The following is a 72089-nucleotide window of genomic DNA, read 5'->3' on the forward strand; positions in this document are numbered from 1 at the left end:
ATTATCACTAATGCTGATAAAAATGAATAATTAGTATAAATACCTACAAAAATGTTTAAGGTCATTTCAGAGGCTGTTCAGAAATCTGCCCTAATCTTGGCCTGCAATTCATTTTGTGAATATTTTATGAAACTCCAGTCAGTAACTCAAATAGAAAATGCTCAAATCATTCAAATATGATCCAACCCAAAAAAAATGCTACTTTGATAATTAAATATTGAGAAAAATATGTAAGATGCTATTTACAGTGATAAGCTTGTATAGTAAGCCATTATGCTTTTATACAAGGAAGAACATTAAATATCCAACAAAACTCATAACATACAATAAATTTGAGCTCATGTAACCAGGCAACATTCATTAGTGTGAGAATGGGTACAGTGCATAGTGCTAACAACACCAAGGGTAGAGTAAAAATCAAATTCACATGACACAACATGGCGAGCTCTGCCAAAAACACCTGGAGTTCACAGAGCAGTTGATTTGAATTGAACTTTTATAATTGTATATTCCCAACATTTTTACTACTGCCAAGTTTTTCATTCCCTAAACCCCAATATCTAGAAACATTGCCCACATCTAACTCTATAACAACCACAACCTCTAGTTGTTTGACATTATATTAGTTCTTTTCTGACAAAAATTGCAACCTCCTTGATGTTTAAAATAGATTATAGCAAGACCTGCAGGTGAGGACTAAGTTGAGAACCCTCAGCGTTTTCCTAATGAGAGTTGTCTCTTGAATATTTTTATTACACCTCTAGAAAAGTTCACCTCGTAATATTTTGCTTTTACAATTTCAAAATTAATATTGGGAGTACTTACACTAAAGCAAAAAAAGTTTTTAGATTCTGAAAGTCTTGGTATGTCAGAGAAATGGAAATACAGTATACAGCCATTGACATAGTCACTTCACTTACAAATGGAGCATAAATGAAGACCAAAAGGAAAGAAAAACAAATGCCACCTAAACAAAAGAAAAACACACATCACTGACTCAGTGTCTTCTCCCACCTCTGTGACTCCCCAGTCTTCTCTCAGGAGAGCTGGAGAGAGTTTAATCTCTGGGGCATCAGCATGCTGCCCTAGTTTGAAATCCTCTCAGACTGAAAAGTGGCAGACACCACCAGTATCATTAGAATTAATCTTATGAAAACATATTTTCCCTCTTTGGGGCTCCAGAAAGGAATGGGAATGACTTCCTTTGGTGGATTATTCCATAAATGACCTATGCGGTTGGCTTCATAACCTCAGTGTCACCTGATGAACCCTGAACTGTTGTAAAGGGCATCCCACAAACGTGTTCACCCTCCTGCTTCCAGCTATGAGTTCACCATTCATCTGGCCTCAAAGTAAGAGACTACTGACTGTTTTCAGCAAAACAAAATGTCAACCGAGACACGATAATCCTTCTCTAAGCTAAAGTTTTACTTTACAGTGTTTCTGCATTAGACTATCCTGAGGGTCTATGACCATTGCAAAAAGTTCCTTCCCTGATATTACTCACTCCTCAAAAAGTTCTCCAAAGATCTATTGAACCTCCCTGTAAAGTTATGTTGGTGGGCATAAGCCATTTGTGTGGAACACTGAAGGAGCCCATCAACCCTATCGACAAACTGAGTTACCTATTCATAACACCTCTCTTCCCTGTATGCAAGATCCTTCTCTCATTGCAAGTCCCTGCACAAACAGATCTCACAGTTAAGCAAATAAATAGGCCAGTGAATATCACTGAACACCTAATGACAAGTGTGCTCCTTCCCACTCATTTTAGTGAAATATACAGCAAAGATCTGTGGAGCTCATGCAGCAGCCTCCACATTGGCAGACATACTTCCTACTGCCATATGGGGTAGTCTTCAAAAAGGCAACCTTAATTTATTTGGACAGATTTGTGTCGTTGTCCCTCTTAGGAAAATGAGCCAGCAAAAAATACTACTTTTATTCAAATACATTCCCTTTCCTCAGCCATGCTTGTAACTGACTAAAATTCTGGGTATTGGTCTTTAAGGATTAAAACATTGCTATCCAAGAAAGTGATCAGTAACACATCGAACATAGTGACAAAGACTGCTTAAGGTAATTAATAAGCCTTTGTCACCAATTAGTGCATTATTGGAGAGTAGGCTCCAAAGAAAGTAACATTAGTCTGGGAGGTGGGAAGAATTAAAAGGGATGAGGCCACAGGATGGGAACCGACAAGGGATTGGGTAGAAATAACTCCTAGCAGCACCGTGAAGTAACCTATAGAAGACAAGCTAACAGACATGATAGATGAGGACGCATGACCCACAGCATCCTTCATACCTTTGCCCAATAATAGTTTCACTTGTAAAATACCTTGTCTTCTGTCAGTGTATGAATACATGCACACATGCATGCATACACACGCATCAGCATGCACATACACACACACACACACACACACACACACACACACACACACACACAATTAGCATTGCTAGAAAAAACTCACAAAATATCCTTAAGAAATAAGTTATAGCATCCCATGTGAACATGCAATAAGGAAAAAATCCTGAATATTTGGTGAATATGCAATGTCTCTATCATGTTTATGAATGTTTCAGATATCTTGGTTTCTGACATAATAATAGTTCCATATCCATCAAGCTGGGTACTAGCTATGAAAAGTGAGATAAAGGCCCAGCCAATATCCACATGTGCTAGAAGACACTAGTCTACCAGCTCCTCTATTGAAATCTCTAATAAACTCTCTTCTATAAGCCACTTTGGTCATAGTGTCTCTTCATAGCAACAGAAAAGTAATTAATACATACCAGCTAGAATTCACACACTGCATCATATGCAAACGCATATACAATGATAATAAATAAAAAGAAACTGCTGCTCTCTTTGGCAGCATATATTATAAAACTGAAATTATACAGAGACAATTAGCATAATATCCAACTGTGTGAGGCATTTTATATTTTTCAAAATAAAATGTATTCAGACAAAAAATAAATCAATTATTAAATTCTGGTATATTGCATATGAGATAAAAATGCTTGCACACTTACAGGAATAAATAGATTAACATACCTGGAAAAGGCAATAACTGGTAATACTTTTCAAATTATTCATTTCTTTCATTCAGCAACCAACCCCAAAAGAAGAAACATGACTTTCACTTTAACAGCAGGAATACTGGCAATGGGAGAAAATGGCTGTAATAGTGAAGTAAGAAAAAGCAGAGAATATGTTGTACCTAAGTAAAGAAGAGTGGATAAAACCTGAAATCATCTATGCCATAGGCTGCTACCTGCTTCTACAGTGAAAACTAGAAAACATTCATTTTAAATAAAAGCAGAAAGGACAGAAAATGCAGAGAAAGCATGAAGGTAACTTTTTAAAGTTAATTTTTATTAAATTAAAAACAATCTTATTTTACATACCAATCCCAGTTACCTGTTCCTCCATTCCTCCCATTCCCCACACAAACCCCCATCCCACCCCCATCCACTCCTTAGGGAGGATGAGGCCCCCCATGGAAGATCATCAAAATCTGTCACATCATTTGGGGCAGGACCTAGGCCCTCCCCCGTCTGTCTAGGCTGAGAGAGCATCCCTCCTTATGGAATGGGCTCCAAAAGTCCATTTGTTCACTACAAATACTGATAAATAAATTCCAATGCCAGAGGCCCCATAGACTGTCCAGGACCCCCACCTGACAACCACATTCAGGAGGCCTGGTTTGGTTTTATACTGGTTCCCCAGCTCTCAGACTGGGGTCGGTGAGCTCCTACTTGCTCAGATCAGCTGTTTCTGTGGGTTTCACCAGCCTGGTCTTTGACCTCTTTTCTAATCACTCCTCCCTCTCTACAACTGGATCCCAGGAGTTTGGCTCAGGGCTTATCTGTGGGTGTCTGCTTCTGCTTCCATCAGCTACTAGGGGAAGGCTCTAGGATGACATATAAGGTAGTCATCATTCTCATTATAGGGGAAGGGATTTAAGATAGCCTCTCCACTATTGCTTAGATTCTTAGTGGGGGAAATTTTTAATTCATAACTTCATGCAACAAAGAGAAAGCACTGAAAGAAAGCACTGAAAGTCTGAATCTTTGGTAAAGGAAATGCAAGGTAATTAATTAATCCATCATATCTTAGTTTTCCATACGCTTCCAAATATGCCATAAAAAGACACACTTCTTTTAGAATCTCTAAATGCAAACCAAAAATTGTCACTTAAATAAATGAGAGTCATCCTGTAAGGAATTAAATGGTTTCCTTCTGCCTTTACTGTTGCAAATATTTAAATTTCTTTCTGAATGAAGATTTGATTTCAGTCTGCAATTGGAACTCAACATGCTTTGGCTTCCCAGAAGCATGATGTTGTTTAAGGTGGGAAGGGATGATTTGAGGCATGGCAAGAGCACTGTGTCTCATTCACGCCTGTGCATATTCAGCCCTCAGAGCACTGAGCCCCCTTTCAGTTCCCTCAGTGTGCGGCTCTCCTCACCCAGCAGAGTATGATTCTCAATGGACACTCCTGGTTCTTGTGTTTTTCAGCACTAGACACTCGGAAAAGAAGTGGGAATCTTTGATAAGGAGCATATTTTCCTCCTGTAATGAAACTACCATGAAAATATGAATCCAATTAAAGAATCTCTTTGTGATGTCCAACTGTAGCTCAAATTCTAATTGGTTTTAATAATAAGAACCAGGAGTCAGATATAGGGGTTAATGATGAAAGATAGAGAAGCAGAGCAGCCAGCCACTAGTTCTTACCTCTACTGAATCCTCAGACCAAAGGGGCGATCCTGTCTCTAGGAAACCTCAGACTGAATGCAATAAGCTGCTGTGTCCTGCTGCCTTATATTCCTCTCTCCACCCAGCCATATCACTCCTGTCTCCACCTCCCTAGTGCTGGGATTAAAGACATATGACTTTCAAGTAGATTGATTAAAGGTGTGAGCCACCACCTGGCTTTAGACTGCATCAATCCTGTGTAGGTCAAGGTGGCCTTGAACTCACAGAGATCCATCTGCCTTTGCCTTCTGAGTGCTGGAATTAAAAGTGTGTGCCACCACTGCTATGGCTAACTAGTGGCTTAGCTCCACACACTCTGGTCTTCAGGCAAGCTTTATCTGTTAGATCACAAGCAAATTATCACCACAGCTAATTTTGGCTATCAACTTGATTGCACCTGTAATCGACAAAAACAAAAGCAGCTGGGCTTGCATTAGTGTGCTTATATTGACTGGATCATCTGAGGTGTGAAGACCCACCTTAAACATGGCTACACTTTCTGCTGTCAACCCACATAAAAGAACATGGAAGAAAAGAACTTCTATGTTTTGTCTGTTTGCCCTCACCCTCCTTGGCAAGTTCATTTGTTCTGTGGCTGAGCCATTCCTTCCCCAGTATCAGAACCTACTTCCTCAGGATTCCAACATAGACCCAAGTCTAGCAGCTCTCTGGGAATTACCTGGGGTTGCAGTATCAGACTGGAACCTCTGAGACACCCAGCCTCATGGGCTGACCAACTGCCAGACTCTTTGCCTTTTCTTTAGGAGGCAGCCATTATCGGACTACCCAAACCACAGCCTGTAAGCCACTCACTCTAATAAATCCATACATCCACATATGTGTGTGTGTGTGCACCCACACACATACATGCATGCATTTGTGTGCATGCATCTGTAATATGTATAAATTCAAATATATATGAATTTATATATGAATATATATATATATATATATATATATATGTTCATTCTATCAGTTCTTCTCCTTTAGAGACCCCTGACTAGGATACTCTTTGAGTTTTCCAAAAGTGTTACATTTGTGCTCCCATCTTCAGAGACAAGAACTTGGAGTAACCAGAGCTGTCATATGAGAACAAAGATCCAAAGTGAACAAGGTGTATTTCTTTGTACCAAATGCAGGTTAGCAGCAGAAGCATTTTCCTCTTTGAGGACATTCCACTCTGTTCATCTTGTGATCTCAGGATCCTGTGCCCTGTTCCCATGTCCTCCACAACATCCCAATAGGTAAGCCCAAACGCTGCTTTTTGGGGACTCTCTCTCCACAACTGATCAGGCAAACGTCACCTCACTCCTCTGCCCATCCAAGAACCTGCTGCAGTCTACACTGCTCCTCACCCCAACCAATTATAAGAAGACCTCTGTGTGCAGCCACATCTTCGTTATACCCAAAGTCTTCCCTGAGCCCTTGCCAGACCTTATCTAGGTTTTGGCATCTTACCACTATTTTGATGCCAATTAATTCACATGTCTAAAAGCAACATGAGAACTACAAATTAAATGGCATCCAATTAGCTTCATTTCATCTTGTTACACTTCTTTTAAGAACCCTCCTCATTATACCCCAGAGACGCCTGGCACTGGCTGAGGCTCAGTTCCAAAAGACACACAGGCTCTGCCATAGCCTCAGGACAAACTGAACAAGCCTCCTCTCAACTTCAGGCTCTGCATCAGTTCTGCCCCAAATTCTGTTCATGCCAAGTCTGAGAAATTTGTGAACTTTCCTCGACAAGTTTCCTTTGATAAAAGCTGAGATTCTGTTCTCCATGTTTGGTGTTACACACAGAGAACAAACACAAAGCTCTCAAATTTTTATTTTCTTTTATTCTGGAATTAAACCACCACAGTTTATTGATCAGCATCGCTCTAACCACTTATGAACAATTGTAACGAGATATCGGTATATTAATGGAACATAAACCATGGGGTAGATGCATTGAAACAAAAGCAGCTTTCCTCGTTGTGTGGATTTTACCTCAATAATAAGCCTCTGTGCATCAAATTGATTAGATTTCTTGTAAAAGAATAGCTGCCGTTGCAAATCCAAAGTAATAGATGGTTGACATGTGACACTAATAGTAGCCAATAAAATAGCTAGAGGAAAATTTTCCCAAATGCTTTGTAAATTGATTATCTATAATACCCTATGATAAATTGACCCATAATGTCATCTGATGGCTATTTATGTAGGCAGAAATTCAGCCTGGGAATTTGAGAAACAAAACCCCAGCACCGTAAAGATGATGGGAATATATTTCACCATCTTCCAGAATGGCAGGCATGCAAGGTTTAAATAAGCTTTGTTTCTTCCCATGTGCTTAAAATAAGACTTTTACTGGCATTAATTTGGACAAGTGATAAAACTATTGTGTGTAGATGCTTGATGGGATTTTTAGTTGCATCTCCAACTGCAATTATCTGATTCTATGGAGGAGGATAATGGAGGAGAGCAGAAGACAAGAAAGGGAGGGAAGAATAAATTAGCATCCCAATTTCCAGATTTCTTTAACAGGATTGACATTTGCCCAGACAGCCAGGGTCAAAATGAGTTATCCACAAGTTCTCCTTTGTGGTTAACTTGATGTTCCACCATTACCAAGACCAGCTCATTCTTTCTTCTCATTGCCTCTTCACAAGTTCTTTATATTCCCTCAACCAGAAGACAACCTCAGTCATTGTTTTCATTCTCTGTACTACCCCTCTTTACCACATGATCTCTGAACCATAAACCTTCTTCTCCAACCTGGTGTGAGTCTGATGTACATTCTCATTCTAGTGACTGTTTCTATACTCACAATGCTTCAGTGGGTCTCTATTGCTAAGAACAGCAATTTTTCCTATTGTTTCTCTGCTGTTACATGTATGTACCATCCAAACTAGAGCATAAGACTTGGAACCTGTTTGTAGCATTCTTCTCTTTATAAGCTCTCTTGCTGATAACTGCTGAAAAAGAGAGTTACCTATCTTTTATTCAGTCCTATTTTTTTTCAGGCAGAATCCACTGCTTTTTGTTGTATATTGACTATACTGTACTGCCAGAAAACAGTTCCCCTCCTCTACACACTGGGACCACTGAACAGCTGAAGAGAGAAGAGATATAGAAACAGGACCAAGGTTTAGATTCACTTGCACAGGCCAGGGATTAGTCCAGGTTAAACATCCAGGAACTAAAGCATAGCGGCTATTTTGGGGTAGAGTGTTATTTGTTCCTTTGTTTATTTTCTTGTTTGTTTGGGGACAGGGTCTCATGGCATAGCCCAAGATAGTCTTGTACTCACTGTAAAGACCATAATAGCCTTGAATTCTCCTGTTCAAGCCTCAAAAATGCTGGAATTCGAGACTTGTGACAATTAAGCCTGGTTAATAATGATTTTGAAGAAGTTCAAATCTCATCTCACCAATGAAAAGGTACTGATGAGATATGCTTAAATCTATTGTACTTTGTTTCCTTTGAGTATTTTACATTGTCTTTAATTTTAACTTTACTTTTACATGAAATGTAATGATCTTGCTTTCATTTTTATGGTGCTTAGATGGGTTAAATTATTTTTCTGTATGTTTCTGTAACAAGTTCTATTGAGTATTCTTTACTGCTTTTTGTATAGACAAAGCTTACACATGACTGGTGGGAATGCAAACCAATCTAGCCACTTAGAAAATCAGTGTGTAAGCTCCTCAAAAACCTAAAAGCAGATCAGCTATATCATTTCTATATTTACTATAAGGATTATAAGTCAGTATAGTGTGGGGGGGTGTGTATGTGTGTGTTTGGAAGGAGACATAGCAAGGAAGTAGAAGAAAGGGAGAATATACACAAAGAACATATATTCCTGCATGAAGTGCTTATGAAACCATGTACAATGAATTTACAGCAATTCAAACTTCATTAGTCATAACTAAGAAGATGATCTTCAATGATTCCCATTTTCTGATACCTTTCGGAATCCCCTTCTATTACATCTGCATTCTACCCAGTGAGCTGCCCCTGGCATGGCACCTATAGCAATTAGATGCCATCTAAGTCCGTTCTTAGACTGTGACTTCCACCTGCTCGTAACTTCTCTCTATTGCCTTCTCAGTTTGGGAATTTTGAGGAAGTAAGACACATTTGCCATGATAAATAAGATATGGAATATATGGCAAGAACTAATGGTAGCCTCAGGCTGAACACCAGCAAAGGACTGAAGCCCTAACACAAACAGTCCTTGAGAAAGCCTAAAGGCTGCAGGCATCTGAGGAATAAACATAGAAATGGATTTGTTAGAAATCAAGCCTTCACATAAGACCATGGCTTGACTTGATATCTTGACTTTTAGTCTTATGAGAAATCCTGAAGCACAGCACCTTGTAAAACTATGCCTAGAGTCCTAGCCCACAGAAGCTATGAGGTAAAAAAAATTAAGCTGATAAATTTATGCAGTAATTTATTGTATATAAGAACATAATTGCATCTTACCATACCTGGTTATCTATGCAGCCTCCCCAAGGCAGACTCTAAATGGTAAAACTAGGCCAATATAAAAAGTCAACGCCTAGTATACTGGGATGGGGAATGTCCTTCTGTGTATATGTTTGTCTTATTGGTTGATGAATAAAGCACTGTTGGCCAATAAGGAAGCACAATAGGTGGGACTAGGAGTCAAGGAGAACTCTGGGAAAAGTAGTAAAGAGAAGTTACCATGTGATCCCGGGAGGAGAGGATGCATGAGTCTCGCATTCTAGGTAAGATAGGACCTTAAGAAATATATATATATATATATATATATATATATATATATATATATATATATATATTCTCTGTGTGTTATTTTGGGGCTCTGGAGTGGTGACAGGACCCAGGCAGGAATCCCGTAACAATGCTGATTGGGAGACTGATTAAATAAATGACTGACTTTACTGGAACAATTTCCTACTTGTTGTAGAAAGTAAATATAGTTTACCTTTCTCCATGTAGCTGAATTATACATATAGTTTATACTAACCTTTCATATAATAGGCAGTGTTTGGACTTTTGCCTGTGTCTCCTGTCACTTACGTTTCCTTTATTGTGCTTAGAAAAAACACTTTCATGCTATCTTAATTTTTTTGTACCCAAACAAAGGGGTATGTAACTCACAGAATGATAAGCAAAAGAAAGTGTAAATTTGCTTCTGAATAATGATGCCAAAATAAATAAATGTTTCTTCCACAATTAAAATGTGACTTATGATAAAGGATAGAGATTTCAACCATGTCACTTAAAATGCTTTAAGCAGAAAATTACATGAAGATGAAATTCACTAGATTCATACCAGGAATGTATTATATATTAGTAAGTCTGATGACGTTCAGATTAGAGTTTTAAGTAGATAATCAAGAATCAATCCTTTTCTCATCTTATAATCTCTTCTTCTCAGGGGAGCTCCACTGTGTAACAAGATGGCTGCTGGTATGTCAGACATCACATCCTGTCACAAGTACATCCAATGGAAGGAAAATATCTCTTCTACGTATCTCGTTTTTAGTGGGAAAAGGTCCTAGAAGTACATAACAAACTTCAATTTGCATCTTAATGACCAAACCTAGATCTTGCAATATATCACTAATTGAACTATGATAAGCAGATGAGAACAGTGTAACTGCAAGGAGAAGGACTGAAGGACTAAACAAAACTGAAGCAGCAAAATATTCATTTACATCCACAAAGATGATATATCAGAGTGCATGACTGATTGATTGCAGAAATGTGGTTATATGGCTTCATCAGAAGGGTAACTCCTGTCACATAAATGATTTGAGATCGCAATTAAATGCTAACAAAACAGAATAGAAACCATCATTCACCTACACAATTCATCCACTTTCTGATGATCCCCTTAAACTGTGCAACTGTAGCAACGAAACCCTAACGTGGGGATCTTGGTCTTTAGTTGCTATATTCTCAGGTATAGTACAATATTATGGCCTTAAAATCAGTTCTTGAAACATGGTGTGAGTAGTCATGAGAATTCATAAAGCAGCAATCAACTGAGAAACAAATACGTTTATTGGAAAGCCTGAATTACAGGAGAAGGGCTTCCCTTTTATTCCATGTACCCTTCATTGCATGGGCTTGTGCAGGTTAAAACAAAAGAACAGGGCAGCTCCTGAAAACCAGTGTCACAGCTGAAAGGCTCTGGAAGAGGAAGCATAGCCTGGGATCAGATAAGCAGCCAAGTTCATTAACTTGTCTCATTGCAACAGTTAGAAGAAATAGATCATGGTTGTTAAGAATGTGAGATCTGGGGTCAGACCTAGCTTGAGTCTTGGCCCCATATCTTATTTGGGACACCTGATTTAACCTCTGTAAATCAAAAGGTCTCCAGCTTGAAAATGGAAATCATCAAACAAACCCTCACAGGGTTGTTGCAAAAGTTAAATGAAAGAATTCCATGAACTACTTGATCAGTATGGCTGTTCACCACCATTACTATTTAAAATGGAAGCACTTCTCAGCCACATCTGATGAACTGATGTCCTCAGTCTTCCTGAGCCATGCTGTGATGTAAGGAAGGCAGCTGGACTTCCTGTGTATGGAACAGTGGGATGTATGAAAAAGGTTCCAGAAGCACTGCCCACTTCAAACTGGATTTCAATGGATACCTCCTTCCCATCCGGTTAGGAGAAAGGCTACTCAACATAGCCCCTTGAGGAACACACTGCTTATGTCTTCCCCTCTTCCATCTTCTCCACAGGGCTCAGATGTCTTGCAGCTTTACCGACTGGCATGTTGGTTTGCCCTTCCAACTGAGGCTCTATGTATTTGCCCAGCCTTGTTCCCCTGGCTCCCACAAAGCTGAACGTATCGTTAAAATTCAGAATATATTTCATCCCGTGATTCCTTGAGCAAATGTGAATAACCTCATAGAAAACTGAATAAAGCATAGAGACAAAGATTTAAAGAGGCATTTATTTCTTTAGTTTTTATTAGGATTTACAATTGGCTTTTTATACTTGATGGATGTGCCCGGGTGATTCACCTTTACTCTCCTTTAAAGGAATCTAAATTCATTCTCAACCCCCTCATGATTGCAAACTCAACCTGTTAAATTGTTTTTCCCCATTGCAATCACAGGGTTCTGATCTTAGAAACCTACTTAGTAAGCTGTGAGGAGAACACGGCCAGGCTCAGGTTATTTAGGAGACATAATCTCCAGACTAGATACAAGGTGACATTTTCTGCTGTATCTTTCCCATTTTCATTCTATCATTCTATTTTTGTTGTGATTCCAACACAATTCCCCAATTATCTTTAATAAAACTGTGTCCACATGTCTGGGTATAAGAGATTCATCACTGCCCATTTTCAGACATGGAAAGTAATTTTGCTTGTAAATATAGAAAGAAATGCTATAGCTTGGCATTCTATTAAAAAAAACTATTCTCCTTACTGTCACATTGGATCAAAAGACTTAAATTTTCTTAACCATTACATACTAAATTAGCAGAGAAGCAAAGTTTAAAAAATAATAATATAAATACTAACTAACATGAAAAATTTTAGAGAATCTCTTGATAAAGAACATTTGTCTTTTTTTGTGACTGGGTTACCTCACTCAGGGTGGTTTCTTCTAGTTCCATCCATTTGCCTGTGAATTTCAAGATTCCATTACTTTTTTCCATTGAGTAGTACTCCATTGTATAAATGTACCACATTTTCTCTAGCCATTCTTCAGTTGAGGGACATATAGGTTGCTTCCAGGTTCTGACTATTACAAATAATGCTGCTGTGAACATGGTTGAGCAGATGTCCTTGTTGTATGAATGCGCTTCTTTTGAGTATATGCGCAAGAGAGGAATTGCTGGATCTTGAGGTAGATTGATTCCCATTTTCCTGAGAAACAGCCATACTGATTTCCAAAGTGGTCATACAAGTTTGCACTCCCACCAGCAATGGAGGAGTGTTCCTTTTTCTCCACATCCTCTCCAGCATAGATTGTCATTGACGTAGAACTGTGTTTCAATAAATTTTTGTTACATGTTCACTTCATTTATAATTCCTTCTTGCTGTCCTGGACCACAATCACATATAAATAAAACCATGTAGAATACATATTGTATATAATTGTGTAGAGATTTCAGAAAATGACAATTGCTTTGAGTAATGCCAGATTCCTTTCTTGCATGCTGCGTATCTGTGGCTTGCCTAAATCCCAAAATTCTTCACTTTGTGTCAAAGGCCGTCTCAATATCTATTTTCTTCAAAGTTACCACTTTTCCATTTTAGATTTGGGACAATTTGAAATCTTTGTAATGGCTTTTATTACTTAATGGTGCATTTTGAGGGACCAGCACGCAATAAGAGCTTCAGCAAGAGCTAAAGAAATACACCAGACCCAGATCTGGCATTCACGGACCTCACACTGTACAGATGGGAAGACAGATAGCAAAGAAGTAAACAAAAAAGCCAATTTTCAGGAGATAGCAAGTGTTGCACAGAAACAAAAACAGAAATAGGTAGCCTGGGAGAAATGCTTGGGGCTGGGTAGGAAAGCTAAGGTCTAAGTGATGTAAAATGTGGTACTTTGCTCTTAGACAGTCAGCCTCTGTAACAGTGCTAATATTCCTGCTCCAGCAGACAAACACAGTTACTAAATCAAACACATATTTCACAAAATAAAGTATTTTCTCCCCATGTTAATCCCAAATCACACTTGCTTCACTTGGGATTGAATTACACTAAAACAGCAAAAGGACTGGCAGGATGGGTTGGTAGACAAGGGTGCTTAATGCCAACCCTGAAAATTCAAGTTTGATCCCCGAGACTCACATAGAGAGAGGAGGAAACCTACTCACTCAGGTTATTCTCTGACCCCCGTACATGCTCACAGAACATATATGCATTCAACATACATATATACAAACATGAAATTTGAAAAATAAAAGGAAAATATCTATACACTCACCTCTACAATAAAACAACCAACCTAAATTAGGTAAGTGCAAACTACAAGAAACAATTGCATAAAATATAATTTGCAGGTTTCCCTTTGATACACAGAAAATATAAATAAAGACAAAACAGTGATATTCTATCACCAAAGGAGAATACCATTAAAGATTCTTTAAGTAAGACAAAATTTTCATATGGAGGAATAGTGTTTCATGTTGAAGAAATGAAAATTAAGACATCATGAAATGAGTTTCTGCAAAAAAAAAAAAATATCAGCTACTCTAGAATAGCTGGTGTGAGCTCGGCAAATGTGGTGCTCAGAAATAAAAACAGTGAGGTGACCTGAGTCAGCTATGGACCAAGTCCCAACATTCAGCAGATGCCACGAATGTGTTTATATCACCTCCATCAGATCATTTCTCCTGATAATTTCAAAAGAAACAAAATAATGTGCATTAAAGTTTGGGTAGAGCTATGCATTGAGTAAAATAATAGAAATTATCCCATATCTGTAACATTAAAGAAATATTAGAAGGAAGACAAGAAAATAATTATACATCAAAGCAATAAAATATACAGTCACTGGAGTTTATATAAGAATTTCTAAAGGCCAAGTATGACGCTCCCATCACTAATAATAGCACTTGATATGCCGAGATAGGAAGAATATCAATTTAGGACCAGCCTGGGCTACATACTGAGATTTCTTCTCAGAAAAAAAAAAGACAGTCTTTTAGAAACATGGGAACAATATAGAAAAAAAATGGTTTAGAACACAATTCTTGAAATCAAATGTACCAGGTCAAGAACTGAATTCTGTCTTTGTCACATACAAATTAGGTGGAATAAATTCTCTCAACTGTAAGATGGAAATAATAGGATAACAGTGAGCGTTACTCACAAAAAGCAACTGCACAGCTGCAAACCCTACTACAGATGGTGTTCATTGTTTGCAGGTACCATAATTGCCATCCTTTTACTTGGTAGCATTTTTGTAACCCCCAAATCAATTCTCCTGGTGTTCTCAAAGTCATTTGAGGACATGTGCTGAGCAATAAAAATATGAAGGCTCATCTTACTCATTCCAGCTCTCATGCAGGGGAGAAGAGGTAGAGCTGCTATGGGCAATCGGGGAACTGTGAGGCTGCCAAGGCCAGGTGGATGGAGTCCTTACTCCAACAGCAGCATCTGTTTCAGAGCAGTCCCTGGTAAATCATGGCAAGCCACTAGGTTCTGAACTTTGTTTCCCTATACGTAAAATAAACAAAACAGAAGCTACAAATGTAATTGACATTAAAATTTAAGATTATAACCTATGTGAAGCATAAGCATACATGTTTCCGTATTTCCTCTAGTATTGGTGCTTCAGTATTTAGTTATTTAGCATTTGAAGACCATACATACCATGAATAATAAGATTCAGCAATATCAAATTGAAACATTTGGGTCTCACAAAATTCCTCAGCACAATGCTGAGATAAGAACTAGGAGCAGGGAAAGCCTCCTCAGGGGCTGGACATTCCCCTCCCTCTACTTTTCACAGTTCCTTCTCACCTCCCCTCCACTCAGGATCCACTCCCTTTCTGTCTCTCTTTAGAAAATAACAGGCTTCTAAGAGATAACAAATAAATATGACAAAATAAAATATAATGAGATGAAGCAGAAAGCTTCACATAGAAGTTAGATATGACAACCCAACTAGAGGAAAAGAGTTCTAAAAGCAGGCACAAGAGTCAGAAACCTACTCATCCTCACAGTCAAGAATTCCATAGAATACTAAGCTAACAGCTATAATGTGTAGGCAGAGGACCTGGTGCAACTCCAAGTAAGCCCTGCACTTGCTATTTCAGTCCTGTAGTTTCCTATGAGCTTTTCTCAGTTTACTTAGAGAGTCTTATTCTCATGGTGTCCTCATCCCTTCCAACTCTGACAATCTTTTTACCTCCTTTTCCACGGAATTCCGAGTTCTGAGGGTAGAAATTTGATGGAGACCACTAATATAGATCTCTCTCTCTCTCTCTCTCTCTCTCTCTCTCTCTCTCTCTCTCTCCATATAATGTTTGGCTGTGGGTCTCTGCATCAGTTCCAATCTGTCATTGGAGTCTCTGATAATCTCTAGATAAGGCAGTGGTATAGTATACCAGAATACCACTAGAAATCATTTCATTGGTTTTTTTTAGACCAATCATGTTTGATTTTACTCTAGCCCCCTGGATTATCTAGTCTCTGGTTCTTGGTTACCCAAAGAGTGTAGGGTATGGGTTCCTTTTCATGATGTGGACCGAAAGTCAAATCGTGCATTGGTTGTCTACTATCACAAGTTCTGTGCCACAATTGCCCTGGTATACCATGCAGGCTGGACAGATTGTAGGTCAAAGGTTTTGTGGCTGGGTTAGTGTCCACGTTTCTCTTTTTGAAGCCTGCAGAGTACCTTCCCACACCAAAGAGACTAGATCATAAGATGAAGGCTCCATGTGGACACCAGCTCGACTTCACCATATTCAGTGAGTTGTGCTGTTCTCACAATGGAGCACTACTGTCAGTTTATGGAGAGCATCCCTTTGTCTTAAATTAGCCTGGGTTGTTTGGAAGTTTCCATGGGATCTCCTTGGCCAACAACTCAATTGAATGCAGCCACTCCCTCCAATGGAAGTCTTGCCATGCGATGGCCAGTTGAGACTCCATATTCTCCATTATTAGGGGTCCTCACTAGGATCACCTTCCTGGATTCCAGGAGGTTTTCACTACACCAGCTTTCCACACTACTCCCAAATGCCTCCCAAATTCCAGCCATCTCTCCCTGTACTCTCTTCATCCCATCCCCCCCCATGATGCCTCCAGCATCTGCTCCCAGTCCACCCATAAAAATTTCTTCTATTTAGCCTTCCTAGGGAGATCCATGGTCCCCCTAGATCCTCTTCTTTACCTGACCTCCCTGAATCTACAGACAGCAGCTTGATTATCATTTGCTTAGTGGCTAGTATCCACTTATAAGTGAATACATACCACACTTCTGGGTCTAGCTTCCCTAGCTCAGAATAATTTTTTTCTTGTACCTTCCTTTGCCTGCAAATCTCATGTCACTGTTGAATATTTAATCCCTAGCTATTGGCACTATTTGGGAGAAGTAGTGGAAACTTTAGAAGGTGGAACCAAGCTGCCTGAAGTAGGTCACTAGACTCACTCCACAGAAAGGAATATGTGTCTGATACTAGGAATCTGGTCAAAACCTCATGACATGGAGAGTCATAAGCCCCAGGAAGAATGGAAAAGAGCTGTTTAGCTGAATGCCCTTAGTGTGAAACAGCCCTGTAAATAATTATGTAGATAAACACGACTCTCAGCCTTAATGAGCAAAGCCTCTCTTTTCAGTGAGTAGTAGGGAATGCAGAGACTCATGGCTGTACAAGGTGCTGAGAATAAGTAATGATAAGTGCTAATCCTTAAACAAGTCACTTACAGCATCCTCTCAAGGAATATTGAATAATAGGAGATGGAAATAATGTAAGAGCCAGACTAGAAAGAGCAGAGTCATGAAAATGCAACATAACAACTAGGCAAGGCACAGCCACTGCCATCACAAACTCCTAGCAACTGCAGATGCCTGCACTGGGTCTGCACAAGACTGGCCTGTCAATAGTCAGGCATAAATGTGGGGAGGAATGGCTGGGACTCAGGAGAGCCTACTCCTCACTTCTGAGCTATTTGGTGCTGATAGATTCACAGACAGAGAAAATCACTGCCTTTAGTCATTTCCCCACTAATGACTCGATCAAGCTCAAAGAGATGATTCCAATCCAGTTGTCACACAGATGGTCCTGGTTAAAACTAAGTGGGTCACAAAACAAAACCAAAAGTCATGAATCTGGAAAGGGGCTGGCAGGGGTGGGGCAGGGCCAGGTTGGCACAGATGGGCGGGAGCTGAGAATAGAATGTAGGGGAGCAAGAAACAGAAGGTATTAGATACATATACAAAAATGTCAAATAACAAAATTAATCATTTCGATGAAGTTTTTTTAATTGAAGTAGGTCAAATCCTTTGGGGACAACTATCTCCAGCCTTGCCTGCCACCCTCTGTTGTCCCTGACCCTTCTGCATGTGAACTGGGATGTGCTGCTATGTCTTGCCCATCATAAACCAAAACCATAAGCCAAAATCACCCTGCCCTTAGTTGTAGTGAGATAACAGAAGAGTAATGAATACAGGAAGCAACCTAGAAGCCTTCTCCCCAATGGACAGTAGAGCTAGGTCTGAATACAGGTTTGGATAAGCAGGAAACAGTACGTTTACTAATCCCCTTCTGTCTTTCCTAATTGTGTTCTTTTCAGGCTATATTTTGCCTCACACGTTTAGAGAGGAGGGACAATTAGTTTTATATGATTACTGGGATGCAAATCCCTACCTTTAGGAAAAGAAGTGGCTGTGCCAGGGTGCTAATGGAGTTCAGTGGGAAGCCTGTCACCCAGTATTCTGCCTGAGAAGTCATCAGCTGGACGGCACGAGAGCCCAGATGCCAAGCTGTGAGCCACCGTCTCTAGGCAGCACCATCTGCTTCCCTGGAAATTTCCCCGGGCATTTAGTTGGCAGCTTTAGGGTGGCCTTGAGGTCGGGGCATGTGAGAAGATGTCGCTGAGAGGCTGTCTGGCTGTTGTTCATACTTGGAAACTCATTTTCTATCATTTACCAGAATTAGCATTTGATGAGATTGGCTTTCTTTAAGGACAATAGTAGTCGAGGTCTCCTTAGCAGGAACTTAGCAAAAAAGTAAAATTGGGCTCAATTATCTCTCACTGTTCAGAGAATTGTGTGTCTTCCTTAAGACAGCTAAACACAGGCTTTTCACAGAGTGTGTGGAAGACCTCGAGTTTGCACAAAGACACTGAGTGGAAAAAGAATTAAAAAGGAAGGGAATGGGTCCAGAATGCCAGCAAGTGTGGGAGATGCTGCACAACACAGCTCCTTTTAATTTCACCACACACGTTAAGCAGCAATATGGAGAAGTAACAATTAAAACCAACAATTTGGGTGCTGTGGAGATAGCTCAATTAATAACATAAGGACATGAGTTCAATCCCTGGAAAGTGTAGGAAAGGGAGAAAAGAGAAGCTACGGGGATGGGTCCTTGACAGTCAGGGAAAATGCCAAGTGTGACGAACAGACAAGAGGATCCCTGAGATTTGCTGGCTGGCAGAGACAACTTGTCAAATTCTAGGCCAATGAGAAACCCTGCCTCAAAAATGTAGATGGCTTTACCTGGGAGTGATACTCAAGATTATCTTCTGGTCTCCATATGCACATGCATCCACATACATATGAACACAAACTCACCAAAATGAAACAACAGCTTACCATGATCTAACCCACTATTTCCAAAAGTTTGGAAACCAGTATCCCAGTTTTAACACTGCAACCTTACAGACTAATTGGAAAGTTCACTCCCTGAAGGAGATGATGAGAACACATCAAAGCACATCAGTCATCAAAGGGTCTGGTTGGACAAGGGGATTCATCATAGGCTTCGTAGAGGAAAAACGTCCTCTATTGTGTACATATTCAGAAGTTGTCAGAATGCCACAAATACTTCATGAGATGGAGAGAATTCATTTATTTTTGTTTTACTCAATTAGGCAAATATTAGCCATGTCTATACTGATGCCATCAGAGTGCCACATATAACATAGCTATGATTAATTTAAGTGAATCATGTCACTTAAATTAGTTTGAGTCATGCTCAAACTAAAATTAAAGTGGTGCTTATAGTAAATTCATTGGGTGCCACTCTGGAGTCCCTGTGACTCTTCGGATTCCTTTTGAAAGGCTTATTGACTACTGGATGCTCAGCTCCCTCAGCTGGAAAATAAGGAAGTCCCCGAGTCCAGCCTGACAAGACAAAGAACAAGTTCTGATGAGAAGAACATCAGCCAGGACGTAAGAAGACCTAACAGGAAGAACAACCAAGAACAAACACAAGTTCATGGCAGCTCATTACTACAATTCACCACTCAGTGACACCCTGTACACCATTAAACTGGATTATCTTAAAGACAGGGAGCATTTCAAATAACCCATCTTTCCATAATTATTCATAGGTGTAAGTACAACACAGACAAGTTACGAATTCTAAACAAAGAAAAGAAATGCATTTCACTGAGGAACAGCAATAGTACCACATTTACACAGTGGACACTCAGTAACCATTTCATGGCTAGAATAAAAGAACAGATTAATTCCACAAATCAACTTCACAATTCTACTAATTAAGGGAGGGGGAGTCCACCAGTGTCTAAAGATGGAGGAGGCTAAAAGGTACAATATCTATAAACTCACTATATGCATAGTATATTTTAATAAAAATGGCTCCCTTGGGCTCATGTTTGAATGTTTAGTCACAAGAGAGTGCCACTGTTTGAGAGGATTAGAAGGATTAGGATGGGTGACTTGTTGGAGAAAGTATGTCCATGGGAGTGGACACCAAGCCCAGAGTCTCTCTCTGCCTGTGGATAATGTAGCTCTCAGCTACTGCTCCACCACCCGCCTACACGCTGCCATGGTGATAATGGACTAGCTCTCAGAAACTGCAAGCAAGCCCTCAGTAAAGTGCTTTATCTTCTAAGATCTGCCTTGGCCATAGTGTCACCTCACAGCAATAGAACGGGAACTAAAATGCACAACTTGCTAGATCTATCCATCATCCAATCTCAGTGATGAGAAACATCACAAATATGTTTCAAATTGCTTCTAAACTCTCATCACTTCAACTAACAGGGGCAGAGTAAATACTGAAAAATGAGGGGAGAGGAGAATAAGGCATGAGAATGCCTATAAGGCCAGAGCTATTGGTTCAGAGACAAGAAGAATTCTGGGATGGGCTAGCTGCCAGTCTCGATCCAAGCTCAGTGAGAAACACTGTTTGCTGGAGATAAGGCAGAGAGTGATAGGTCAGGACAACCAGCATCCTCGTCTGGCTGCTATGCCTGCCTAGCCACGTGCCCAGGCACACACAGAGGTACATACCCCACACTCATACACATATGCTTGTAGCCACTCACTAACCAGAAAGAACAAGAAAGAAGTGCCTGGTTAGTAGCTTTCCCTCTGTGTCTTTGCTCCCCCCACCCCTGCTTGCTTTAACTCTATCCACATGGATCCATGTTATTTCCAAATTAATTTCAAATGGATCACTTGGATACTTTCACTTGAAATCTTCAAATTGGCTAGTAAATCAGAGGATCAAAAAAAACTGACTAGAAGTGACAAAGCACAAAGATAAAAGCCATGGTTGCAAATTAGTAAAGTAAATAGGTTGTTATTTTCTGGTTTTACTTTAGAGATCCATTGATCTTATTTACATTTCAGTGTATCTCCTGCATACTACATTCTAATAGGGCTATTTTCCTACAGAGCAAATGGGATTGCCCTTTAATACCATCATATATATAATGTTTACATGTAATATTATATATAATTAACATATTATTAAATGCCTGGTGCAATACTGGCCACTTCAGCCATTAAAAGATTCACACCTTTAGTTAAGACAGTGTGCTTTCTAGGGAGATTTCCAGAGACCTACAAGGATGGAACCAACAGACAATCCAGGCAATGGTGGAGAGGATAACCTAAATGCCCTTCCCCTAAAATGAGATTAATGACTATTTTTTATGCCATCCTAGAGCCCTCATCCAGCAGCTGATGGAAGCAGAGGCAGACATCCACAGATATACACTGAACTGAACTCTAGAACTTAGTTGCAGAGAGGGAGGAATGAAGATCAAAGGGGTCTGTACCAGGTTGGAGAAACCCACAGAAACAGCTGGCCTGAATAAGGGGGAACACATTGAACCCAGATGCTGTCTGGGAGGCCAGTACAGGACTGATCCAAAACCCTGAACATGGATGTCAATGAGGAGGCCTCTGCACTCTAGGGGGCCTCTGGTGGTGGATTAGTATTTTTCCCTGGTGTAAGAAGGGACTTTGAGAGCCCATCCCATGTGAAGGGATGTACTCTTGCCCTGGACACATGGGGAAGGGCCTAGGCCCAGCCCAGGATGATATGGTGGACTTTGTGGAGCCCCTGTGGAGAGCCCTACCCTGCCTGGGGAGTGGAGGCTGATGGGGTTGGGGGTAGGTCAGGGTGGGGTAGGAGGGGTGTGGGTGATGTGAAGGAGAGGGAGAAGGGATTGACATGTGAAACAAGCTTGTTCCTAATTTGAACAAAAAAAAAAAAAAAAAAAAAAAAACAGTGTGCTTTGATTCCTGGGATCTGAAGTCTGAATATAAATTTCTTAAATGCAATAACAGAATTGGATTGTTTAGCTGATACATTAGTGATTTTGCCCAAAAAGTGTTCACCAATTAATCATTTTAAGTAGTTAATCAAAGGAATCGGGTTTACTGTCCTTAGCAATCCCTGTGCAAGCAATGATATATGGGAGATACTGCCTAAATGCAGACCTTGTGTTTGTATTCCACCATCTCTAGAGAGTCAAAATCTGGTTCAAATACAATGCCCCTCCCATTGCATTGGAAAGAAAGTGTTGAGAAACACTGAAATGTCCCAAAGTCGGGCAGCAGAAAAAGGAAAAAACAATCAAAGCTTCAAGACTGTTCTTGGAGCTGCAGAGATAGCTAAGACCACATGCCCATGATACAGAGGACTTGAGTACAGTTCCTGGTACCCACATCAGGTGGCTCACTGCCACCTGTAACTCCAGATCGAGGGCATCCCCTGTCTTCATCTGGGTTCCACTCATAAGCACTTTGCTCCACACAGACATATCCATAACTCTAATTCAAAATCAAAACTAAATCTTTTAAAAGGATTGTTCTCACCAAGACCATTTTCTCACTGAAAACCTGAAAGGGGTTTCTGTCTGAGGTTCTTTAAAAATACCAAACTCCTTTATATGTTTCTATGACTACTCAAGAGTCTGAAGAAGAAGCCTCCCTGATGTCTTTTATATGGAAGAATGAGGGCTATACAGGTAGGTGTCTCTCTGATGCCCCCTTAAGGACAGGCAGTAACTCACTTCTCCAAAGAGACTTCTCTGTGGAATCTGTATTTCCAGAAAGACAAGAAAAACACCCAGCGTGGTCCCTACAAACAGCAGTGCTCTGTGCCTTTGTCAAGGGACACTGATTGGCTAGAGGCTTCAGTTATGTGTCGTGACCTCCTGTTGGGTGACTAATGTCACCACTGTGTGCTTGCCCTAGTGGGCAGGAAGCCAAGCAGGAGACTGAAGAGGAGCCTGAAGCTCTCATTCCAGTAAGGCTATAAAGCAGGTTGGATGCTTGAGTAGAAAAAAAAAAAAATAAAAATGACAGTTGGGGGAAAAAAGAAAGGAAAATAAAACAGTCTTTGGTTCAAATGAATTGATGATGAGTCTAAGCAAATTAAACCCTTGCTGAAAAGGGGTGAAAAGCTTTTAAAGTACCCTACTCTGAGAGGCAGCTGAAGGTTTAACCTATTAAAGCACTTGGGTGTTTTCCCAACCCCAGCCTCAGATTCTCTGTTACTATTCTCTACCTCCTTATCAGCTCATTATCTCATGCAGCAGGTGCTGGCCTTCTGCTGTATAAACAACAGTGGGAGAAGGAGAAGTGGAGGGAGGTGGAACCAGCTGGCTTTTATGTGTGTCTGTAGATGGAAAGGATCACTAAATGAAAACCCCTGAGTTGTCAGGGCCCCGCTCAGGCACACACAAAGCAGCCCACAGACATCTTTACAGAGAAGAAATGACACAAATACTATGCAATTGAGGTTGAGGACACTGCCCCTTCATGTGGCTGTGACCACACAGTCATCTAACATACCTCCTTTGGTCCCCAAAGGCCAATTTTCAAGACATATACTAGATAAGTGCATTAAAAAAAAAAGAAAAGAAAAAAAGCAACATCTCTGAAGACCCAACACTTAGCTCCCTCCCCAGTGGACACATAAAAGCCACTTAATAATATTCTAACTTGATTAATATGCTGCTTTAACCTGACCTCATGATGGAGACCTTTGTTCTTATTAGAACATGGAAGACAGCGGAGAAAGAAACAATGGGTGTTTGACTGGAAAAAAAAAAAAAAAAACTCTCCTGTTTCCATCAAACTTCACAGAATTAGGAAATGATGTCAAACAGATGAGAATGTGTCATCTGGGGAGAGGTAGAAGGGAGGTCTTAGATACTCACAGTAAAGACGGTGTGAGGGCAGAAAAATAGAGTTCTGGGACTGGACCCTAAGGAGGACTCTTACTGTACTGGCCCTCTCTGTGTCCTGCTTCCAGGTGCTCTGTTTCAGGGAAATCTCCTCAGGTAACTTGTGCTGCTACCTAGTAGGTCATACATGTGCCTGGCTTTTCCACAAATCATGCTCCTGCCAGTTACTCAGGTGATGAACACAGCACTCTAAGAAGTAAGTGAGGCAAGAAGTAAGGTCACCACATGTAGACTTCTGCTTCTTTATTGTTGTACTAGGGAGTAAATGCATGAAGTCGAGTGTGCCAGGTAAGCAGTCTCACACTGAGTTACACCCCTAGCTTGTGTCTTTTGAAAACGATTTATTTTGAGAGAGGCACTCACTAAGTTGTCCAGACTGGCCTTGAACTTGTGATCATCCTAGTAACAGGAAACACGGACCTGCTCCATCATGCCTGGATTATATACGTGTGGTTAAAGTGTTAAATGAGCTCAGCTAAAAAGTGGCCAAGAGAATGCAAGGACGTAGGCTCTGATACTTGGTCCAGGATGGTTTCCACTACAGGTTAGCCTTCCCAACTGTTTGCATGGTGATCCCCAGGAAATGAAGAGCTAAACCCAAAATCACCCCCAAGAGGGTGAGGCAAGTAGCGTGCTGTCTATCACCTGATGGGAGCTCAGCATTCAGATAAAGCATTATGTGAAGGACTTGCCTCATTGTCAGCTGAATGGGACCTCATCAAACATGTCCATCTCCAAACCCTGACCTTTGCTGCCTTCATTCACCTTTGAGGTGTGATTCAGATGAGTTCTCCAGGTGGTCTTTATAAGACTGGGGTGCAAAGGACAAAGAAGGCAATGCCACCACTGAAGCAAAAATTGGAAAGGTAGTAGGGCAATGGAAACAGAGGTCAGAGAAGATAAGGGAGCAAGACCTATAGTAATGACTTCAAAGACAGAAGAAAGTGGCCGTGAACAAAAAGCAATTCAAGAAATCTCAAGAATATAAAAAAAAGAAAAGATCATCAACTGTCTTCTAGAACTTTCAGCATAAGGAACCTTGCAACGTTGTTTTATCCAGTAGGAGCCCTGGCAACCTGGACCTAGAGAACTGTGCAACAGTACAGTTATTTTATATTAAGCCACTAACTTTGGACTTTGTTACCTCAGCAATGGGAAAACAAAGAATCATATGTCAGTTTCCCTATTCAATAGCTTCAAAATGTATTTTCCAAAAAGTTGCTCCCAATTTTCCTATTTGAAACAATGAAATGTAAAAAACAGATTACTAAATTATTTTGTCAGATATAAAAAAGGTAACACTGAGATTCACTTTGCGTTTGTTACATATGACGTGATTTTCAATGTCTTACATTTCTTTATGGGGGAGAGACATGTTATCTAGTTTCATCACAACCCATATGCTTTATTTCCCATGTTGCAAAATGAGTATTATAAAGATATATTTCATATACCCAGATTCAGCAGTTAGCCTCTAAGGTGCCCCTCCATGGATGTGATACCCTGGTGTTTATGTCCTAATACCAGGTACCTCCCGTACACAGAGTAGACTGATATGTGGAATCAATAAGATACTGAAAGAGGGCAGAATATTCTTTCCAAGGTTAGACTATAGACATCAATCTGTTGAGTCACTAGCTCAGGAAGAAGTCAACTTCCAAGAGCCCCAATGATGGGTCCACAAAGAACTCAGTCCTCCTACCAATACTCAATACTAACTTGTGTGGCATGGGGTGAGTGAATTACCTTGGAAACCTTCAGATGACAGCAGCCCCAACCAATATCTTACTTACAACCTCATGCGAGACCCTGAAACCACAAGCTTACAGCACGTTGTAACCAGATTGCTAGCAACTCTGAGATGTACGATATAACTGCTCTAACCTTGAGCCACTAAGTTGTGGTGTTATTTGTTACACAGCAATAGATAACCCCTACAGTTAGTATGCAAATAAAATAGTTCTGAGAATACAGCAGGGTATACAATAGCTACTATTTAAATTGTTTATGTATTAGTGAGCATTCCACTACAAAGTATCATTTCTGAAATTTTTAACTTCAAAAGTAGGAAGACTAGTTTGACTCTCTGTTTTGCAGGTTTTAGCCTAGAATCAGGTTCATCCATCACTTTGGAGCCTGTGGCAAGGCAGTGTATCTTGACTGGAGCATGTGGAAAACAAAACAATAACGAAAATGACAATAAAAACCTTCTCACCTCACGGCCAGAAAACAGTAGGAGAGGAGCAGGGTTCACAAGTCCCTGTAGCAGCTTGTCCCCAGTGACCTAAGCATCTCCCACTGTGTCCCATCTGCTAATTGTTCTACCACTTCCCAATAGTGCTGCTCTGGACCAAGTTGTAATATTGAAACTATGAATAACCTCCTCTGAGATAGAGCATGATGAGTTATGGGATTACAAAGGTGACACACAGACACACAAGTGACCCTACCATCACCTATCTTCAGCTTCAGAGACAAAGGGAGAAATGAACATATACATTATATATAATAAATTTTATATAGGCAAAATATAGATTTAATAAGTCATCACAATATATACATGTCAACATAAAATGACATAATAATTAGGATAAAGGAGCCCAGTGGTTTCATTTTTCTGTAATTGTTTGTTGTTTGTTTTTACTTAGTTGTTTTGCTTAAACTGCGCTTTTCCTTGTAATCACAACTTGTATCTCGTGTCTTCATGGAGCTTGAATATTAAAATTGCTCTTGTTAATGTAGTCTATTAATTCGTGAATTCTCTCACTTAGCACGTGCTAAGTCATTAAGCAGACATCCTAAACAGTGAATATGAACAAAAGAAATCTTTTTTTGAAGCTACATTTGTTCTTTATTTCCTTTAGCATAAAAACCATTTGAAAGTGAACATACCGCACTAGCCTTTGTCAAGGTAAAGCTGAAAATTAGGGACAATCATCTGAGTGACTCTGAGTGAGACAAAAGTACCATATCTCTGCTTTTCTGTGCTGAGACACCCAGAAGTTTAGAGCAACAATAGCTACAGTCATGGTTTAGGCATTATGATTTGTTTTAGCATATGCTAGTGGGTTCTCGTTACTTCATGAAAATTCTATAATTGATAGACCCAAACCAAATTACTCTTTCATCTGCCAGAGAGTACATACTGGGCACTTATTTTAGAAAAAAAAAATTCTATGGAAAAGAGGAGAAAGAAAGGGCTCCTGTGATTGCAAGGACAATCTCCTGTTTCATGGAACACTGAGGATACAGGAACTGTCAGCTCTTATCACACCTGCCTGCAGCTAATGCAACTTCTCTGCTCAAGCCAAAATGAATTCATAAGCAAGCAGCCCAATGCTTTCTATCTTATTAAATCAGTGAGTAAGTTATTTGCTCTGCCCTTCCAGTCATTCTCACTAGCTCCTCACTCACCGCCCAAAGGTTTTAATTGCATAACCAGCTGTTATTGTCACTTGAGGCCCTTCATGGAGTAATTAGGAAAAAGACTCTAACTCAACCTAAGAGAACAGGTAGAATTATACATTATACCCACAAACTTGCAAAGACACAGGAATACATACATACATAATGGAAGATATAGAGTTAGCCCCTCAAGATCCACACACTCTCCTTAGATACACTCAAAGATGTACATTTGGGAGTGGAGGTAATTCCCAGATGAAACATGTGGATCCATCACATAGGATGCTTCACAATTTACATGTACTACTAAACCCAGGAACAGCATCGACTCATCAAGTAGGGGATGTTTGAGAATCACAGGTAAGTCTGATTGAAAGGTTTGGGAACTAAATCTATAAAAATGTGTTCCCAGCAGGACTTTGGTAGGCTTACCATGTGAAACTAAGGAGAATAAATCTTAAACTGAATATATATAATGACAAGGTGTGTGTGTGTGTGTGTGTGTGTGTGTGTGTGTGTGTGTGTGTGTGTACAGATTGGAGTTACGTCTTGAAAAGACAACGCTGGCACTGGACACACTGTAAGAATAGAGAAAGAATGTACTGTGATAAGTAATAACAGTCCTGACATGACTAGCTAACAGGGGTGTTATTTTAGTTAATAGGAAAAGAAACTTTATGAAGTAATTGTTGCAATAATAAAACTAAAATGGGTTTTATTGAATTATAATTAATAAGGATAGAAAGAAGGAAGGGAGATGTATCCAGGGAGGAAAATGACAGAAACATCTCTGAAACTCAAGAAGCATAGGAAGGATGGTTTGATGTAAGAATAAATGAGAATACAGAAGACAGAGTGAGGCCTTGATGGCTCATTTGAGAGTCCACCTAAGAGATGGTAGTGGAGAATGGAGAGAAGTAGTTGGAATGGTGAGACAAGGCCATAGGGGAGGTAACACTTGAATAGAAAAGATCTAGCAGTTACCATAGTCCAGAAAGCTACAATTATTAAGCAGTCATTTTCTTCCAGAATGCTGGAAGAATGCACACATTTAGATATGTGAATTACTTTAATTTTAAAAAAGCTCATTCATTATAAATGATATGACTTCCATAACTGAAAGCTTAGTTTCAAGGAAATGCATGACTGGCTCAAAATCATACCATTACTAAGTCAATGAAGTGTCATCCAAAAATCAGTAGACATGCAGCTTAGCTATGCTGTAATCCATCTAAGTATTTAGAAGACCTCTGAGCCTTTTGCCTTCAGGATGAATGGATGCCGATTAAAGCAGGGACTATTTAATAATAGGTGTATATTTCTTTTTGTGTGCATGCACACACACACACACACACACACACACACACACACACACACACACACACACACACACATGCTTGTGGACACACCTACCAGCCTTTTCAGATGCAAAGAGCTCTTTGCTTACTAGTTGTCCACCATCAGAGATATACACCCCCATGAATAACACGTATAGATCACATCATCACTTTCAAAGTATATGATTTCTAGTTTGCATTTCTTAAAGAGAAAACAGAACTTAAAGACATTCATTGTTCAAAGCAATATGAATATAGACAGAGTTCCCAATATGTCTGTGTTTCATTGACTGCGATTTGACAGCAGTGTTTAGGGTCTCAATTTTCTTAGCTTAACTTTGAAAAGAAGCAGCCTTCTCCTTTTTCACTCAGTCCAATGGCTTGCTCAGTGTTTTGATAAATGATGTCTTCAAAATTACTCCTCAGAAAAGTGGCTCAAAATAAACACAAATCCCTAGGAAAGCAAACAAGCTGACTGTAAGAGGCACAAATACAGTGCTGCTTATGAAGACGGTCAGTAGAGACAAGGGATGATCAGCATCACCAGGCCACCAGTCCTTATGCACTAAAAGAGAAGGATGGTGTGGTTAACTAGAAATCCTTGAAACACAGATGTGCTGAGAGACCCCACGCTCATGCCAAGAGAATTATTCTTTGGAGTGATAATCCTAAATTACCCTTTTAAGCCAGTGAATCATTTTATGTAACAAAACAGCAAAGCCTAATTCTTGTTTCTTAAAGAGTTTAAAATGTAGTCTCTGAGCTTCGGGACACTTTCATATACGAAGTATACAAAATGCTACTCATGCTGTGCCTGCTCTCCCACTCTCATTTCACTGCCCCTGGGCATTTAATATTAACTATAAATGATAATAATCCCAAGGTAGGGACTATGAAGATGTCCACTCGTGGTATTAGAAAACCAAAACATGAGATTAACTAGTTTACGTAAGATGAGCTACTTAGTAAGTAAAGAGTAAATTTCAAATCCCAGTCGTCTGACTCCATAGCCTCTGACTCCATAAGCTATAAACTACCATTATATGATGATGATTGGCACATGCCAAAAACTGGGCTGTGGCACTCACGTATTTGTATCTCATCTTGATCTCAAATTCCTCAATATATGTACTTATAAGGAGAGCATATATCATATGTTGTATGTATCCTATACTATAAGTATATACATAAATGCCTGTGTCTCAAAAGTCTCATAATGTATCATAGCACATGTAACAGATATGATGCAAATACAAAGGAATATGACTTTACTTTTCTTGCTTCCATAATCATTAGACATAATCTGTTAATATTTTCTTACATGATCTTCCAGGGTTTTGTAAATGTGTATACAGGAGCTTCTTCACCTGTTGCAGGTTACCCTGTTCAGACACCCCTTGGGGGAGGGGATGAGAAAACAGCACCCACTACTCAGGCACTGGGAGTCAGTGAGTAGCAGAGCCTGCTGCAGACTCATTTATTAAGGAAGTTAGGCCTGCCTCTATACCCCTCCTAAGGTCCTATTGCCTCTGGCACTGACTCTGCTGCATTGTCCTTACCTCATTGGTGTCTCTGGGTCAGGTGTCTCTTTGTCAGCAGTCTCTGGGTGTAGAGCCGGGCTTGGCTCAGGAGGAAGTACCTGACTTGCATGCTCATGTGGGCTGACTTGGGCACCTGGGCACCTGGGCACCTGGGCACCTGGGCACCTGGGCAGGGTGACTGTGGCTTGGGTAGGCTGGCCAGTTTCTCCTACATTCACCAGCTAAATATTTAACATGAGTTGGCAGTGAAGTTCTTCACTATTAGGTAACTTGGCTGCATCATTCGGAGGAACATTTTGTGATTTTGTGCTTTGTTTATCATCCTTATGAGTGACAAACTGTATGGGATTTGGACATGTAGAAGACTGTAGATAGATCCAAATCTATCTCCATGCACAAAACATAAGTCCAAATGGATCAAAGACCTCAACATAAATCCAGCCACACTGAACCTCTTAGAAGAGAAAGTGGGAGGTACCCTTGAATGAATTAGCACAGGAGACCACTTCCTGAACATAATGCCAGTAGCACAGACACTGAGATTGACAATTAATAAATGGGACCTCCTAAAATTGAGAAGCTTCTGTAAAGCAAAAGACACAGTCAACAAGACAAAAGAGCAGCCCACAGAATCGGAAAAGATATTCACCAACCCCACATCTGACAGTAGGCTGATTTCCAAAAGAAGTTAGTCACCAAAACACCAAATAATTCCATTAAAAAGTGGGGTACAGAACTAAACAGAGAATTCTGAATAGAGGAATCTAAAATGGCTGAAAGACACTTAAGAAATTGCTCAACATCCTTAGCCATCAGGGAAATGCAACTCAAAATAACTCTGAGATACCATCTCTTAACACCCTTCAGAACAGCTAAAATCAAAAACACCAATGACAGTTTATGCTGGAAAGGATGTGGAGAAAGGAGAACACTCCTCCATTGCTGGTTGGAGTGCAAACTTGTAAGACCACTTTGGAAATCTGTATGGCAGTTCCTTGGGAAAATGGGAAACAGTCTACCTCAAGATCCAACAATTCCACTCTTAGGCATATACCCAAAGGATGAACATTCATACAATAAGGACATCTGTTCAACTATGTTCGTAGCAGCATTATTTGTAATAGGCAGAACCTGGAAACAACCTAGATGCCCCTCAACTGAAGAATGGATAGAGAAAATGGCACATTTACACAATGGAGTACTACTCAGAGGAAAAAAAAAAAAACAATGGAATCTTGAAATTTACAGGCAAATGGATGGAATTAGAAGAAACTATCCTAAGTGAGTTAACCAGTCACAGAAAGACAAACATGGTATGTACTCACTCATATATGGGTATTAGACATAAAGAAAAGGATCACCAGTCTACAATCCACACCTTCAGAGAAGCTAGGAAATAAGGAGGACCATAAAAGAGACATACACCGTCCCCGAGTGAAGGGTAAAAGGACAGGAGCCCCTGAACAAATTTGGAGCATGGGAGGAGGAGGAAGGTGGGAGAAAGACAAGTGGAGAAGGGGGGGAGATAATATGAAGGATGAGGACGATTGAGTGGGGAGAGGAATAGAGGAGAGCAAGAAAAGAGACATCAATAGTGGGAAACACTATAGGTTTAAATAGAAATCTGGCACTAGGGAATTGTACAGAGATCCACAAGGATGATCCCAACTAGGAATCTAAGCATTAGTGGAGAGGCTACCTTAAATGCCCTTTCCCTATAATGAGAATGATGACTACCTTAAATGCCATCCTAGAGCCTTCATCCAGTAGCTGATGGAAGCAGAAGCAGACACCCACAGCTAAGCACTGAACCAAACTCCTGGAATCCAGAGGGAGAAGTGACAAACAAAGGGGTCAAGACCACGCTGGCAAAACCCACAGAAACAGCTGACCTAAACAAGCTCATGGACCCCAGTCTGACAGCTGGGGAACTGACATAGGACCAAACCAGGCCCCCTAAATGTGGATGTCAGCTAGGAGCACTGAGCAGTCTATGGGGCCTCTGGAAGTGGAACCAGGATGTATCCCTAGTTCAAGAACTGACTTTGGGGGCCCATTCCCCATTTGGGGATACTCTCTCAGCCTAGATACACAGAGGAGGGCCTAGGCCCTGCCCCAAATGATGAGACAGATTTTGATGATCCTCATGGAAGGCCTCATCCTCCCTGGGGAGTGGATGGGGGTGGGACGGGGGTCGATGGGGGGTCGGTGGGAGGCACGGGAGGATGGGAAGGAGAGGGAACTGGGATTGATATGTAAAATAAGATTGTTTCTAACTTAAATAAAATTTATTTTAAAAAGGATTTGAAGGAAATCCTTTTTTCGGCTTTCTTCCTATCTCTGTCTGGTTCCTGCTGCATATCTTTCTTCACTCAGTTCTCCTCCCTCTTGAGCAACTAAACTTTGTTGTCCGTGTTCTTTGAGCTGAGCACCCTGCTTGCTCACTCTGTGTTTTTCTCCATAGTGTTTCCATACCATCCCAAAGTTTCCACACTCCCTTGGCGTTCCCACGAATTTCTAGAGATTCCATATTCCCTGCTCAACGTGTTTTATCCATAATGCTTTGGACTGGAATTGTTTCAGATTTCCAAGACATTTGCAATTTCAATCATTTTCATAGATTTCACCATCGGAACATCTTTCACACAGAAACCTGAAATTTAAAAAAAGAAAAAAAGTTCCAAAATCTGAGACTTTTGATCAGAACTGACTGCACGTTGTCCGAGTGGTTCACTCCATCTGTACGTGTGCTGTGATGCTATCTACTTTTTTGTTCCTGTTTGTTGTCTCCTGGGTGTGAGATTCGACAGCCATAAGCACAGACTTGATTCATCTACAGGGATTTGTAAAACCCACCTCAAAATCAACTCCTGATATGCACCCCCTCACACCTGTTCTCCCTCGTGGGGCCTGTACACACACACACACACACACACACACACACACACACACACACACACACACACACACGCACACACGCCCATGTGTGCACATATTCATGTGGCATATATGTGCTCAGTGCCGGTAGAGGCCAGAGGTCAATGTCAGGTGTCTACCTTGGCACTCTCCCCCTTGTTTCGTTTGTTTGTTTGTTTGTTTGTTTGTTTGGGTGAGGGTCTCTCACTGAGCCTGAAGTTCAGTGATTTTCTACACTGCCTGGTCTGAGGGCTTCAGGGATCTGTTTGGCCTGTGAGCTTCAGGATCTGTCTGACCCCACTTCTGGAGTGACAGACTCTCAGCACAGTGCTCAGCTTTAACATGGGTGCTAGAGATGTGAGCTGAGGTCGTTATGTTTAAGCAATAAGCATTTCACCAAGTGAACCACCTATGAGTCCCCTGTCCCTCCTAACTGTCCTCACCACTGAGTACACTAAGCTGTGAGAAGCACTTGGGACTTGTCCCTCTCACTCACATCACATAGACAATCCATCACCAGCTCAGCAGGAAATACCATAGCTGTCTCTCTCCAATTCCTCTTCTCTACTGTCTTCAACTTTTCTCAAGTAACCACCACTGATTAGTCTTCTCTTACGTCTTTTCAGCCTTCACATCTCTTTTCCACACAGAAAGCGAAGTGAATGCTAGAAAGTTAGAAATGAATCTAGTGCCCTTTGTTGACAGGTGTACATGGCTCTACACTACAGTAAAATCTCACTCTAACTAACATAGTCTACAACTCCATTTCACTCTGTGTACTATAGTTCATTTCTCTTGAGATCCCATTTTCTAGCTCATCAAATAGAATTGACCCTCTTCTATCCTTGGGCTTTGTATTTCAGATAGAACCAACTTGGATCAAAAGTATTGAAGGAAAAAAATGTGTCAGTACTTAACATGAACCTATTTTCTTACCTCATCACCTTTATAAATTATATCTGTATATATATGCATATATGTATATAATTATATATATGTATACATATAATATTACATATTATATATTATACATATGTATATATGTTCAATATAGTTCCTCAATTGAGGTTTCCTCTACCCAGGTGACTCAATTCTGTATCAAGTTGGCCATAACTAACCATCAACTTTCATTTACATAGGATTTATACTGTATTACATGTAATTAATATGGGTATCATTTAAAATTAAGCACATGAAAAAAATGAATGTCACTTACATGTAAACATCACACCACTTTATAAGGAACTTGAGCATCAGTGAATGCTGATATCTCTGGGAGAATTCCTGGAACCAATTCCCAAAGTATAATAAGGGACAACTGAATCCTAGAGCCTCTTTCAGGGCAAGGGAAAACCAACAAGAGACAATATGAAAATCCAAAGAGCAACTTTCATCTAGACAAGTGTCATTCCTGTTAATCACTGTAAACCTTAAAAGTAATGCAATAAACAATAAAAGAAGACTTAAAGATGGAAGAAGACAAACATGTTTGAAACACCAAGACTCAAGGAATGACAAAGCAGTCTCTCTACTCAACAGAACTGTTACCTCACTGAGACTCGCGTTTTCTGATTCCCTACTGTTAGTTCTCAAACTCGGAACAAATGGCTAAACAGAGGTGCCTACTTAACATATCAAAGTGGACCTGGTCACCAGGATCTCCTCCCAGAATCCCTCAGTCTCTACATGTTGCAGGGTATGCAGGGTATGGCATACCTCCTGTCTCCTTACTTGGCCCAGCTCAGGGTCATGTCCACTCTGGACCCCTAGATGTCCCTGTCTCTGGCTATGCTCCTACAATCAACTTCTCCTCCACCATACCTAGGAGCAGTCATGTTCTTTGTTTTTAATTTCTTTTTCTCATTCACAAAAGCCAGGCTTCAGGAACCTCCTTCCCTGTGGCAGCATAGAAGACAAGAGAAAGAAATAAAGGATCTGGATAGAAAAGGACATTAATGGTCGCCTCTTCTAGATCCATGGAAAGTCCATCTTGCAATGCAAGGTAATAGTGATGGGTTTTATGGATTAGAACAATGACATCTTGGAGCAAAAAGCATTATGCTTTGTGTATCAATTCTTCTATATCATAAAACCTAAAGAAATCACTTTGAAAACTTTGTAAATTTAATTCCAGAAGCACCATGAATAAACCAATTGATACACTAAAAAAAAAAAAAATTAATTGACCCTCAAGATGCAAAAAAAGTATGAGAAACAAGAGAAAGAGGAAATAAAACAAAACATTGCATACTTAAGCATTAACAACAATAAGAATTCCTTATTTATAAATGCTGTAATTGTACTAATCAAAAAATTGTGGTTGGTTAGAGATTTTGTTGAATGACCCAATACACACTGTTTATTTGCTTAAAACTCAATGAAATAGTTTCACTGTGAGTGAAAGGTTGGAAAAGGTTACACTATGAAAACACCAAAGTAAGGAAACAAAAATGGTTGTATAAATGTTTGATGAAGAAGATCTCAGAGCAAAGAAAATGACTAAAGATAAATATGCCATGAAGACAGGCACAGGCAGAGGAAAGTGATGACACACAGCCTAATGAAGCTGAGAGTCACCAACAGACACCAGAATTCAAAGAGAAGGGAAGAATGTTCCTACAAAGTCTCCAGAGAGATCACAAACCTGCCTAAATCTCCATTCCAAACAAGATGTTGAATCTGTGTTAATTTGCCATGGAAGCACTAGCAGATTAATATGCAATATTAAAACTTGTTCTATGGGACAGTGATAAAGACTGAGCGATGCTGTCTGAAAATAATGACAAAGATCTATAGGACACAAAACACATTAGAGCTGTTGTGATTTTGAGCATGCCCCTAAACCTTTCCAACTGAAATGTAATCCTTTGTATGAACTTTAAGAAGGGGAAGCTTAATTCTATGATCTTTAGGGGGTGGAGCCTTTGGGAGATAAATAGCATTATATAAGATTCTTACTGTAGAATCCCCATGATTGAATCCTAGTGGCTTTATAAGAAGAGAATGACCAGAGCCCACATATGCATACACACACACACACACACACACACACACACACACACACACACACACACACACACATTTCTTTCTCTCTTGCTTGCTATCTTTTGCCATGTACCACCTCAGGACTAAGCCAACAAAATTTCATCCCTCAATGGGATCCTTCAAGTTTGTAGCACCAGAAAATAGGACTTTCCTTCATAATCCACCTAGTCCATGATTTTTACATCTGGCAATGGAATATGTACTAATTCAAGAATAGATTCATAAAAATATATCCAACTGATTTTTGAAAAGATATAAAATCAATTCAGCTATAGTAGTAATCCATACCCTTTTCAGTAAATAGTGTGGGAACAATAACACTCCTGAGAAAAAACATGAACCTGGGCCCAAACCTCACACCATAGGCAAAAATCAATTCAAAACAGTTCATGGACTTTAAATATAGAACATAAATTAAAATTTAAGAGAAATAAATACAAAAATATTCAGGATTTACAATCATGGAAAGACTTCCTTACACTTAACTCAAAAATACAACCTACAGAATGACAAATAAGTACATCAAAATCTTTAAAACACAATGGACCATATGAAGGGAATAGAAAAGCAAATATAATTTTGTACTATACTTATAATTAGCGTGACTAATGAAGAACTAGTACTGAGAATATATAAGGCGGCATTAAAGTCCAAAAATTTCTAAGTATACATATGAGGTAGTAAAAAACATAAATGATATTTAACTGAATAGGATGTTAGAAATGAAGAATATACAAAATTTGAACATCACTAGCCATCAGGGAGTTGCAGATTTAGACAATGGTGTAAAACTCAGAAGGACTAAAAACAAAATAGTAATATCATCAGATGCTGTGGAGAATGAGGAGAAAGTGGATCACTCTTGCTTGCTGTCATGGTTTGTAAGAAAGGTGCATCCATTCTGGAAAATAGTTGAGCAACTTGTTGTCAAGCCAACCATAGAACTGACATAGACCTGCTGGTACATGGACTTCTACCCTCTCTAAATAAAAGTGTGAGTCTCACAGTTACCTGTATGGATAGGCATAGAAGCTGTGTGCACAATAGCCCCAAACTGAAGACCAGGTGCCCTGAAAATGGTGAATGACAGTACTCTAATACATTGGTTATATCGGATTCTACTCAACCAAAGACAAACAAAATGTTAGTAACTGGGTAGTTCTCCATGGAATTATAATAAGGAAAAAATCCAATTCCTGAAAATTGCACAATCTGTGATTCCACTCTGAAGCTTAATTCTTTAAATGGAGAACAGCTTTGAGATCGGGAATGTGAGGAATGGGGGTGGAGAGGCTGTGGGCAAGCACATAGGCATGGTGTTAAAGAGGTGAAAGTTAGAAATGCTGAGTGGAGAAACTATTAAAAACAAGCAGAAACCTCTATTGTTCAGTGAGTATGTTGAAGTGATTTGTCAATCTATGTTTATAAATGTTATTAAGACTGTGTGAGCCAACTACCATTATTCTTTGCAGACAGAGTGAATTTATATTAGTAAAATGCCTTCTAATAGATGTGCTTGCTCTCAAATGTAGAAAAATATAAAATAAAAACATGAACAACTAGAACACATCCATCAGAAGCGTATGTCCATTTACAGAGTGAATATTAATACTGTGTGCATACTTCAGTACAGGAAACTTTTCATTTAAAATCAAATCCAATAAAACATCTTTGATTCCTACTACTGCAATCAATGCAGCTGTTGAAACATATTTGAGGTTGCTCATAACTGCTGGAAACCTATTCTATTTCACCAGTCTACAACAACACTCAGGCACATATCCTGTAATACACTTGTGACATTACTAAGTAAATATTAGTTATTTGGGGCTTGAATTATTGAACAAAAATGCCCAGCCTTTATTGATAGATAACATTACTCCTTATTTGTTAATATGGCTCTCCTGTCAAAATTCTACATAGAGGTATATCCACTTAAAAATCTGCTGTTTAAAAACACATACTTCCCAAATTACAACATTTTGAGGATTTTATGGTTTTCAATATAAAAGAAATAAATAATCATTTCAAAATATTAAAAATATATTAATGCAAATAAATGCACCATTTTTCTAGCCTTGGAAAGTCACTACAAACATTATTTTCTATTATTCTAACTTGTTCTTATAACTGTATATATATTTTATGATAATTACTTTCAGCAAAAATTTATAATATCTTGTATGAGATTTGATCATCTGGCTTCTGCTATGATTAAGATATGTAGTCACTAGAAGACCAATGAACTGAAGGTCTGAATCCTGGTCCACACTACCACTGGGACCTTTAAAGGTGAGTCCATGTTGAAGAAGTTAGATGAGTTGAGAAATAATTCTAGTCCCCTGGTTTTCCACCACCAAGACTGGACAGTCCTCTTCATCACACATTATAGCCATGATGAGCTGTTCTACAAACTAAACAATAGAGCTGAGTAGCCATGGGATGAAAGCTTTCAAATTATGAACCAATAAACCTTGACTCTTTCTAAGTTGTTAACCTGGGGCATTTTGCCAACATGGTAAAAAGCTTAAACTTTAAAATCTCTGTTTTCAAGGAGAAACATTTATGTCCATCTTGCTAACTTATTGAATTGTATTCCATTCCACAAATGCACTAATTAAAAATGTTGGGCATTTGATTTTCCCCAAGAATTAAATATCATACATGTCATTTTTTATTTCCTTGTATCCTACTACTCCTAAAGTAGAATTGCTTCATACAATAGTTCTAAAATACCTAAGAGAATGCATGTATTGATGTATATTACCATCCATGAGTTACTTTTCAAATAGCCAATGTAGAAGGGGTATCTTAGTAATGAGCCAATGTAGAGGGAGTGTGTTAGTACTGTAGTTAGGATTGCTATTGTTGTGAGAAACACAATGACCAAAAGCAACTTGGGGAGGAAAGAGTTTATTTCACTCACAGTCCCATGCAACAGTTCATCATCAAAAACAGTGAGAGCAGGCACTCAAACAGAACATACACCTGGAGGCAGAAGCTGATGATGAGACCACAGAGGACTACTGCATATTGACTCCCCTGGCTTTCTCAGCCTGCTTTCTTATAGACCCTAGGACCACCAGCCAAGAGATGGACCCACTCACAATGGGCTAGACAACTTCCATCAATCTCTAATTAAGAAAATGCCCTAAAGATTTACACACAGCCCAATATTATGGAGGCTTTTTTTTTACAGGGTTTCTCTGTGTACCCCCTGGCTGTCCTGCAGTTCACTCTGTAGACCAGGCTGGACTTGAACTCACAGAGATCTGCCTGCCTCTGACTTCTGAGTGCTGGAATTAAAGATGTACATCACCACTGCTCAGCTGGGGGTATTTTCTTAATTGGGGTTCCCTCCTCTCAGATGACTTTAACTTGTGTTCTGTTGGCATAAAGCTATCCAACACAGGGAATGACCATAACTATATGCTTTCTTTATTTTTGATAATTTTGAGTATTCTCCTCACTTACACACTGGACATCTCATCACCGTTGTTTTTGTGTCATGGATCCATTTTATTAAATAATTGTATTTTGTAGAGAAACATGATGTATCAAGCCTGTAATCCAGCATTAAAGCATTTGAGACAGGAAGATTGCTGTAGTCAAGCTAGCCGGGCTTACCCTGCCAGGGTCGTGGGTTTGTGCCCCACGTTGGCGCCACGTGTAGGATTAAAGTCTCTTTATTCAAGAAGACACCAAGACAAAACACAGGTCAGAGCTAGGTTATAGAACCCAGCAGGATGTCCTTTTGTATGCTGTGACTGTATGTTTCTCTTATTGGTTGATGAGTAAAGCTTTTTGGTCAATGAATAGGCAGAATTTATCCAGGTGAAAATTCTGAACAAAGAGGCAGGGAGAAGGAAGACAGGGAACAGATGCCATTAGCCACTGGAGAGTCAAGACACTGGGGAATCACCAGTAAGCCAAAGGCATGTGGTGATACATAGTTTAATAATAATGGGTTAATAATTGTGAGAGAGCTAGCCCATAAGAAGCCTAAACCAATGGTCAAACAATTACAAATGCATGTTAAGTTTCTGGGTGATTATTTCATAAGTGGCTGCCAGGACCTGGTGGGCAGAGAGAAAGTGGTCCAGTGGGACTGAGATAGATGGAGAAAAGTCTCCCCTTACATACACACACACACACACACACACACACTGTTGTAGGTGCCCAAGGAGTACACAAATGTCCTCCTATATTCTGGAGGTGGAGTTATAGGTGGCTGTGGGCTGCCCAACATGGGTATTTGGAACTGAATTCAAATCCTTTACAAGTACAGTACACACTTTAACGCTGAGACATCTCTCTAACTCCTTAACTTCCTATCTCATTGTTAGTATTTGTGTACTGGGTGTACAGATATATTCTAGTTTATGTTGTGAAATCTATAAACTTTTTTTCATTTTCTCTTGGGATAAGGAACATTCTTCCTCATCTTTAGGTTATATTCTTCCCTATATAAATCAGGAATTGGACGGTACACCAAGAGGTTATATAATTCAAATTCATTATTTTATAGGTAGAGAAAGTAAGATTCTTAAGCAATTTTACTAATTTCCTATGACCACATCTTTCATTTCTGTTATTTCCAGGCTTTGACATTCCCCCATTGTTAGAAATTTAAGCATATAAATAATCCCTTTTTCTTCTAAAATAGTGTGAATGAAAGACTTTGGCTGGACACAACTGGGGCAACCTCCTAAACTGACTAATAGGGGCCACCTGAATTCTGTCCAAACTTTCCAGTCCTCTGGATGGTGCCTGGTTCAAAGAACCTCAAACATGCTATTCAACACTATTTGAGTGAGGATGGAATCTTTTAGTTTCCACTGTGTTGTCCCAGTTGCTTAGATATGTGGGTGTGGGTTATAAGGAGTGACCACCACAGACCCTGTTGGGGTGAGGGTAGCCTTGTTAGTAGAGATAACCATGTATTTACTTCAGTGTTTAATGAATGCTAGAGATCAAGACATGAGTTCATAGAGTTAAAGCAATTCATTAGAGAAGAGCAGAAAAATGACATTTTCTTCATTGGTCAACACATTCACATTTGAGTCTGGCAAGCTATTTCTCTCATGGAACTTCCTTAAGTTTGTTCAATGAGGAAATATTTCCAAGTCTCTGTTTTCCAGGAGGCTATCATATTGAAGCTAGAGTTCTATTCTTGGGCTCCAGAGATCAGCAGAGGCCAACCTTTCTCTGTTGCCCTTGCCAACCAGCTGCAAGAAGAATACTATCCAAGAATATTATCCAATGCTTTAAAAACAAGGAACAAATTTAACACCCAAATCAACCCTACTTTTCAACCTTATTATAGAGTAATGATGATTGATGTTTCTTTTACCTGTGTTAGGGCAACTCCTTCAGAGAAGACTGGAAGAGCCTAAAGACAAAGCATCTTAAAGTCACTGCCAAATATTTTGCTCTCTGAAGCAAAATTGGAAGCTCACAGCCATTTTAACACTCTGCTGAGAAGGCTCACATGGTCAAAGCAGACATATTCCTGTTTATCAGGTTAGCCACTGCTGCCCAAGACCTTCACTTTGAAGTGCTTGATTATCCAGCCAGAGGGAGAGAAATTCTCCCAAAGGTCTACAGAGGGAAAATGTTTTCACTATGACCTGGTTAAAAACTGAGGATGAATGTAAGAAGTACAGAAAAGATTGACAGGATAATAAGCTATTGGAAAGAAAGGGGCCAGGTACCAAATAACAATTAAAATGAAACAGGATAAATCAGAAGATTATTTGTTCACCACAGTTACTCTGTATATTTATTTTAAATGAACAAACCTCTGAACCAAACTAAATCATTTTCCCTCCTCCAAAAATCACGTTAAAAAGCATCCTTCTTAGACTCATCACTGAACATCTAATTATAGCATTCACTACCCGGTGATGTACTTGCAACCATTTTAAGGAGACTGAGATTCTCTTTGTGCAGTAGGGGAGGGACAAAAAGGTCTGTTTTTTTCCAGGAAAATATAGATTGTCAAATGAATGTGACTCGAAATACAATCTGCTTTAGCTCTGTTGGAAGTGGACCCCTTGACCTCTGGCTTCCAGCCTCCACCACCACACCCACCAGCCTCCATTTCATGTTTCACCCTGGCGGGTCCCCAGGATGCCAAGCTACAGAACTCCCTGCCATTAGCTGCAGGAATCCAGAATATCCATGGCAACCAGTCTCTAACCCCAGGGAGAAGGCAGCAGAATTGAAAGGCTCCATTCTGCTTCTACATCCACAGCTCAGTGAATTGACAGCTTGGTGGTTTCCTTCGTTCCATTAGGTTAAGATGCACTTTTCCCTCTTTCTTTGTATCATCTTTTCATCCAAGGAGGTAGATCTCAACCACAGTAAAGGATTTTTGTTTTTTTACAAAGGAGCATCATCCCTCTCGGGCACCACCTCTGCACCCATCGGGAAGCACCGTCTTCAAACAGTACTGGCACTGCAGTATTTACCCCAAGAAAATAAACCATAGCTCTGCTATTGGTCTCTCTGCCTTCCTATACAAACATCCCTTGTGTAGTGTGCATGTTTTACAAATTACTGGTGGATATCTGATTGGGAGCACTGCAAGTCATGTGTGTGACATGATTTTATAAAAACTGGCAGAGAGATAACAGAACACATACAATTTTATCATGAGATTAAATTGTAGCATCAAATAACTATAATCATGTTTAAGTCATTGTTTGTGCCACAGATATTTAGACAGGATAACAGATTGCACAGTGCTCTTGCTGTTTGCCAATGGAGCCTGAATAACTAATTTGCACTCCATGCCCTGTGGAATGGCAGCTGAGTCCCCAGTGAATATGGGGAGAACGAGACAGAAGCAGACCATTTGGCCTGCAGAATCAAAATGAGGCAGAAATGTTATGTACGGTACATAGTCTACAGTCATATATTGAAGCCACAGTTGCCTGACTATTAGGACTGCTAAAGGAGGTCAAGCTGCCTGTCAGCACTTCTTAACCCTTTGGGGGTATAGGAAACATTTTTGAAAGATAATAAGAGCTATGGGATCTTCTCTCAAGAGAATGTAGTAACATGTGAATTAGAGAGGCGGACATGGTACATGGCTGTAACTTCAGTATCCAGTAAGCTGGGGCAGAGAGAGGAGAGGGGGAGAGCACCCTCTAGCTGCAAGGTAAATTGGGAAGGAACACCCTCTGTAGTGGTGGTGCATACCTATAATCCTATCACTTTGGAGGCAGAAGTAGGCAGATCTCTGTGGGTTCAAGGCCAGCCTAGTCTACAGAGTGAGTTCCTTGTCAGCCAGGACTGTTACACAGAGAAACCCTATTTTGAAAAATAAAAAAGTAACTACAATCCCAGTATCCGTGGGCAGTAGGATTTCCATGAGGAAGAATGGGCTGAGAAGGTTTTAGAAAATAACTTTCACATTCTCAGCTTCCTTAGATTCTTCTGTACAAAGTATTGTGTCTTCTGTTTCAGAAGCTATTCTCTTTTGTCCTCTGAGAAAGGCAAATATCTCACCCATCCCTCATTCAACCCTGGCATTTGGGGGGGGGGGTGAGCAAACCCATGCTTTCAAATAAATAGATGAGAGACCTATAACTGCTGCTCTGGTCTTCATCAAAGCACAAGGTTTAATTCTCACTATTTCATGTGAGGAGGAAAAGGACAGAGAGTCCCAACTGAACTGATAACATAACAATATAGCCCTGAAAAAAGGGAATATGGGGGAAAGGTAAAATGTCTTCTCAAACATTTCTTTAGATATTGTTGTTAAAGAAAACAACTTTTAATGATACTTGTTGAAGCATAGTAAGAGACACTTTGGCCAGGCAATCACACAGGTAAGGGACTGTCACAGAGCAATCATACAGTGAAGGAAACTGGGTTCAACTCGGTGTGTGTTGTCAGCAAAAGGGCTTTATAGCCTGGATTCAGAATGGATGTTGGATCACTGAGGAGACACATTACATTGGTGATAAAGGGGGGGAAAAAAGACACTGGCTATGTCAAAATAGCATAATTCTTTATAGATAAGTCATATTACAAGGCATCACATGAGAGATGAAGGAAGAGGAGGAAGCTAGTCAGAGATCTATGGTTGAAGGTGCTTACCACACTGAGGAAGCAAAGGTTCTTTGTCACAGCTGGATCTCACAAGGAGAAACCGCAGATGAGCCCAAGAGATGCTTAGCGTGTTAAGTTTGGCCATAGAATCTCCACCACTATCAAGGAAATAGTGTTAACTTTTGCCCAAAAAAGTATTGAAAACTCTAGATATTTATTTTATGTCTATTCTTATTGTTGCCTGCCAATTACTTCTCAGTTACATGTATTTTTGTTCTGTGAAACCTCTGTAGATTTCACTGGAAATGCAGCAGGTAAGTTGTGGTGATTCTTTGTCATCCCATGCTTATGCATGGCCAAAGCTTTCTTTTATCTTCGCTGTTGATTTCCACTAAATCTTAACTAAGCCTCCAAACTGGAGGATGTAGGAAGAGGAAGAAAGAGAGGAAGAAAAGACAGGAAGGAAAAGAGACAGGAAAAAAAAGAGAACTAGGGGGGGAGGAATGAAGTGAAATTACAAGAGGAAAAGGAGGGAAGCACCTCATTTCTCTCTTTAAAAAGTTGTATTTCCAGGGCTGGAGGGATGGCTAGCAGTTCAGAATACTTGCTGCTCTTCCAGAGGACATTAGTTTGGTATCTAACACCCATGTCTGGTGGCTAACACCTAGCTCCTGACATTCTAGCACCTTCTGATATCCATGGGCACCACACGTGGAATATACCCATACAGACATAAACAGAAATACACATGCATCCTTAAAAACATAAATATGATCTTAGGAACACAAAATACTCTTTCTTGTAAGAGAGCCCTGAAGGAATCTCAGAACCAGGAAGCAGTGCTTCCAAAATCATGAACTAGGGCCCAAAGTCTGACGGGCCCCATATGGTGGCTAAAGAAAGCAAGCCTGAAGTCCAAAGAATGTATCTTATATTTCCCAGGGGGAAGCCTTTCCTAAAAATGCACAGAAGAATCCAGGGAGAGAAAGAACCAACTTTTGATACTTGTCTCTTACAGTCAGAGTATCAACACAAGATAAAAAAAAAAATTAAGTAAAGCTCTTCTTGTAAAACCCTCTTCCTGCTGGGCAATGGTGGCACACACATGTGATCCCAGCACTCTGAAGGTAGAGCCAGGTGAATCTCTTGAGCTTGAGGCCAACCTAGTCTACAGAGTAAGTTCCAAGACTGTAGTGTAGTCAGGGCTACATAGAGAAACCCTGTTTGGATAAAAAGCAAACAACAAAAAAACCTTCCTTTTGAGTGGAGGGAATTATGGTCATTAAAGGCAGCTAGCCAATAATGAAACGCCAAATAAGCTTCATGTCCTCACTAGAAATTCTAAGTGGTACCACTGAGGATACATGGGAGCAAAGAGGACTGGAGTTAGTTAAATATAATCAATAAACTGGACTATTATTTGTAGCACATCACAAAGAAAGTCTGAGTTCTGCCAAAACTTCTTTCTAGTGGGTAGAGATCAAGCAGAATGAATGTCAATTTGAGTGGAATCATGTTGAGAAATAATAACTTGTTTCAGTGCTTACCCTACTGAACCAGTATGTTCAATAATAAAGCTTTGTGTCCATGTTTCCATCAACTAAGAAAGACTTTCACACACTCTACATTCAGACTCCATCTAGACAGGGAAAATGTGGAGGAGAGTAGCTTCTATGAGATGGAAGCAAACATGTAAAAATAAAATTCTATTCTCTTAATAATTACCTTAAAATGTTCATTAGAAATTTTGATCTACAGAAACAGCTGGCCCAAGCTAGTGGGAGTTCACAGACTCTCAACTGACATGATAGCTGGGAAACCTAGGTGAATAGGACCAAACTAGGCCCTCTGAATGTGGGTGACAGTTGTGTGGCTTGATCTGTTCATGGGGCCACTGGTAGTGAGACCAGGACTTATCCTGAGTGCATGAGCTGGATTTTTGGAACCCATGCCCAGCCTTGATGCAAGAGGGAAGGTCCTGGTTCTGCATCAATTTGATATGCTAGACTTTGTTGACTCCCCAAGGGAGACATTACCCCCTCTAAGGAGTGGATGTGGGGTGGGATAGGGGGAGGCAAGAAAAGGAGAGGGAGGGGGACTGGAGTTGGTATGTAAAGTGAAAGAAAAATTTAATTAAAAACTAAATAAACAAACACACCTATCTTATGCATTTGCTTTTGTCTTCAGTGGCAAAATTATCATGTATACCAATAAATTTATTTTAAAAGAAAAAAATAAAAACAAACAAAACAAGGAAAAGGAGAGAAATTGTGTTGATTGTTGATAGTGTTAACTTGACAGAAGTTAGAGTAAGGGCCTACTCACTATGGGTACCTACTCACTACTACCACTTCTTAGGCAGTAGGAATCCTGGACTACATATGAGTAGAGAAGCAAAGCCACTCATGCATTCACTCCTTTCTTTTGCTTGTACCCGATGTAACCAGCTGCTTCAAGCTCCTGATGCCTTAACTTTTCTGCCCTGAAGCCTATAACCTGTGAGCCAATGCAAACCTTTTTTCCTTAAGATGATTTTGTCAAAGTATTTTATCACTGCAATGGGAATAGAAATGAAGACAGAAGGGAAGAAAGAAGTTTTCAGAGAGGGCCCTAATTTTTACCCTGAGCTGAAGGAAGACTGCTAACTGTGTGGACTCTTTTTTATTTTGATTTATTTATTTTGTGAGACAGGCTTTCTCTGTTTAGCCCTGGCTGGCCTCCCAAACTGACAGAGATCCACCTGCCTCCACCTCCTGAGTGGTGGAATTAAAGGTGAGTGCCACCACATCCCAGCTGCCATGTAGACTCTTAAAGAGAAATTTAAGAGTCTTCCTCATCATCATCCCTCTTTCTTGTGTGAGTGACCTTGCTTCACCCCCCAAAAACAGAGTAAAGGATACAAGGAACAAGACTCTGAAGTCACTCTACACTCCCTGTTCTGCTAAAATTCATGATGAAGTCAGTTGCAGTGCCAGGAAGCTCCTGGTGGTAGCAGCATGGGCTGCTGCGAGCCAAGAGCACCTCCCATTGATCCTTCAGTTATGGTCCCCCAACCGCAGTCTCTCATGTCAGAAATGTGTTTCTATTGATGATGCTCCATTATAGACAGTAGATGAAAGCCTTCCCAGACTGGCCAATTGACAAATAATCTGGCCCTCAACCTCCTGATCTCTCATACCTTTTTATTTTTTTAAATTTTCCACTCAATGAAATTTTCTGTCACAATACCTACCCAGTATAAAGGACCTTGGTCTATGTCCTGCTTTTCCATCTGTGTAGCTTTAGACATACTTTTCTCTTAGTTCCATTAATCCAAGATGGGACCACGACAGCCAGCTGCTCCAGTTTTCAACCCTTCCTTCCTTTTTAATAACAGGGTTATTAAACACAATGGGCTTTCTGCTCTCTTAGTAACAAAATGATGATTGTTTTAACTTAGCTAATTACCTCCCAGAAAGTATCACATTCTCTACTTCTTTAAAACAATGATGCACTCACACGAGTACATTATGGTCACTGAGATAAAACTAGATACAGAAAGAACCCTAGTCTCCATGGAAGGATGAATTCCTATGGAGTCCTTCTTCCTGGGACCTGGAGATGGTGTTGATATTGTCTAAGGTTATCTTAAACACCTAGGTAAATTCAAGAACAGGAGTCTCATACTGGCTATAATGAACCAAAAGGAGCTTGGATGTTCCAGTTACCTCACCTTTCCCCATTGTCAACATTCTTGTGCTCAGACATTGATGTCTCCAAGCTCTTTGTACCATCTTGTCCCTAAAGCATTATGTTCACTCTTCATGGGTAAACATTAAATGCTTCCTGATATCCAAGTCTAAAGTCTTTAGTCTGCAAACCAAGACTCTTCTTAGATTGGCACTCTCCTCCCCCACCACCATTCTCCAGCTTGATCTCTTCATTTCCATGTTATCCCTGCCTCTGTAACAGAAGTCCTCTCTTGTCTTCCCAGAAAGCCCATTGTGTTTCTGTTTAGCTACCTACTGTTTGGAGAATATTTTCTACACCTGAAAGCATTACACAGGCAAAAGAAAAAATGGTTTGCTTTGTTTTGCTCTTGATGTACTATGGTCTTATGGGGAAAGCCTGGAACTCCATACCCTATCATGTGGGAGTACCGGTGCTCTCTCTGTTACTTATTTACCTGGTTACAATCTAGGTTACAACTGTTATATTCCTAAGTTACAATCTCCAGTCTATTTGAAGTGGGAATGTGTCTGCTTATGATTGAATTCCTACTAACTGACAGAATGCTTGACGTGTTTGGTGAATGAATAAATGTTTAATGTCTGTGCCTGCCTAGGAAGGTGCAGAAGTAGACTTCAACCTAAATCTTTGACATCGTTTCCCAGAGTCTGCTTCTTTATCTATAAAACAGCAGTTTCCATACATCAAGTAGAACTTTTGCATTCAACCTACTTGCTCCCTGAGATTTCCTCATAACACATAAAGTATCTGTGTCCTCCAGATAAATGATGGCAATGTGGGCTAAAATACTGAGGTTATAAAGCATTTATTACAGTCCCTGGTGTACGCTAGGCAGTAAATAATGTTTAGGGGAGGAATGAAAGAGAGGAGGGAACAACAGTCACAAGGAAGACAAGGTAAATAAAAGAAGAAAGATGCCCAGAGACTAATGGTTGTGCTCATTACCAATTCTTTTCCTATTACATTGTTATGCACTCTTCAGCTGACTGTATGGCTCTATAAAGCAAAGGCTGATGTTCCAGTTTCCTCTAATTGAAGTGCTCTGCAACAGCTTGGTAGCTTCTATTAAAAGACAAATTTGTGAGTTGTCTTCTTGGATTTTTCTCCTAGAAAACATCTGGATCACATCTTTAGTTAATCCTTCATTCTTACCTTCATGTTGCCACATGGAAGGGATGTCACCTTCTTGGATGACATCTTTGGGTTTACAGAGAGGTGAACTGGGAAGAAATGGGACCCCCGCTAGTGAGAGGTCTCTGTGAAGCACATAGACACCGTATCAGCCTTATATTGTTCACCATCATCTTGTCATATGGAAATCAAATAAACTTCTAGCTTGTGTGCTAGTCACAATCAAAGTAATTTCTAAACAGCGGAGAACTCAAGAATAAATGAATCCGAAGAAACAAAGCTATCAGAAGCACCACACATTTTGCTCACTGGACCCAGTGCAGTCAAGATGGAACCAAACTGGAAGTCCATCCTGCATATGAGTGGTCATAGCACTACAGGGACCTGTTCTGTGGAGAAGATTCATCAGTGTTCACACTCAACTATACATCATGCATGCTACAACACCAACCTACTAGCAAGAAATGCCCACTGGTGATGTCATGACATACTTTTTGGGAGATAACCAAGTGCAGTGGATTTGAGGCCTGCTGCATGGGAGGGAAGACACACTTGATACAATAAATTTAGTCAAAAACTAGTGGGTGAAGAGGAACTGGGCCCTTGTTTCCCTAATTGAATATATTGTCAGAATGCCTCCTAAATATTTATGTTTATACCCATAGATTAATGTGGCTCTCAGTCTGGGGCAGAGAATCTCCCCTTTAGAGAGTGGTGGTTAACACAGAAAGTCATATCTGATCAAGTGCTGAAAAAACGCAATTCATAAGATCCAAGCCTTAAACAGTAGTCTTATACACACACACACACAAACACACACACACACACACACACACACACACACAGAGAGAGAGAGAGAGAGAGAGAGAGAGAGAGAGAGAGAGAGAGAGACTCAGAGAAGGAGAATATAAGGGAATAGCTTATGGGAAGAAGCATCATGAAATGCTGCTATCTAGATATGACACTGTCATTGTGACCATGAATACAGAACAACTATGGTTACTAGCACAAGAGTGGACTCTCCAGTTTGGACAGAGGAAGTACCCATGAGGACTCACATTAAGATAATGGTTCCTGGAGAAGGGATATCACTTTTTTCTCTAACAATATAGCCACTTGGTGACTGGCGGGGTGGGGGGCTGAGTTTTAGAGGAAAAGGGATATCAGAGCATAATGGGAAATAAATATGACCATAAAACATTATACCTACATATAGATTGTCAGGGGAATGGAGAACAGGCCTGGAGAATGCTGTCAATGTGACAACATTGACAAGATGTGTGCACTTATAACAAGGAGACTCCTGGCTTTTTACAAAAGTATAAAAAACAGGAAAGATGAACATTCAGTGACTTGATTAGCTAAATACAGTGGTGCATGCTTTAATCCCAAATTTGGGAGTGTGGTAATTTGAAAAAAAATGCCCCTCCAAAGGGAGTGGCACTATTAGGAGGTTTGGCTTTGTTGAAGGAAGTGTGTCACTATGGGGGTGGGCCTTGATGTCTCTTTTTCTCAAGCTTCTCTCAGTGTGACAGCCAGCTGACTTCCTGTTGCCTGCAAGATGTAGCACTCTCAGCACCAGCACCATATCCGCCTGCACGCTGCCATGCTGCCCTGTAAGATCATAATGGACTGAATCTCTGAAACTGTAAGTGAACCACCCTCAATAAAGGATTTTCTTTATAAGAGTTGCCATGGTCATGGTGTCTCTAGCAATAGTAAACTCTAAGACAGGGAGACAAAAGTAGGTGGATCTTTGTGACTTTGAAGGCAGGCTGATCTATAATAATAATAATAATAATAATAATAATAATAATAATAATTCATTAAAATACCAACTAATCCCACCAAAAAGAGAAATGTAGACAGAAGCATGTGACATGTGAAGGAAAATAGACAACAAGATAAAATAAGCATAAACCCTGCCTTCTAGGAGCAGGGAGTCTGCAGACATAAAAGCCCCAGAAACCAGAACTGCTGGCTTCATGGGGACACTCATTGTACAATCAGAAGACAAGAGTGGCTACCTTGCTTCCTTTTCCAAATTAGTCATGGAGAAACTCTCTCAGAGGAAAAGGAAGAATCACCACCTTTCCCACTGTAAAAACCCAGGACTGTACAAAGCACTAAGGAAATGGGAACTGTCTTGGAGGAATAAGGGTAGGTCAGGCCACAGAGAAGCTCTTAGCTTCTGCTCTATTTTTCCCAAGCCTTGTCTAAGCACAAGCTCTGCCTGGTGCCTCATGGCAGAAATTGGTCTAAGCACTGGCCTCTAGGTTCTATCAGCTTAGTGGAAATGAGCTCCATGCCCAGAGTGCTAATGAACATACGGAGGCTGGTCTACAGCCCTCCCTCCTCAGTCTCCCCTCTTCTGGAATCCATATCACCTCTCACCAAGATGGCTTCTCTCTGAATGCATTAAAGTTTTAGCCCAAGAAAAGTGTCATTGTGGTAAGCTGCATGAAACCTAAGGAACTGTCTACTGTGGTTTGAATGTGTCCTCCAATGTCCACTTAATCTTCCATGCAACAGAGACAAGTAGGTCACAAAAGTCCTGCCATTGAGAATGGATTAATGTTCTCACTGTGGGAGTGAGTAAATCAGCTAAGCTTCTTCTAAAAGCAAGGCCAGCCCCGTACTGTTCTCTTACTCTTGATCTCACTCTCCCTTGCCTTCCTACTTTCTATCTCAGAATAACACAGATGAAAGGCTTTGCCAATGTCAGAGCCATGCTCCTTGGTTTTTCAGTCTCTAGACCATGAGCCAAAGGAATTTCCCTTTATATAGACCCACACTATAGTATTCTAATTTTGCAACACAAAACCCATTAATACCATCTTTCTTCTACTTAAGCCTACTAGAATGGATACAGATTACTACACATCCTGTAATCCTTTTCAAAACACAGAACATAGAAGCTAGTGCTGCTGAAAGACCTGACATCACAAGACAAAGTAGCAAGACATCTGAACAGGGCAACCACTGTGAGAACAACAGCAGGCACTGTTTCTGAAGTGGATGTCTCAGAAGCAGCAGGAAATCTCCTGTCATTAAACATCTTCCAGGAGCTAAGATATGATGTTAATAACAAGAAAACCAAAAGTCCAAAGAAAAGGAGTCCACTAAAATATTAGATGTAATATTTTAAGATAGTTATTGAATAAACAAGATGGGAAATGTTGAACTGCAAATGTATGAGCTAGAATACTAAACTGAAAATGTAATGAAAAAAGGAGATTTCTTTCTAATTTCAAGGATAAGAGACATAGATGTACAAGTTCCAATGTCAAGAGAAAAGAATTTGCAAAAGATGCACAGGAGGAACATAAGAATATAAGGATTTATTTTTAAAAATACTGAAGTTGAATATTCCAGAATTAAAGAAAGACCAATAACCTCAAACTGAAAGTATCCACAGAAGGCCTGGTATAACAGTAAGAGATGTATCCAGATGAAGTATTGAACACGAGGAGGAGAAGATAATTCTAACTGTTCCTAGGAAGAGGCCAGCATGGTGGCACAGGCCTGTACCACTAGCTGCTCTGTGTGCTAATGCAAGTTCAAGTTTAAAGCCAGCATGGACTCTCAAAAGTCTCAAAACAAATGCTTTTTACAAATTCCTTTGAACATAGTATTTTGTTCCTAGAGATTTTTATGTAAAAAAAAAAAGTGTAACAACAGTCATAGACATACAATTACACAGTCTTAAACACTGACAGTGGAGGGTCCTGGAGGAATAAGTCTAATATAGAAAACTCATTCAAGAAACTTCCAAAGACTGAGCAATCAAAAACAATGTTTCTTTAAGGATAATTGTTACTTTAAATTTTGGAATGAAAGTGAAAGTGGAGCTAACGAAAATAAACATACAAGTCACATTAAAAATTACTGAGTACTGAAATTCTGGACAATGTCTACCTTATAAATGTAGAGAATCATTAAAACCAAAGAGATATTAAGGAATATACATCCATTTTAATATCAAGAACAAAATGTGGAATTAGGTGTTTAAAATGCCAGCTGAGATTAATATACATAAGAATGAGTTTTAAGCTAGGGCTTCTATCAAAGTAAATTTAAAATAGAATGTATGAGTTGGAGAGATGCCTCAGTGGTGAAGAGCACTGAATGCTCTTCCAGCAGACCCTGGTTCAATTCCCAGCACCCACATGGCAGCTCACAAGTGTCTGTAATTCCAGTTCTAGGGAACCTAACACCCATGGCAAAACACTAATGCACATAAAATAAAAATAAGTTAGTTAAAATAGAATGTATACCTTCATAACTGGAAAAGCAAGAAGAAAAAGGATGAAATAGAGAAAAGGGACAATAAAAATATACAGTAGCTCCTGGCCTGGGGACCACATGCAGTTGGACCTGCCTGACAGACCAAGCCATCCAGAGTCTGCCCACATCACAGTGCCAGTCCCGCCTCAACCCACTGGGAGAGGAAGTGTCTCAGACCTGCCTACACCCACTGGGAGAGCCATCAGGGTATTGGACACACTTGCACCCACCAGGAGAGAACTTGAACTTGTACCAACCAGGAATGCGAAAGACCCCACCTGCACCCACTGGAAGAAGGGATGGGAAGACGACAGTATAAGAACACAGGGATGACCCCAACTAAGAATCTAGGCAGTGGTGGAGAGGATGCCATTGATGCCCTTCCCCTATAATGAGATTGATGTCTACATTGGTTACCATTCCTAAAACTTTCACCCAGTAGCTGCTCGAAGCAGAAACAGGCACCCACAACTAAGCACTGAACCATACTCCTAGAAGCCAGTTGTGGAGAGGAAGAAGGGATGAACAAAGGAGCCAAGATGGTGGTGGAGAAACCTGCAGAAACAGTTGACCTGACCTAGTGAGAGCATGGAGATCCTAGTCATAAAGCTGGGGAAGAAGCATTGGACTGAACCAAGCCCTCTGAATGTGGGTGCCAGCTAGGAGGCCAAGACAGTCTATGGGACCTCTAACAGTGGAGCCAGTCTTTATCCTTAGAGCACAAATGGACTTTGGGAGCCCATTCCCTATGGAGGGATACTATTGCAGCACAGATAAAGAAAGGGGGCCCTATGCCCTCCATCAAATGAAATAATAAACTTTGAAGGACCCCTGTGGAGGGCCTCACTATCCTTTCAGAGGAGTTGGTGGGTGGTTGGGGGGGTTGGTGGGGGACATGGGAGGATGGGAGGGTGATGGAATGGGGGGGATGGATTTGTAAATATGAATAGTAATTAAAGAATTTTTAAAAAATAAAAATAAATCAAGGGAACTGGGATTGTCATGTAAAACAATCTTGTTTCTAAGTCAAATAAAAATTTAACAAAAAATAATAAAAATAAAAAAGAACACATTCAACAACAGAAAATACAATATGTCACCACCAGTCAGGGTGATGGAATGGGGGGATGGATTTGTAACTATGAATAATAATTAAAGAATTAAAAAATAAAAATAAAAAATAAAAAAGAACACATTCAACAACAGAAAAACCAATATGACACCCCCAGTCTAGGGACACTATACCAGCAAGAACTGAGCATCCCAACAGAGATGAAGGAGAAGAGAACGACCTTAAAAACAACTTCATGCAGATGATAGAGACCCTAAGAGAGGAAATGAGAAAATCCTTCAGAGAAATGGAAGAAAAGACAAACCAAAATATGCAAGAAATCAAGGAAAACCAAGAAAATACAATTAAACAGCTGAAGGAAACAGTTCAGGACCTGAAAACTGAATTAGAGACAATAAAGGAAACACAAACTGAGGGAATGCTGGAATGGGAAAAACTGAGTAAACAATCAGGAACCACACATACAAGCATAATCAACAGAATACAAGAGATGGAAGACAGAATCTCAGATGCTGAAGATAAACTAGAGGAAATGAATTCATCAAGCAAAGAAAATCTTAAGTCCAACCAATCCTTAACACAAAATATCCAGGAAATATGGGACACTGTGAAAAGACCAATCTAAGGAAAATAGGTATAGAAGAAGGTGAAGAAACCCAAGTCAAAGGTGCAGAAAACATATTCAACAATATCATAGAAAACTTTCCCAACCTTGAAGAAAGACATGCCAAGGAAAGTACAAGAAGCCTACAGAACACCAAATAGAGTGGACCACAAAAGAAAGTCCCCTCTTCACATAATAATTAAAACACCAAATGTACAGAATAAAGAAAGAATATTAAGAGCAGCAAAAGAAAAAGGCCAAGTAACATATAAAGGCAAAACTATCAGAATTACGCCAGACTTCTCCATGGAAACTATGAAAGCCAGAAGGAGCTGGATAGATATTCTACCAACTCTAAGAGAACACAGATGCCAGCCCAGACTACTATTCCCAGCAAAGCTTTCAATCACTATAAATGGAGAAAACAAGATATTCCACCACAAAACCAGATTTAAACAATATGTAACCACTAATCCAGCCCTACAGAAAGTACTGGAGAGAAAATTCCAACCTAAGGAAATTAACTACACTCAAAAACATAGGCAATAGATAATACCACTTTACCAAAACCCAAAAGAAAAAGCAGGGTAAATCCACATTCAATACCACTACCAACAACAAATCAAAAACAAACAAGAATAAACACTCAATGAACCTTAATTTCCCTCAATATTAATGGTCTGAACTCTCCTATAAAAAGACACAGGCCAACAGAATGGATGCGAAGACAGAATCCATCCTTCTGCTGCATACAAGAAACACACCTCAAATTCAAAGACAGATATTACCTCAGAGTAAAGGGTTGGGATAAGATATTCCAATCAAATGGACCCAAGAAATGAGCTAGGGTAGCTATCCTGGTATCTAACAAGCTAGATTTCAAACTAAAATCAATCAAAAGAGATGAAGAAGGTCATTTCATATTCATCACAGGAAAAATCCATCAGGAAGAAATCTCAATTCTAAACATATGTGTCCCAATTACAAAGGCACCCACATTCATAAAAGAACCATTATTAAAACTCAAATTAGGGGCTAGAGAGATGGCTCAGAGGTTAAGAGCACTGGCTGCTCTTCCAGAGGTCCTGAGTTCAATTCCCAGCAACCACATGGTGGCTCACAACCATTCGTTATGAAATCTGGTGCCCTCTTCTGATGTGCAGATATACATGGAAGCAGAATGTTGTATACATAATAAATAAATAAAATCTTTTAAAAATAAATAAATAAATAAAACTCAAATTACAAATAAGACCTCACTCAGTTATAGTGTGAGACTTCAACACCCCACTCTCACCACTGGACAGGACCAACTGACAGAAACTTAACAAAGAGACAAAGGAACTAAGAGAAGTTATGACCCAATTGGGATTAACAGACATCTATAGAACTTTCCATCAAAACACAAAAGAATATACCTTCTTTTCAGCATCACATGAAACCTTCTCTAAAATCAAACACATACTCAGCAACATAGCAAACCTCAACAGGTACAAAAAAATTGGAATAATCCCCTGTGTCTTACCAGACCACCATGGTTTAAAGTTAGAATTCAAAAACAACACAAATTTCAGAAAACCTACCAACTCATGGAAATTAAACAACATGCAATTGCACCATTCCTGGGGCAAGGAAGAAATATAGAAAGAAATTAAAGACTTCCTTTAATGAAGTCACAACATAACCATACTTATGGGACACTTTGAAAGCAGTACTAAGAGGAAAGTTCATAGCTCTAAGTGCTCACATGAAGAAACTAGAGAATACTCACACTAGAGAGTTGACATCACAGTTGAAAACTCGAGAACAAATGGAAGCAAATTCACCGTGGAGGAGAAGACACCAGGAAATAATCAAACTGAGGGCAGAAATCAATAAAGTTGAAACAAAGAAAGAAAACAATTCAAAGAATTAATGTAGCAAAGAGTTGGTTCTTCGAGAAAATCAACAAGATAGACAAACCTTTATCCAAACCAACCAAAAGGCAGAGAGAGAACACGCAAATTAACAAAATCACAAATGAAAGGGGGGACATAATAACGGACACTAAGGAAATCCAGAGAATCTTCAGGTCAAACTTTGAAAACTTGTACTCCACAAAATTTGAAAATCTAAAGGAAATGGAGAATTTTCTGGACAGATATCACTTACCAAAATTGACTCAAGAACAGATAAGCAACTTAAACAGACCTGTAACCTCTAAGGAAATAGAAGCAGTCATCAAAAGTTTCCCAACCAAGAAAAGCCCAGGGCCAGATGGCTTCAGTGCAGAATTCTACCAGAAATTCAAAGAAGTGCTAATACCAATACTCCTCAAATTGTTCCACACAATAGAAGCAGAAGGTTCATTGCCAAACTCTTTTTACAAGGTTACAATTAATTACCTTGGTACACGCACCACACAAAGACACAACTAAGAAAGAGAACTACAGACCAATATCCCTCATGAACATCAATACAAAAATACTCGATAAAATACTGACAAACTGAATCCAAGAACATATCAGAAAAATCATCCACCATGATCAAGTAGGCTTCATCCCAGGGATGCAGGTTTGGTTCAACATTCAAAAATCTATCAGTGTAATCCACCATATGAATCAACTGAAGAAGAAAAACCACATGATCATCTCACTAGATGCCGAAAAAGCCTTAGACAAAATCCAACATCCCTTCATGATAAAGGTCCTGGAGAGATCAGGAATAACAGGAACATACCTGGGCATAATAAAAACAATATACAGTAAGCCAACAGCCAACATCAAACTAAATGAAGAGAAACTCAAAGCTATTCCTCTAAAATCAGGAACAAGACAAGGCTGTCCACTCTCTCCATTTCTCCTGAATATTGTCCTTGAAGTTCTAGCTAGAGCAATAAGACAACAAAAGGAGATCAAGGTGATACAAATTGGAAAGGAAGAAGTCAAACTTTCACTGTTTGCAGATGATATGATAGTCTACATAAATGAACCAAAAACTCTACCAGGAAACTCCTATAGCTGATAAATACCTTCAGCAAAGTGGCAGGATACAAGATTAACTCAAAAAATCAGTAGTGGAAGATAAATGTGCTGAGAGAGAAATCAGAGAAACATCACCCTTTACAATTGCCACAAACAGCATAAAATACCTTGGGATAATGCTAACCAAAAAAGTGAAAGACCTATATCATAAGAATTTTGAGTCTTTAAAGAAAGAAATTAAAGTAGATACCAGAAAATGAAAGGATCTCCCATGTATTTGGATAAGTAGGATCAATGTAGTAAAAATGGCAATCTTGCCAAAAGTAATCTACAGATTCAATGCAATCCCCATCAAAATCCCAGCACAATTCTTCACAGACCTTGAAAAAAATTCTCAACTTTACTTGGAAAAACAAAAGACCCAGGATAGCCAAAACAACCCTGTAAAATAAAAGAACTTCCGGAGGCATCACCATCCCTGATTTCAAGCTCTATTATAAAGTTATAGTCCTGAAAACAGCTTTGTATTGGCACAAAAATATACCAGTAGACCAATGGAATCCAGTTGAGAACCCTGATATTAACCCACACACCTGTGAACGCCTGATTTTTTACAAAGAAGCTAAAGCTATACAATGGAATAAAGAAAGCAACTTCAACAAATGGTGCTGGCATAACTGGATGCTGGCATGTAGAAGACTGCAGATAGATCCATGTCTATTGCCATTCACAAAACTTGAGTCCAAACGGTTCAAAGACCTCAACATAAACCCAGCCACACTGAACTTATTAAAAGAGAAACTAGGAAATACCCGTGAAAGAATTGGTACAGGAGACCACTTCCTGAACGTAACACTCACTAGTAACACAGACACGGAGATCCACAATTAATAAATGGGACCTCCTGAAACTGAGAAGCTTCTGTAAAGCAAAGGACACAGTCAGCAAGACAAAATGACAACCCACAGAATGGAAAAGATCTTCACCAACTCCACATGTGACAGAGGGCTGATTTCCAAAATTTACAAAGAACTCAAGAAGCTAGTCTCCAAAACACCAAATAATCCAGTTAAAAAGTGGGGTACAGAACTAAAGAGACAATTCCCAATAGAGGAATCTAAAATGGCTGAAATACACATAAGAAAGTGTTCAACATCCTTAGCCATCAGGGAAATGCAAATCAAAACATCTCTGAGATACCATCTTACACCTGTCAGAATGGCTAAAATAAAAAACACCAGTGACAGTTTATGCTGGAGAGGATGTGGAGAAAGAACACTCCTCCACTGCTGGTGGGAGTGCAAACTTGTACAGCCACTTTGGAAATCTGTATGGTGATTCCTCAGAAAAATGGGAATCAGTCTACCACAAGATCCAGCAATTCCACTCTTATGCATATACCCAAAAGAAGCACATTCCTACAAGGACATCTGTTCAGCTATGTTCATAGCAGCACTATTTGTAATAGCCAGAATCTGAAAACAACCTAGATTCCCCTCAACTGATGAATGGATAGAGAAAATGTGGTACATTTTCATAATGGAGTACTACTCAGTAGGGAAAAAAATTGAAATCTTGAAATTCGAAGGCAAATGGATGGAACTAGAAGAAACCATTCTGAGTGAGGTAACCCAGTCACAAAAAGACAAATATGGTATGTACTCACTCATATGTGGATTTTAGACATAGAGTATAGCATTGCCAGCCTGTAGCCCAGGCTGCCAGGGAGGCTGGTAAACAAGGAGGACCCTAAGAGAGACATATATGGTCCCCTGGAGAAGGGGAAAGGAACAAGATCTCCTGAGCAAATTGGGAATATGGGGGGAGGAGAGAGGGAACTAGGAGAATGAGAAGGGGAGAAGAGGAGGGGTGAGGAAGATATGATGGGACAGGGATGTTGAGTTGGGGGAAGAACAGAAGAGAGCAAGATAATTTAACAGAGGGAGACATTATAAGTTTAAAGAGAAATCAGGCACTAGGGGAAGGTCTGAAGAGCTACAAAGATGACACCAACTAACAATCTAAGCAACAGAGGAGAGGCTACCTTAAATGTCATCTCCTGATAATGAGATTGATGACTAATTCATATGCAATCTTATAGCTTTCATCCGGCAGCTGGTGGAAGTAGAAGCAGACACCCACAGCTAAACCTTGAATTGAACTGAAATTCAGATGCAGAGGAAGACTGATGTGCAAAGGGGTCCATACCAGGCTGGTGAAACCCACAGAAACAGCTGACCTGAACAAGGAGAACTCTTGGTCCCCATACCGATAGCTGGGAAACCAGCATGGGACTGATCCAGACCCCATGAATGTGGGTATCAGTGAGGAGACCTTGGAAATCTATGGGGCCTCTTGTAGTAGATCACTACTTATCCCTAGCATAGGAGATGGGGAATGTACTGTGTATGTTTATCTTATTGGTTGTTTAATAAAGTTCTGTCTGGCCAATGAAACAGCAAGTTAGACAGGACTAGGAGTCAAAGAGGATTCTGGGAAATGTAGTAGAGAAGTGGTGATCCAGGCCTGAAGTGACATAGCAAGGAGACTTATATTTGAGCAAGGAGAAACAGGAAGTTCCCTCTTTTCCCCTTCCTCCTCCAGTGGCGGGATGTGAGCCACCAGCAAGCAGGGACGCCAATAAGGCGTCCAATAAGATGAGTCTTATAAAATATATAGATTTATGATAATTAAGAATGAGCAAGCAGATGAGAATCCTAGTCATTGGCAAAGCAGCTTTAAACCTAATACAAGACTTTCTGTGTATTCATTTGGGTCCTAACCCGGGCGGGTGGCTGGCATAAAGCGCACATGTGGCAGTGGGGCTCGGGTGGCTTTTGGTGGAAAGATTTATTGTAACATACAGAAATGGACTTTAGGAGCCCATCCCACATGGAGGGATACTCCCTGAGCCTAGACACATGGGTGTGGGCCTAGGCCCTATCCCAAAGAATATGACAGACTTTGAAGACACCCCCCCCCATGGAAGGCCTCACCCTACCTGGGGAGCAGAAAGGGTTTGGGATAGGTAGGATGTTAGTTGAGGGGGAGGGGCAGGGGAGGAAGGGAGGAAGAGGGACCTGGGATTGACATATAAAATTATTTTATTTCTAATAAAAGAAAAGAAGAAAAAAGAAACAGCTGGGTTCAACATCCTAACACTTACCAAATGTTTATTTGCCATTATGCACAAAGTGTAGACCAAAGCTGGGACTACATCAGATCTATTTTTTTAAATATCTGTCTCTACTATAGGATCCTGGCAACAAAGCTTTCATAAACCAAACAAGAGTTAAATGGGCTAATTCTCCTGTGTGCAGTTCATCAAACACCAACAGTCTAGCAATAAATTAATATAATAGTCAAATGTTGGGAAATTTCTATAGAAATTGACTTTAAATAATTGTTGCACATTGTCTAAAACCCCTTTTTGACAATTTTTCAAAAATGGCTTGAAGCAGTGGACTTTTTGCGGTTTGTCTGAAGAAAGTAGAGGGGACAAAAGGAGTGAAATTTCCCTTTTCCTGTACTGCGCATGCGCACAAAAATACAAGGCGTGTAAATTATCTTCCCTTCATTACTCATGCATGCAAAGATACACTTACAGGGACTGACTCTATGCTTTAGTAAATAGAGCACTCAGACACAAGGATGGACTCATAAAATGTGCTCAATACCGCTGAATATTGACCACTTAACTGCTGTGCCACAAAACACAAAAAGAGGCCATATGTCACAATACACTGTTGGGTTTGAAATACACATCTCAACAGGAAAGAAAAATTCTAAAGCTGAACAAAAAGTTAAGTCTCACATCCTGAAAAATAGAACAATGTTGCAGAAACACTGTAGTCTTCTCTTCATAGTGCAAAAAGAAGTGTGTATGTTCTGTCTCTAGAACCAAGGGTGCAATGAATTCAAAATAGAATTTACTGTGTGCACTGTGTGCACTGTGATACGATTGACAGGACAAGTCAACAAGATCATTACTTCAGTGAACCAAAATTGATTTTAAAAGAAATCAGAAGTATACTGCTAAAACTACAAATTTCATGTACACTGTAATTTTAAGACCACATAAGCTTAAGAAATATGCCTTTGGTCACTTGTAAGGCATTATTGGTCAAACAGCAAGTAATGAAAATTTTTACTCTAAAATCCACTTAATGCTTCCACTGTCTATGCTAATTTCAAAGGACAACTATCTTTTTTCACAAACAACAAAATATTGTACAGTGTCTTTCAAAATAAAATACCTGCTTTTGGCCATGGTGGGTAGAAATTTTTTCAGGTTTGCTTAGCAGATATTTTTCCTACATCAGCAAAAATAGCCTGAATTCTTCCCTGTCACCAAATCAAGTTACATCTAAAAATACTTCAGCATAGAATGCTTTCCCCTTTGCCTCCCTCCTGGAGTGAAGTCATCACCATACTGTTTTATGATGCTGCAGTCTGTTGCCATGAAAGTGATCGTAACACCATGAATTCAGAATTTCAACTTTACGACAGGATCGAGGTGGGAAAGATGGCAAAGCTGTTCATTTGATGATCCAGTAGAGTGTGGAAACAATAAAGTGGACCAGGAGAATAAACACAGAGCTCCGAGGCCACGTCCTCCTATGTAAGCTGCAGAACTGCCTCCCACCCCACCCATAAAGGTTTCACATGGCCCCTTCTGCTAATAATTATCTTATGCCCAGGGTGAGAGCAAAGAACTTACATGCCCTGTGTGTGCCAAAGCATCTGTTCTTCCAGATCAGTGCCTGAACTCTACACCAGAGTTTGAGCTGAGGCAACAGTCAGAACTCAAAGTGCTACTATTAAGGGTTTCCTACTATCTAATAGGAGTGTTTTAAATCTCATGTTTATAACTCACTTTTAGGAGATCAGCGAAAGAAAATTCATTATTTAATTTATAAATATGAATCTGATAGCTATAAGTAAAGCACTTGGATCCTGAAAAGCAAGCACTCTGCACCTAGCTGTCCTCCTCGTTTGATGCCTTCATTTTCATTATCTCCTCCTTGTATTACAGAGAACCTGAGCCCAAACCACATGCAGATAAATGTCAGATACCATATCCACTACAGTGACTCAAATGAACCTTTGGTCCAACTTTCCCATGCCCTCATCTTAAACTTGGCATCCTCCCACAAACTCACTCCTGTCCTACAAGTGGCTTTCAGTAGATGCCACTTCCTCACAAATCAAAAACCTTACGAGGTCATGTTTGATTCCAGACACTTTGCATATACCACATGATACTATTCTGACATCACCAGGAAAAGGAGAAATACTAGCTTTTACATCCATCACCCCTGAATTCTTTTCTCCTTGGTGTAGTAGAAACCACTTCAAATCAGTTATACTACCTTCAGTTCTTGACTAGAGCCTGAAGGTCCTACATGACCTAACTGGTGCCCATTCCTCTTCCGTTCGAGCCACCTGGACTCTTTCATCCTCAGATGGACCTCCCTCTTCCACCTCTTACTTTGCATGTGATTTTTCCTCTTTCTGAAATGATCTCCCATCATCTGTTACCATCCAGCCTCCAGTTAGTTTATCCAACTCATCCTTTGTCACCACTTGGACTGGAAAGCCTTCCCTGACTTTGCATTTGGAAATCTATTTTCTATACTATTTTATAAATCACTTTTTTAAATGTCAACTATTGGCTGAGAAAGGGGAGAAATGGCAAAGGAGTATGATAGAATTTGGGAGTGACAGAAGTTACTATTATTCTGAGTGTGGTGACCATTTCACACATGTATGTCTATGTCAAAATCAGTATATCTTGAAACTGATTTATTATCAATTCTACACTGACCAAAAGCATAAAAATATATAAATTCAATAGAAATCTGAATACAACTGCTTCAGACTTAACAGTTTATACAGAAATATCAAAGGTGGGTATGAGTAGGGGAAAACAAGTTTTAAATTTCACAACTTGGTCTTTTAAAAATATGTCTTATCATCTGTTCAACAATGTTCATAGCGGCACTATTTGTAATAGCCAGAAACTGGAAGCAGCCTAGATGCCCCTCATCTGAAGAATGGATAGAGAAAATGTGGTACATCTACACAATGGAGTACTACTCAGCAGAAAAAAAAAAAAAACAATGGAATCTTGAAATTTGCAGGAAAATGGATGGAACTAGAAGAAACCATTCTGAGCGAGGTAACCCAATCACAAAAAGACAAACATGATATGTACTCACTCATATGTGGATTTTAGACATAGAGTAAAGGATTACCAGCCTACAATCCACACTGCCAGAGAAACTAGTAAACAAGGAGGACCCTAAAAGAGACAAACATTGTCCCCTGGAGAAGGGGAAAGGGTCACAATCCCCTGAGCAAATTGAGAGCATGGGAAGAGGGGGAGGGAGCTACGAGAATGAGAAGGGAAGAAGAGGAAGGATGCAGAGGTCATGAGGGAGCAGAAAGGTTGAGTCAGGGGAAGAATAGAAGAAAGGGTATGTGATAGGTAGGGTTTTAGTTGTTGGGGGGGTGGTAGGGGAGGATGAGAGGGAGAAGGGAACTGGGTTTGTCATGTAAAAACAATCTTGTTTCTAATTCAAATAAAAAATTATTTAAAAAGATTAGATGTAAAAAAAAGAAATATGTCTTATTCCTGCCTCCAGAAACTAGGAATATAAATTTTAAAATCATAAATCCTTATGTTCAGTTAAGGAACTGAAAAGCACCTATAAGAAAACAATATTCCCTCTCAAAAAGTTACAGATAAATTAATAACAAACAAAATATTTTTATTTGTGTCCTGACTTGCTGACAGCCATCAAAGAATATGGTGTTTTAAGGCTCATAATCTTTGAGGATGTAGTATACACACTACCCTTGGAAACAGCATGATCAGAATTTAAAAAAAAAATCAAGATAAGCATAATTTTGGAGTCAGTATTTCTAAAAATAACTAGAGTGGACAACTCTTTTCCATCTACCTTCTCTCCTCTATTTTTTCCACTGGAATCTGACATCTGTGTTTAAGTAACTGCACAGAGCACTACTGAAAACATTTTATATCCTCTTGGTTCTGTGATATGGATGCATCAGCTATTTCCAATTTTTGCAGACTAAATAGAATATTAATGGCCTTAATGATTTTTAAATACTATTTGCAAGGTTGTTTAAAATGTCTTAGCAACAATCAATAAGATAATGAACATGAAAATACTGTGTACGTGGCAAAATACTACCCAAGCATAAGTGAAAAAAATTAAAATATTTTTTGAAATTACTTTCTATGGCAGCCAGTTGAAGAAAGAGAATGGATGGTAGACAGTCACAACTTTTTCAAGTAGAGGAGAAAGCACTAAAAATAAACCCAGACTTCGGGCGCCATCCATCTTAGCCCTACGTTGCTGTGCCATTTGTCGAGGACCATCTGTATTAGCCCCACATTGCGGGGGCCATTTGTAGCTGATTGATGTCTTCAGAGCTGTGGTCAAAATCAGCCAAACAATGCTGGGTCCATTCCTGCCTGGGGAAGTGTGGATAAGGGAAGGCTAGCTATCCAACAGTGTTAAAGAAAAAACAGACATCTGATCATAACAGGAGAGCATTCAGTTAATTCTGAAAGCTCCCAGTTTATTGATGCATCATCTTAAGTAACCATCCAAACATGGGGGCAATGGTAGAAGACATCTATTATCATGTATAAATGGCTGATAGCAATTATTTCCCTTAATCCTAAAGACCCTCCTTTGCAGCACCTACTCAGGCCTTCAGGCACTTCACCCCAGCAAGGCTCACTAGACCTGGCCCAAGTCTATTGTTATTTAGATAGGAACCATTCTCCTCCAAGGCCAGGACAGCTATTAGCCTACATCTAAAAGACAATAGAAATTCTGGGATCTTCTGAACTCATGGCAGGGTGGAATAGATTTCCAATATATATGGACCCAACCCCAGACTGCCATAGGTCCCTAGACAACCTGGAAACTCTCATCATTTGTTGTTTTAAAACAAGAAGTTATAATTTTCAATAAACAAGAAAATAAACCAATCCAAGGTGTATTACTTTTTTTAAGCAAGAGAAATGTGCTTTCATTGTTTTTAATTCTGAGAAGCTTCAATCCAGAATTAAAATATTTTCATGTGAGTTTTACATGTGAACAAAGAACTTCAGAAGTCTGTGGCAGGGGTGGGTGTCATTACAAGACAGGCATGGTCTAGAGTGAGATCACATACTGAGGACACATATGCCATCCTTTCAGATGGCCTGATATGCTTAACTAGTTTTCCAAAAAGCCTCTCAGAGTCTAGCATGCTCAGTGGTCAACACTTAAGAAGAGTGTGAGTTCAGATGTTCAGATAATTTCATGATTCAGGAGCCCAAGTAAAGACCAGAATAGATGGGACTTGGAGACTAGGATGTGGGGGGTGGAGGGGAGTGGACCTTGTTTAATCATCATGAGTCAATGAAAAGGAGATTATTGATTATTTATGTAGCAGAAAAAATTCCTAAACCCAGAAGCACCACCTTGGTCTCCCACTTGAGGGATGGCTGGCCACTAGCAGTAGGAAAAGGGAAAAGTCTTTGAAAGACAGTGAGGAAAGCCTAGACTGTGAGATGCCAACTACTATTTTCCTCCAGGCTTGAGAACAGTATTTTTGTATGAGTTAAGTAGCTCTGATCCTCTAGCTTTCCACATTGCATTTTATAATCATAGCTTCTTGAACTATATAACTTTCATATACACTCTCTGCAAGTTTAAAGTCCTTTTTAGGTGTGAAATAGAGAAATTTATAAGCACTTTGCTAAAGGTCTGAATCCTGAGATATATGAGGGAAAATGACTTGGTTATTTGTTGTGGCTTATGACTGTTTGCAGTTCCTGATAGCAGGTATACCCTCTAAATCATTTTCTCATTGTTATTCTCTTTAGTGCCCTATAGGAACCTGTACATGGGAAAATAAGCAAGCTCTTTCGCCACTAGGGGAAGGCTTTGGCCAGGGGTGACTCCCTCCATCTCCTCCCCAAATTCCTCCCCTTTCTGACTTATGACTGAACCCAAATACTTCCTGGCATTCCCCCAACTCCCAGGATGATTATTTTTCCGGGAGAGGAAAGCAAACAAGCAAACAAAAGATTCAATTAGATATGACAAAGCAATCAGCTTTTTCCAGCCCAAGAAATAAAAGCCCTGTGTGCCGTTCTATGACAGACCCCAGCAAGGGTCTATGCCAATGTGTCCAGAGTGCTTACTTCAAGACAGTGAGACACTGGTAGGGAACAAAGACGCAAAGAGAAGGAAAGAAAAGACAGAGGAAGGAAGGATGGGAAGGAGGAGGGGAGGAAGGAAGGAGGAAAGGAGGAAGGCCAAAAGGGGAGAGAGAAAAGAATCTAGCTTGCGCACAAGAGTTCAGTCTTCCCAGAGCCGCACAGAATTGCTACTGTCTAAAACTGTGGTTTGGAAATAGACATCAGGGTAACCTGAGACATCAGAAAGACAGCCACACCCTTCTGACAGCACAAATGATACCAGGAAGGCAGCCAGGCAGGGTCCTTTGGATCTTGGTTCCTGTCCCTTCAGAGAAGTATGATGCTGAGTTTTTTTCCAAGTTAGAATTAGCTGAACATCCATTTCTGATGTTCTCTCTGTGTGCCAGGACCCTGCTCATTTGAGGCCAGATGGATGTACAAGAAGGCTTCTCCATATGAGAAATAAAAGCTCAGGCCAGGGCCATGTGGGGCCATGTTTGCTGGGTTTCTCTCCAGCAGCATAATGCAGTCCCCTTGCATGTGAGACAACCCTACCTCCCAGCAGGATGGAACCCATTTGATGAATGGTGGCAGAGGGCTAAGGTGAAAGTGGGTTTTGATTACTTTGATTGCAAGAATCCAGGCATTAAAAATGAACAAGATGGCTTAACTCTTCATCTATCTGTGCTATAATAAATGATAAAACCAAAAGAAAATTTCGTATGTTCACAACACAAAACAGAAGATGAAATCGGTGTTTTATCCGGTGTGTCTGAAGTGGAGTGATGAGATGTGTACTCTTCAAAAACTACCTTATTACATGAATAATACATTCACATATTTCAACAAAAAGATTCAAACACGGTAGAAAATAAAATGAAATGAGTTCATGTTTTTAGCTTTTACATACTCCTATTGTTCTCCCCAAAGGTTACCAAACATAGAGTATGTGATTTCAATCATTTTTCTGTTTATTATTATATGAACAGTAGGTTTTTTTTCTAAATATGAATTTCAATCTATTGCTTTTCTGTTTCTACTTAACCTCACATCTCTGAGTAATCTCTCCATGCTGGGACACAGAACTCTGTTTTGCTCTTTCATAGCTGAGAGTCATTGTGGTTGATGTACAAGAACATTATAATTGTGGGAAAGGTTATACAATATTGGGCTGGTTTTTGCTGTAACTTTTTTTTAAAAATTAAGTGGTAGCTTGCAAGTGCATGCTTGAATTATTAGTCATTGAAAATCCACTCAACAAAATAAGTCACACTGCTCATTGTTCAGGAGCAGCCTGGAATTCATTCAGCCTTGGAATCTAGCAAGTGGCAGAGAAACTTCTTGGTTCCCTCTGTGTGTACCTACTTGAAACTGGCCACAGTGAGATACTTTCTAAACCTGACATGTTTTACATTAAAGCTATATTTTCCTGTGACTCTGAGGCTTTTAACACATCAGAGGGATGTTGAGAAGGGAACAAAAATAGGAGATCAGCTGAATTGTTTGGGGACGGGGAGTCTCTGTGCTTACTCTCCTCATCACACCTGAATGGCTGAACAGTGTCTTTCTAAATTCCATGTTGCTCATTGGATGACTCACTGACAGCTACACAGTCTCCACTCTCCCCTGTGGAGGATCACTGTCTGACTTTTAGCAGGTGGAGGATTCTTTAACCTTTTTGATTACCAGTTCTTGGATAAACAGGCATCATCAGAAGTTTTCTACAATCTCTTTCCATTTAAGAAAATGAAATGAGCCAGAAGTTTAGAGATGAGAAAATACTAACAGTATGCTGCCCTTAAAAGCTTAAACTTTTAAGACAACGTGCATTATGGCTACTCCCCAGGAGCTAAAAACATGATCATTTCATGTCAGCATGTAATGAATTAGCACAACTCTTTGATCAATGACATCAAAGGCTATCAGCAGGACCAATATTACAAATGTTAGAAAATTTTGCATTGATTAAATGCCTGAAATCAATCAACCTTTTACTATTCTCTCCCCTCCCTCACTCCTGCAGAACTGATGGGATTCAGATGAACTCAAACCTGAATCCCACAGCCTCCCATGATGGAAAAGGGGAGAAACAGGATCAGCTGGACAATCTACTCATTATCAGCCACTGGTTCTGAACCCACCAAAAGGAAAAGTAGTTCATTTTTCCTAAGCTCTTTCTTCTTTACAGAAACATCAAAACCCAAGTGGTCCTCCGGGTCTGAAATACCCTTGTTTATAGGAGGACTTCCCAATTGTGCTTTTTGCAGCCCACTATGGTTCCTCAACAGCATCGCAGCCAACAGAGTCAAAGTCTGAATGCAGCCCAGGCTGGTGTCCTTGTTCCATTTGTTCAAGTAACTTTTCCAGGACTCTGCAGTCGGGCCAGTTATCTCAGAAACGAGCAATCATAACCACATTCACAGCTCCCTAAAAGGGTGAGTGCATTCTAGTAACAATTTCTCATGAAAGAAAAACAGTAATTGAAGGATTGGCAAGGCTATTGCAACAGACCAAGACCTCTGGAAAGAGAGAGAGAGAGAGAGAGAGAGAGAGAGAGAGAGAGAGAGAGAAACTTACACTATGTACTTGCTTTCCCACTGGAGAAATTGGTTCTTTCCCTCCAAATACACTAAATACATTCTACAGGGAAAGAAGATATAGCCACAGTAAAAATGAGGAGGTTGACATCTGGGCTCTGGCCATGCTGAAGTCTTCAATATCTGTGTGTTCATCTCTTGTTTACACGTTGTTGAAGTTAAGGAGAATGTAACAGCATTTGTAGCATGTTCTTCCTGCGGTAACACATGTAAGAGGTGCTTTGGAAAGGCCGATTATCCTGACAACCTAAGGTAAATTTAGTCCTTTGGGGGAATTAATTCGCATCTTTATCAGTACAGCACAGTACAGCTCAAATCAAGCATGGCGGGTCTTTGAGGCAACCAGACTACCCTATATTCATTGCCAGATACCATGCTCCGAATGGCTACAGTAGATCTCAGTCCCGAATGAATATAATATACCAGCGCACAGCTGCAGCCTAGATACACACATTCAAATTCGTGTCCACACTGCTTTAGCTCTACCTGCCCACAGCTATTTTTATAGGACTGGGTGGTGAGTTCTTTTACATTAAGGACTTTTCTTTGCATTCCCCACAACACCGAATAAAAGGCTTTCTCCACCGTCCTACTCAGTACCTAGTTGTGGAATTGATTAACCATCATCCTTGATAAGTTTTCAGATATCGGACCTCTGGAGTGGCAAATAAACACGCACTTATGTCAGACTATTGAAAATCTGCTCAAATATTTTACCCAAAGGAAAGAAATTTTTGCTTACTTGTGTTTATTTATACATTTCCTTCAGACAAAAGTGCATGTAGGCTATAGATGACACTGCTCACTTCCGTTTGTACACACGCCTGCGCATGCATTGGGGCAGTGAGACCACTTACTCCATTTGGCTCTGGAAACAAGAAAAGCAAACCATCGTGGGCGAGAGAGCAAATGTCTAGCCTTGCTTTGTTTTTCATGCATCCTACCAGAGTATTAGAATAGAAGGGAGACAAAAGGTAATTGAGCTGGGATCCTGGGGAAGCATTTTGTAAGTGAATAAAAGGCCACCGTGATGAGTTCAGTGGCAGAGGGAGTTCCCAAGCACATCTCCAGAGACTTCGGAGTGAACCTAAAAAGAAAGGCTTTCTTTCTCAAAAATGCATGGAATGCTAGGTTTAATATTTGCCTCTTGCCTGCTTTGGTGACATCGGTTTGTACCTCAGACCCCGCCAACGCAGGACCGGGCTTGACGCATGGCTGAACGGAGACGGAGCGCCATCTACTGGTAACGAGAACAAGGGGCGCCTTAAGTCTCCCGCGCTGCTCCTGGGAGCAAGCCCGACTCCTTCAAAAGGAAATGACAAATTGCATAAGCTTCTTACCACCACCACCTCAGCTTTCCTCCCCCAGTTAACCTTAAGAAGAGAACACAAAGGAAAGACAAATAAGGGATAGGGATTTTGTTCCTTTGAGGGGGAATATGGGGCAGCCTGTTTTTACCTATTTGGTAGGGCTCATGCTGGGGACTTCTCTCTGCCCTCTGGCTCCTCTAAGGTTGTTGAATACCTGGAGGCTCAGAGGGTGACCTGGCACAAAGGCAGAGTGACCAGGAGGCCCCTGTCTCTGGAACTATCCACACCTCCATCCCACTACACAGACTGCATGAAGGGTGGCTTTTCACTCTCATCCCCATCCGCCGCCAGCAGCATAAAAATCATTTCATGTTCACTCCCTTGCTGTCCTCTCGATTTCTGAGGAGGGTGAGGGCCCTCTACCACTCCGTGATTCCTGAATTCTCCACAGAATTCAAAGAACCATGGGGAATACCTGTTTCAAAGGATTATCACAGCAAAGCCAGAACTCACCCCAAGACCCTAATTAGGAACAGTTTATTCATTATCAAATTGGAATAATAATACAACATACCACCTTCTGTGAGGTTTTCCCTTGTGAACTCTGTTGAAATAAGAAGCCATTTACAGAAAGCACTGGCTAGAGGGTTGACATGAGCAGGGCCCTTCCACAGTGTCTCCAGTGCTCCCTGCTTGGGGGGAGGGGGGCTGCCTCACCCACCTGCTTCTCAACAAATTCCCAGGAGGCTATGTCCAAGGATGAGTTTTCCATGACCACCACAGAACTGGGCAGCTATTTCTAAAGGATGAAAACCTTTAGATGAAAATGAGAATGATGATAATGATGATGATGCTGATGATGATACGTAAAACAGAAAAAAATGTGTTTTCAAATGATTTGATGACTATTTTTGAAAAAAATCAGACAAAGGACTCTGCATTTTCTAGGTTATCT

This window comes from Cricetulus griseus (genome assembly GCF_003668045.3).
Source record: "Cricetulus griseus strain 17A/GY chromosome 1 unlocalized genomic scaffold, alternate assembly CriGri-PICRH-1.0 chr1_1, whole genome shotgun sequence".
Classification (NCBI taxonomy): domain Eukaryota; kingdom Metazoa; phylum Chordata; class Mammalia; order Rodentia; family Cricetidae; genus Cricetulus; species Cricetulus griseus.